Raw genomic sequence first — 72,089 nt, 5'->3', positions numbered from 1 at the left:
GAAATACCCACAGTCAGCTCTAAATGAGCTGGTTTGAATGAGTTCCAATATACCACTGTTCACAGTCCTGGAATTAAGGGGTGCTTGTGGTTTGAGTACTTTTTTGTCCTCACTGGCTTCTGCTAAGGTCTAGCTTTTTCTATGTGATACTGAGAACTGGCTCTTGTCTTTCATGGACAGTCTAGTTAGTGTTTTATCCAACCTTATGGAACAGGCAAAGCATGATGACTGTTCTGGAAATAACTCAAGTATCCCTTTGGATGACTCTACCCCAAACTTGGCTCCATGGGTTTTGTAGCTCCAGCCGTGGAATCCATAATCGTCCCAACAATTTCATGGCAGCTGTGTTAGTATTTCTCTCAGAGATTTGTATCCTGAAAATTTTTGGATATTATGCATGTCTCATACAAGCTAAAGGAGATTTGGAATGCAGGAAATCTATACCAGACTCTCATCAACTAAACATCTCCATTTCTACTTTATAGCAGCCGTGTTGGCCACAGGCATTCTGCATGTATTTATCCATTTCCAGACTTCCAGAGGATGAGTAGCTCAAAAGTTCCCTAGTCTTTCAGGTCCCCAAACTAGCAGTTGACTTCAAGAGAGGCCATATCCACTACCATGCCTATATTTTGGCCCTAATGGTGGTTGGGAAATATGAGAGCAGAGCCTGTGCTAGCATCTAAACTCTGTGTTCTGTTTTACTAATCTTCTCCAGGTTTCCAATCCCAAAGGAGTTTTATCTCTTCCCTGTTTTCAGGACAACAGCTCTATTTAGTTGCTGCATTATTTGTGATCCAGTAGTTCATGGATATTAACTCTAGCTCTTTAGTGTTCCAAATTTAGCTCATGATAAGGAAATCCTGATATTTAGAATTCTATTTTAGAAAAAAAAAGTTCTTCTTTCTCACTCAATTGCTTAACTTTTGAGAATCAAAAGCACATTGGATTGCACATTACTGTTTCACAATAATTTTAAATAACTTACGCTTATAAAACAGAGCTGAGTGATAACTTATTTTTTTCATTATTTACCTACTTTTCTCCTAATGCCACTATATCATTGAAATGCGGGACTTTAAAACAAACAGAAGAAGTTAAAATCCCCTCTATCATGCTAAAATGTGTTCCCAAGGATTGTTAAATACTGAGGATACAGTGATGAATAAGGCAGACAGGATAACTTGTATAAAAGTTAGTCAAATTCAAATATAGACCAGTTTCTTAAAAAAAAAAAAAAACAACAACAAGGGGCGCCTGGGTGGCGCAGTCGGTTAAGCGTCCGACTTCAGCCAGGTCACGATCTCGCGGTCCGTGAGTTCGAGCCCCGCATCAGGCTCTGGGCTGATGGCTCAGAGCCTGGAGCCTGTTTCCGATTCTGTGTCTCCCTCTCTCTCTGCCCCTCTCCCGTTCATGTTCTGTCTCTCTCTGTCCCAAAAATAAATAAACGTTGAAAAAAAAATTAAAAACAACAACAACAACAACAACAACAAACAAACAACAACAAAAAAACATGCTATGATAAGTGCTAAGACGAGAATAGTGCTGGGTGTTGTGTGAGCCCATAAACAGTAACCCGGACTTAAGCTTATGTAGTCAGCAAGCAGTTCTGTTGATAACTGATGAAAGACTCTAATAAACTGGCTCAGGTTAGTGTACAGATTAGTGTACATCAGACGTCATCCAAATTTCTGAAAGAGGTACGGTTGTATTGGCCAAAAGGAAGGGCCAATTGAGTTTTCTTTCTTTTCTTTCCTTTCTTTTCCTGTCTTTCTCTTTCTTTCTTTCTTTCTTTCTTTCTTTCTTTCTTTCTTCCTTCCTTCCTTCCTTCCTTCCTTCCTTTCTTCTTTCTTTCTTTCTTTCTTTCTCTCTTTCTTTCTTTCTTAGAGAGAAAACTTAAGTAGGCTGGGACAGAGCCCAGCATGGGGCTTGATCTCATGACCCTCAGATCCTGACCTGAGCTGAAATCAAGAGTGGGATGCTCAACTGACTGAGTCACCCAGGCGCCCCCAATTGAGTTTTCTGTTGTAAAGATGGGTCTTGGCTACTAGAGAAAACTGAAGGGTAGAGACATGGGGATGAGGAACTGAAACTCCATTTGTTATGAAATCATAAAAAAGAACTATAATTATTGCCTAACATGTTAAAAGTATGAAATCTATGATATTGTTTTCTTCTCAGATGTCTTATAAATCTCCAAAACTGTTAATGATTTCCATTGGCAAGAGGAAATGGTCCTGTCTTGCTACTGATGCTCAAAGTTAAAGCACTAGCGGTAGATACAAATTCCAATGTTATAACTGGCTTCAGGATTTCAAATATAGTCCTCGAAATGGTTTTCAAGACATTTCCTCCATGAGTATTTTTTGTCTTTTGGCATCTGGCAGAAGGTTATGTTAACCATTAAAGTAGATATTGCCAATTCCTAAGTTGGTCAACAGGAAAGAAATCTCTTCATAAAAAGAGCATTTTGGTTGGCACTGAGTGAATGGGGCTTACTCTGGACTCCTGGTGAATGAAGAAGTAAAGACAAAGATGTCACATGTTGTAAAATGATAGAGGAAAATATTTAGTCTCAAGACACCCTTATTACTAACTCTGGAGAACCCCAATGAACATTTGTGTATTTGGTTTATGGTTTATATCTCTAGATATCACCACATTAGATAAAAACTAATGAAGTTTTAAAATAGTCATTTAAAATAGTAATAATAAACCTCTTAAATACAACAAATACCATGCCATGATAAATATTCATTTTCTCAAATATGAAAATATTAAGTGTTGCTTGTTTAATAATATTACTAAGTTTTATTTTATGTCTCGATGGTATGTAATTTAGTGGATAAAGATTCATAACATTTTTAACTGGATTGAACTTAAATAAAAACTGGTTCCTGGGATTCATTTAGTGCTTAAAATTTTTATTGTCCATAAAAAGGAAAATCATTCCAAAGGGCTTTTAATTTAAAACCCAGAATCCTAGCTCTGTCTCCTGTCCTGATCCCCAAAGGAAACTCTTTAATTCATTTAATATATTTTTTAATATTTATATTCTTATGTATGCATATTATACATTATATATAGTTACTTGATATTACTTGATATATATGTATATATAATTACTTGATATTTATGTATAATTATCCATTGTGGTAGGCATAGTGATTACTTTCCCCCTTATAAGTATATCCTAGTCCTTGGAATCTGTGCAAATGTTTAAATACATATCATAGGGTACTTTGCAGATGTGATTAAGAATAAGGACCTTTAGGGGCGCCTGGGTGGCGCAGTCGGTTAAGCGTCCGACTTCAGCCAGGTCACGATCTCGCGGTCCGTGAGTTCGAGCCCCGCGTCAGGATCTGGGCTGATGGCTCAGAGCCTGGAGCCTGTTTCCGATTCTGTGTCTCCCTCTCTCTCTGCCCCTCCCCTGTTCATGCTCTGTCTCTCTCTGTCCCAAAAATAAATAAAACGTTGAAAAAAAAAAAATTTAAAAAAAAAAAAAAAAAAAAAAAAGAATAAGGACCTTTATACTGTGAGATTATATTGAGGCTGTAAAACAATTATGCTTAAAATGAACAAAAATATAGTCATAACTTTTTGTGAATAGGAAAACTTTGCTTAACCTGAATGGTAGACAAACAGAAAACACTCCACTAACCTGAATGAAGAAAAATGAGAACAAAAAGTGGGCCACATAAAAATTAAAAATTTGCATTTATCAAAAAAACACATTACTGATGGAGTAAAAAAGAAAACTACTGTTTGGGAAAAGATACTTACATGTAATCAATAAAGGACTCAGCATATTTAAAATTCTTATAAATAAATAAGAAAAGAAAGTTTAAAAATGGACAACAGGTCAGTTTGATCATTACAGATACATGAACATATGAACAGTTATTAAATATGTGCTTCATCACTCAAAGAAATGAATGCTAAAACCTCAACACAATACTGTAGCACACCTACCAGATGAACAAGAATGAGAAAATATAACACTTTAAAGGCAAAATCATCATAGGGAGCAATTGGAACTCTGATCTCACTTCTAGAAGCAAGAGAATTTGTCAAGGCACTCTGGAAAACTATGTGAAAGTACTAATGCTAAATAAATGCTTACCCTATGAATTAGCAATTCCAAATTTGGGGATATACTTAAAACCGAGTACAGATATTCACTGACGGTTCTGTATTAGAATATTTATAACAGTTTGTAGTTGCTGAAAACTCAGAACTACTCCATGTTTATCAGTGGAATAGAGAAATGAAGTTTGCTCCAATCACACATTTCAAAGTCTTTATAGCAATGCAGAGGAGTGAATTACAACTATAAGCAACTTCTTAGAGAAATCACGTGGAACCAACATTAAGCAAAATAAGCCAGACCAAATTAAAAAGAGAAAAAAAAGATTTTACTGTAAAAGAAAAACTATAACAGAAACAGGCAATATCAGTGTATGGTTTCAGAAGTCAAACAAGGCGATTCCATTTGACTGGGGGTAGAGACCAGAAAGGAGAAGTAGAAGGCAGTTGGGGTGCTAGTAAGGCTCTGTACCTTGAGCTGTTTGCTGGTTACACAGGTATTTTAGTTTCTGACAATTAAGCTGCACTCTTAAGAGGTGTGCACTTACCTATATCCACACCATACTTCAATAAAAGTATTCTATTAAACAAACAACCAAAAAGCTCCCCTGAACACCTGCCAAATTTACTGAGCTACCAGTTTCTTGGGGGTTATACCAAACAATCAATAACATCAAAAAATAAAATATAAAGAACTCTGCCACATTTACTCTGAAGAAAATTAAACAAATTTCAATCCTCCCATCAGGTGTCCATTCAGCACTTTGTTATTTGTATCTAGTGCATTGTGACAGTGACTGCCAAGTAGAACCTATGTGTTGACCCCTCTCTTGTTGCCGTCTTTTCCATATTTAGAAGATGGGCAAAGAAATCATACCTGGAAGCCAAGAAAAGAAATCCATGGTAATATTTTCTACAACTTGAGAACAAATACCCCTAGATAGAGAAATAGAAATTTGTGAATTTATCTAAGAAGTTGCTTATATTTGCAATTTATTCACCTGCATTGGAGCTTAAAAAACTCCAAATAAAAATGAGGACATGGAACCAGATTCCAGGTTTAAAAGAAAGGTAGATATATTTATCATTTACTTTACTATTAATTATATTGTAAAATAAATTACTGTTAAATGATCATTTTTCAAAAAAAAAGTCTGGGAAAACTTCTGATAGGGTAAAAATTTAATGACATCACCATTTCTCATCATTTACTGTTTTGGGTATGCATTTTTCACACAAATATTAGTGATGAAAACTCCCACACTTCCTTAAGGCTTATGATTTTCCCATTTTACTTCTTCAAAGCAGGAGAAAATTTGGAGCCTACACAATAGAGTAATGCCTGTTGTATTAGTTTTATATTTCTGCTGTACCAAATTACCACAAATTTAGTGAACTAAGTCATTATTTTACAATTCTGGAGGTCAGAAATCCAAAGTGAGCATTGCCAGGCTAAATGATTCTGGCAGGGTTATATTCCTTTCTGGAGGCTCTAGGGGCGAGTCCATTTTCTTGGCTTTTTAGCCTCTATGAGGACCTCACTGACTACCTGTACCCACATGTGCTTATAAAGGACACTTGTGATTACATTGAGCCTACCAGGACAATCCAGGAAGCTCTTTCCTTCTCAAGGTTGATGAACCAAATAAATTCCAACTACTACCTCAATTCTTTCTTTGTAACAAAAGATACTTACACATTTTAGGCAGGCATTCTGGGAAAGCCATTATTCTACCTCGCTACCACATCTGCCAATACAATTCAGTTAATGATGTTTTATCTATTATTATATGTCAATGTTAATAATGCCCTAAATGCTGATGCCAATGCATGTAAATTCAGACATAATCATGACAATAGCCATGGATATCTGGAAAAAAATGTTCTATTTCTCCTTTTAATTGAGATGTAATTGACACATATTTGTTTCATATCTACAACTCATGATTCAATATTTGTGATGTTCTATTTCTTATATAGTATATTGCAAGACACTGGAGGAGTATCTAGAAAGTTGGCCCATCTTAAGGAAAAATAAAACTGAAGACAAACTCAATCTTTAAGAGAAATTTAAAAAAATGTGATCCACATAAATGCATTGTAATCATTCAGGCCATTAGTTCGTTTTCATTACATCTGTCTCTACCGCAGATAGGTGGAAAGTACACAGTCTATCATTCATTTTTTTCAAAATGGAATATTTTTACATTCAGATTGAATGTGTATATAAAAATGACACCCCTAATTTGAAAATATAAAATATATGATTTATTTCATTTCTAATGTGATGTAAAGTTAACAGAAAATGATACTTGGAACAGAGCTGAACATATAATACATATAATATAAAATTATAATATAATACATATAGGTTTACACTATATGTATAATATATATTAAATTTATAGTAGTATATATTTGTATGTTTATATATATGAAAACATATATATGTATATATATACAAGCCATATATATAACCATATATAATTTATATTTTACTGTTTTCAGTTGATATTTTAAGCTTCTGTATGTGCATATATGTGTACATTTGACTGTATATAGTGCATAATTGTAATATACTATATTCCATTCAACTATCTTTCCAATGAATCTTTTTCTTCTTATGTGTATTTGAGTGTTATTATTAGTACTGGAAAATAGTCAAAATACATCAACTGAAATATAAAATAAATGATTTATTTCGAATTATTAAAACACCAAATCAAATATGCAAAATCTCCCAAAGCATTCATAGAATCCTTTGAAACCCAGTGAACATGGAATGAGGATTAAACTTGAACTGGTCTGTAGAGGATAAGCATTTACTATGTGAATAGTGGGGAGTGCTTCAATTCAAGCAAAACATTAAATGATAGTGTCGAATTCTTAGCCTGGAGCTTATTTATCATCAAATTTCTTTCCTTGGTAGTAGCATTAAGGATGCATTGAGGAAGGATAAAGTACATTTAGCACTATAGGAAGAAAAAGTTAATGATCCTAAAAGATGATTGTAGCTACTTGTCCTTGAGTATTTAAAATAATTTTTCTCACCTGGAAAATGACAAAAATGCTTCTAAAATGTTATTGGATTTTATATGAGATGTAAATCCTTTAATTTCCCAAGAGCATTAAGTGGACAAACTGACAAACCAGATTTGACCTTTGTTGTCCTGTTTGATGACTGACATCAGCCACTTTTACAGTTTATAACATCAACATTCAGGGAAGCATTTATTTCATCTAAAGACTTTTGCCTGCATGGACAGTACCAAGAACAAGCTTTGGTTAAGGCCCCAACGCCCAAGCTATTTTTTTTCCTCCTTTGAGCCACGACCAGCTGAGAAGCAGATTTGCATGCTTTCTCAGTGATTTCTTCATAACAAAAGTATAGTGTTCATATTGAAACAACTAAGTTTAAATTATTGTTTTTATTGTCTTATTGAGGTACAACTGATACATTAAAAACTGCACAAATTGTATGTAATTAGATAAGTTCTGACATACAAGGAAGTGTAATTTTTAACAGTATTAGTTTAAACTTATTAATAAATGATATATAACTAAGAGGGAAGTTTAGTAAATATAAACATGAAAGTGTCTTTCTTTTATTCTTTTCAACTGGGATGCATATTCTTTCTAACATTGTCATTCTAAATATAAAGAAAGAGACTGTCTTGATTGCTTACCCTGGACATTTCATGTCTCTGAGATACCATACAATTTTCCTTTAGTGGAAAAACTAATTCTCAACACTGAAACAGTGAAATTGTGTTACATATTCCCTTGGAGTAGTTTTAGCCACATGAGACCTAGACTATATCAAATTCCATTGATCCCAGACCATCTACCTTTCTAAATGCCTTGCATTCTAAAGGATAAAAGGATATTTCTGAAAGCTTTAAATCCTGAAAAAAGCCGTACTCCTCTTTATTTTTTACTTATTTGTTTTATTATTTTTGTTTTGTTGTCATATTTGGCTCTTTTTTTCCCCTCCTTTCCTCCCTTTCTTTTACCCCCTCTCCTTCTTTTCTATCCTCCCAGTTACCAAAGACTGAAATTTAATTTTTTTTTTTTACAAAATTGACTCCAAAGTTATCCAATCAGAATTTTGACTTCTATGTAATAGTTCATAGTATATATTCACACATTCTTTCTTTGGGAGTTCTTTGTCATTTAAAGCAGGATTTCTTTGCACTAAGCTTTATTATCGCAAGTAAAACATCACTCCATAATAATAAAAAAATTGTCTATGAGTTTATCTTAGTTTGCTGAAGGTCCCATCAGAATGCTGACTGATGAGTCCTGAACTTGGTTGTTGAGAAGTAAGCTTCATGAATACGAATTTGATAAATTTTAGAAATATTATGAAATCTTCGTGTTGTGTTTACAGATTCTTTTATGGAAAATCTTACTACTTTATTATCTACTGAATTAATTAACATGCTAATTAATTAATCAAATTATGTTTTTCTAGAAACTGTAGTTATGAGAATATAAAGATATGTTTATCTAAATTAAATTATTATAACATTTTTTTAATTTAATTTTTTTCTGTTTTTATTTACTTTTGAAGGAGAGAGAGACAGAGCATGAGCGGGGGAGGAGCAGAGAGAGAGGGACACAGAATTTGAAGCAGGCTCCAGGCTCTGAGCTGTCAGCACAGAGTCCCATGCAGAGCTCAAACTCACTAACTGTGAGACCATAACCTGAGCTGACACTTAACCAACTGAGCCACCCAGGCACCCGAACATATATCTTTTTAAATGATTATTTTAAATTTAGAGAATGCTACAAGTTATTTGGCCACAATTTATATCACAAACGTAAAAGCTAAAAGTACTGGATATATATTGTGTTATCTCTCTGTTTGTTACTCTGGCCCTGCCCTTTTTCTTTCCATATCCCCCAACCCATCCCCAAGGGACTGGCTGTTTTGAAACTTGGATTCCATTTCACTATAATATATTTTATAATTCCAAAATAAACACTACTTTGGTAAAGGAGTTCAGAGCAAGTCTCCCCAGAATGTGTCACTTTGGCACGTGGACTATTTTGAGCTGAAGGCAATTGGGCTCAAGAGAGATTTTTCTCCTTCCTTAACCACCTAGAAAAACAAAATCTAAATTTTTTTCCCTCAGAATATGTGTTATTATCAGATATAAAAATTTATCTGAAGTAAACATCTAATTACCAAACATCTGCTCTCCTTGTTGTTCTGTGAAGGTCCCTCTCCCCTTTGAAACTCCAGGTCTGTTACCCATTTCTTAGCTCAGGATGGCGTATATATCTCATTTTACTTTTCTTTCTTTGAACGTGTTATGTACGTGAGATTCCTATACATATCAAATTAAATTTGTTTTTCTTGTGTTTATCTGTTTTATGTCAATTTGATTATCAGGCCAGCTGAAGAACCAAGAAGGGTGGAGAAAAATAATTTTTTTTTCCAACACTGGCCCAAAACTATAATATTTTCTTTGACAGAATTCTCTTTCTTTTTTTTAAACATTCTGCTGGGAAAAGTCATAGTCTATTTACTCCTGATCCTCACAACATCAACACATGTAATATTGAAGGAATTGTGGTTTCCCAATGTATTTCTGGAATATATTGTCTAGGGTTACAGTGCCACTTTCTCTGAGATGTACTCTCTAACTTTCCCAACTCCACAAGATTTTGGCTTCAGTGTCCATGCTCTTATCTATGCTATCTTTCTTGACAACATAGACAGGAATTATGTCTCATTAAGCTCACTTCCATAGGAACTTCTCTGTCTAAATCAGTGGGTTATCCAAAATATTTTCTGGATACATGAATAGACAACATGGACTGGTCCATATTATGGCTCAATCACCACCTCTCCCACTTTAAGGGGATGTTCTCCTTGAAGATCAAAAGAGACTAGATGTGGTAAGTAAGATTTTGCACAATAGATCATTTTATTTTTATTTGTGTAATATGATGACTATAATTATCTGATATATCCTTCACAGTTTTAACCCTTGGGAATCAGCTATTCTTTGGAGCTTCCTGTTCTGACCAAATATGACTCATGCTTGTATTTAAACACTCATAGACATAATAAATTGGCTACTTGGTATACCTGGTGGAAAATTATCCAGGAATTCCACTGCCCACATGTGTCATTAGGAAGCAACTATCATGACCTTATTCCATACCCTTATTGGAACTTGCTGCATAACTAATCCTTCTGCATTATGGCAGATGTAAGTCATACCCTTCTTTTTATTATATTTAAGTAGTTTGAATGAAGGAAGGAAAATTCTCAGGGCAAAATAATTATGTTGAATTGCATGGTTTTAGTAAACAGAACTAATTACAGTTTAATTAAATTTAATGCTGAAATAGAATTATCATTTAATTATTTTTTTTCAACGTTTTTATTTATTTTTTTGGGACAGAGAGAGACAGAGCATGAACGGGCGAGGGGCAGAGAGAGAGGGAGACACAGAATCGGAAACAGGCTCCAGGCTCTGAGCCATCAGCCCAGAGCCCGACGCGGGGCTCGAACTCACGGACCGCGAGATCGTGACCTGGCTGAAGTCGGACGCTTAACCGACTGCGCCACCCAGGCGCCCCTCATTTAATTATTTTAATAACAACAAATACCAGTTGAAATGTAAATATGTGATTATTTTATATGGAAGAAAATAGATTAGGTGATACTTTACAGAAATCAAATATTACTAAAAGATATGAGGATTACAGTATGGTTGATCCTTTCGAGAGTCACTAATTGGTATATTTGGATTGCAAAGTATTTGAGGAGTCATGGGAATTAACCTTGAGGAGAGACTGACTTTAATTGTGAGTTACGCTAAATTTATCCACATATGTTAAGATGAGGCTGTATTGCACACACTGTGGATTCATTAGTTCACGGAGTCTAGAAATGTTACTAAAAATGATATTAAACATTATCGCAATGAAGTATGATGGGTTCTCTACTAGTACCCCTACAATTAAAAACTGTTACATTGAACAAAATGTATAAGACAAGTGTTTCCCAAATTGGAGAAAAGGGAAATTTACATTAGGAGTTCCCTATTTGCTCCACATCTCTATCGATGGATAATTTCCTGTCTATGACACAGGGAAGTATTCCACAGATGTCCTGCTAAGAAAAAGAGACATACCCCCGGAGATTGGGTTGCCGATAGAATCTTTGGAGCATGGGACTGGAGAGGAGAAAGCAGGTTAATGTGGATTATGATTGGGGTTTTTCTGCAAGAATTTGGATATGGACTGAGCTGAATGGATTCGGAATAAGACAATATGAAATTTACCAGGATGCAGTCCTCATAGAATCAAGAGTAGGACAGATGTACTAAAGATCAAGAAATTCTTGGAGATGTTGGAATTCTGGCCCGGTCAGAATGAGGGGACCCCCACTGGTACCAAGAATTCCAGCTAGCATTCCAGAAAGAACAAAACTTTGGAGGAATATCTATACTCTAGAATAAGTCCTGCTCAAGACCCATTCTAAGGAAGCCTAAAAGAAAATCTAAACGGATTCATAGGGAAAATAGTTTGTATTCTGAGTATTGCCAAATTATAGGATCATTAAATACCTTGGTCTTTCCACAAATCTGCCTTAACAAAATAAAAAAAAAAAGAAGCCTACCTATGTTCAAGATGACTAGTCAGTAATTAAACTGCCTCCTGAAACAAACTTCAATGCTCTCTTGAGGAAAAGAAGAGGAACTAAGCCTCTGAAATCTATTAGCCTACTAAAATAATAAAAACAATTAAAAAGTTATGTAAACCTGGATTGAATAAAAAGCAAACAGAAAACTAAATCTTCCAAAATGTCTGTTTCTACTCCACTGATACTCAACTTCATCTACTACAGATTAACGTTATGCTCAATTTGGGGTAGCATGATAATAAAATTTTGTTTTGTTAAATATCATTATCATACAGACTATTTACAATTGTTTAGAAAATTTCCATGCTAAGATAAATCTACTAGACTTTAAAATTTTAGGAGATATTTATTTTTTCTAAGATTCTTGTGACTATAATTTTTGTAGTTGACTCCATTTCTGGTAACGTTTGAGGTAGTACATCAGCAACTTAATTTTGCATATCATCTTTGCATGAAATCATAAGTGTAATAAGACTTCTAAAAATAATAAGAAGAACTCATTTTGTGTAGTTATGAGATGAAAAAAATACTAAATTGAACAACTTAATACAAATAGCAAAATGCAGTTCTTTCTAGACAACTTCTAATAATTAATCACTAATAAATTAATGATGGGTTTACATTATTGTGATGACTTTTTACTGGGTGGCACAGCATGAGGACATGCGTTAAAATCTCTTTGCTTTCCAGACTCTAAAATCTGCTGCTACTTCTATTATCTTTAATTAACACAAAGGAATAGTTAGTTAGAACCATTGATATTTCTTTCATTACACTACTATACGCTCAGAGGTTTCCTGAGATTTATGCTCTCTCAAGAATGAAAACTTTATATCAAAAAAGTTCCTGATTAACAGGAAACCAATGTTTGAGTTCTTCAAAAAAGTTTTTTGTCAAATAGATGCTCAACCTAGGTGAACACCTTGACTATCAGAGAGCTCCATTCATGTTTGAACAAACCTGATTGTTACAAGTTAATTAGAATAATATTTTGTTGTTGTTATTAAAGTTGGTGCTCATCACCCTATATTTTGCAAAATGCCTAACCACTGTGGGGGTTAGGGCCAGATGCAGCTAAATCATAGACTCTTGCATAATTATCTCATCACTCCTCTGTTTCTATTATCTCCAACTCTACTCATACACTGGGTAAGACCGGCTTTTTGGCTGATCAGTTGGTTCTTTATTTTTCCTTCTCTTTACCTCATCATTTAGCAAAATTTAAAAATCATCCCTTTCACTCTTCTTACTACTGTAGAGATTTTGACTTTGTTCCTTAGAGAAGTAAATCCTTTAGTCTGACTATAAGATTAGGAGGAAGTTTCCATTTTATGGTGAGAAATGCAGTGACAGATGAAATAATATTTTTGAAAGACTTTGTGATACACTAAATGTTGTTCATCAGTATTTCAAGTTTTATTTCTTCTTTTTCTTCTCATTCTCAAAACATTTTTTGAATAACTGTGTCTCTTAAAATCAAAGAGGTAGCATGGAAACACTAATGAACAAGATTGATATGTTCTATGCCATTACAGAACTTCTATTTGATAGAAAAAGTAGAAATTGACTATATAATCATACAATCCATTAATTACAATTATGATAACTAATAAGATAAGTGTGGTAGAGGGAGATCTATCTAGTCTTAAGATCACACATGAGACAATCAGTCGCATACATGTTTATAAAATATTGGGAAAGTTTCACAACTTATATAATTGAATTTATTTCCAAACGTCTTCAGAGAAAAGAATTTGGTATTCAGTTGCATAAATGAAATTAATGAAAATCATGGTTGTATTTCATTTTTATCATTGGCCCTTCTGAAACATAAGGTCCTTAATGACATAAAAGCAAATACAATGAGAGATAGACTTAACTATGTATCCGCAATTCATATATCCATTAAAAAAAGTTTCCATTTTTTATTGAAATAATAGTAGCAAATGGACCATAAGTTATATAAGTTTTCTTTTTAGAGAAATAATAACAGTACTAGAAAGAAGTATTATTAGCATATGTGCCAGTTCATGTTAAGCTTGTCCTTATTCTCTTTCTTTCTTTTTACCTCTTCCTCTTTTTCTCCCTATCTCTTTATCTCTCCGTAACTTTATTTACTTAAACAATAACACAATATATAAGTAGTATAGTTCCCCCCAGTATCCAAACAGGCAAACGAAAACGTTGAGACTTCAAGTAACTTGCTCAGAACAACAAGTTCAGTAACTGGCAAAGACTGAAATTCAAGGGCAATTCCCTCTGATAAAAAGCCGGTACTCTCATTTGGTAGACTGTGCTTTTAGAAACATATATTAAATTCTTACTTTGAACTAAAGCCTATTCTAGGCAGGAGAGAAATAAAGATGAATGGGATATGAGTCTTTGCTGGAGGGTTGTACAGTAGATAGATATGGAAGTAGAGGGATGCCATAAGTTCTTAAGAAAAATGGCATTGTCAAAGCACAAGGGTTAGAGGGTTCAAGAACTCTTCAAAGAAGAGACACTCTTGAGCTCAAACTTGAAGAGAAGTCAGTTTGCCTTCTAGAAATTAGCTGCATGTGAAAGGACATTGCAGTCAGAGAGAGGTATAAAGTAAAATTAAGGTCTCAAGAGGACTTTATGGAACTTGATTAGAGAGGGGCACCTGGGTGGCTCAAAGTTGAGCATCTGACTTTGTCTCAGGCCATAATCTTGTGTTTGTTCGTTAGAGCCTTGCATAGGGTTCTGTGCTGACAACTCAGAGGCTGGAACTTGCTTTGGCTTCTGTGTCTCCCTCTCTCTCTGCCCCTCCCCTGCCCATGCTCTGTCTCTCATAAAATGGAATAAGACGTTAAAAAGATTTTTAAAAAGGACTGGATTAGATAATGCACTAGAAAAGTTTTCAAAAAACCCGACATTTATATGGAGACCCAGAGAGTCGATGTCTTTTCAAGAAATTACCAAATTTTATTAATTTAACCTAATATAATTCAGTTTATTTTTTATTCTCAATATGAGGGATAATTTAATATGTTCTTAATTTTTATTTTAAATGTTGAAGAAGTCTACTGCCTTAATTTCTTTCCTAATATGTAATTTATCCAAATCTCAGTTAGGAAACTTTCTTCAGTTGGATACAAATATACATCTGTTTGGAGGGAAGGATAATAGATGACTCAAAGTAATCGATTACACAAATTGAGGCTTCAGGTTTGCTTTTTCTGTCTGTTTGTTTATTAAATGGCTTTGAGAGAATTTGTTTGACATGAAATCAAAAGAGGGTTGTGGAAATTGTATTATCTATTTCATGACAATGCATAATGAGCTTCTGAATGAAGGATTAGTTACCTTTCTTGTTGAATAGTTAAAGGGAATGTAAGTTTATTTCATTGTCAGCAGAACACATCAGTGTAGATGTTCTGTGCATATTTTGACATTTCAAAAAGTGCTTTCCTTTTCCATAGATAACCTCTAAATGCTATATCAAAAGCTACAGTTATTCTTCATCTTTCTAGTTTGATATTTATTGCTATTCAGGAACATTTTCGTGTATACCGAAACCCCATTAGAGCAATTGCAATTATCGTTTGCTCCTCCCTCCCTATGCCCCTATCCATACTTAAATCATCAACCTTTGTTAAGGAGCCAGTTATTTTCAATGGGAATGTTATCCTTCTGTTACTAAAGAATAAAACAATGGGGATGAATAAACGTTAATTAGTAAATGGAAGATTACAATTAAATGCTGTTACAGACTGAAGTGAGTCATTCCCCGTTCCCAATTGCCTATGTTGCTTCTTTAACCCCCCTGTGTGACTATAGCTGGAGATATGGTCTTTAAAGAAATAATTAATGAGGCCATAAGGATAGATCCCTGATCTACTACCCAGGGCTACTGTCTTTATAAGAAGAAGAAGGGACAGGAGAGAAGTTTTTCTTTCTCCCTGGGCACAGAAGAAAGGCCATGTGAGGACACAGTGAGAAGGCAGAAATCTGCAATCCAACAAGAGAGGTCTCACCAGAAATCAACACCATTAGCATCTCCATTGGTCATGGACTTCCAGCATCCAGACCTGTGAAAATATGAATTCAATAAACATTTATTAAATCATCTAGTCTGTGGTATTCTATAATTGCATCCCTAAGAGAATAATACAAATGATAACTAGGCATTTTTTAGGTTATAGAAATAAGAAAAACTTATCCCTACACACTTGAAAGTCTTCCATGAAAGTATCTCTGGGCTTGTAACAGATGGGTTTATAACACGTGGAATCTGCAAAGTGGGTGTAATTCTATGGAGCTCGTTTTTGTGTAGCTTCAACAACATCTAGAGAGGTGCTACTCTAGACTACTAAATCAGTGGTGTTTACTCTGAATCTGCCTTGAATTTGCCTCTTGTCAATGGATCTCCAGCAAATAAGTCCTTAATACAACTTATTCACTTATATAACTGCTTCCTACTCAAGTTGCTAAAAATTTGGGAAAAAATAAGTCACTGACTTGCTTTTATAACATTAAGAAAAACTGTCTTAGATAAAGCATCAAGTACTATCTACACTTATTAGCTCGACAGACTATTTATTGTAAGTGATTTGGAAAATATAGTTAAATAACTTACTCCCAGTTCCAGCTTTTGTCTTTGGGAAAAGGATTGGCCAAAAACCTGTTTATTTATCAACAAATTGAAGAATTAACAACTACTGCCTGGATTTTCTGGTGCTTTAATGAGAAAACTGCATAGAACACCTACTATACTATCTGATACATAATTAGAGCTCGATCAATGCAGAGTACATAGAGGTACATTATTGTATTTCATTCCATTATGATTCTACTTCCTCTAGTTCTATGTGTCCCTCTTTTATAAAAAGAATTTTACTTAAGTGTCATATTTTCTAATGTGACATTAAATAAAGCACCCCTCTGGAAAATAAATGATAGGTACATTTAGATAAAAAAAAGAAAAAAAAAACACACAGAAATCCCAAGGATTATTTACATGTTTTAAATGTGTTATTAAAAAAAATACCCATAGCTGGGCACCTGGGTGGCTCAGTCGGTTGAGTGGCTGACTGTCGATTTTGGCTCAGGTCATGATCTCATGGTTCATGGCATTGAGTTCTGTGTAGAGTTCTGCACTGGCAGCTCAGAATCTGTTTGGGATTCTCTCTTTCCCTCTCTCCCTGTCTCTCCCCTGCTTATGCTCTCTCTCAAAATAAAATAAATAAACTTAAAAAAAAACAAAAGAAAACAAAACACAGCATTGAATCTTACCTTGCCAAATCTTAAAATCAATAATTACCAGTTCCTGAGATAATATTATTAAATATAATATCTTAATATTATACTAAAATTGTAGATTCAAGTGAAGATTGTGGACAATTAAAATTATAAACAAATAATTCTATCAGTATAGACTGAATATCTTTCTCCATAGGTAGTACAAATAACTACAGCCATAAGAGCCTTAAACTACCTAATACTGTGTTTTATTTTGTTCTTAGATAAAATTCATAATGGAAACGATTATATCCATTTGGGAAAGTGAGGTACCCATGTATAAGAGGGTCTAAGTCTTTGCCCAAGTTTGCTAGTAAGTGTCAATGTTGAGAAGAGAACTCCAGACTCTCCTTCCAACCCTGGTGCTCCTTTTATTGCTGCTGAAAATTTAGGTTTGATGAACTGTTTATCACACACAGTTCTTTTTATTTTTTTAATATGTGTTTATTTTTTTAATATGTGTTTTTCACAATTGTTTTGATTCCATTTTTTATAACTGCTATTTGATTGCCTGTAAACAGTTTTAATTAATAATATATCTGGAATGAAGGCAAAATACAATGATATTAACTCTTGGTGTAGTGTCTACAAAATCCTAGTATGCTAATATCAACATTATTGGCAATACATGAGTATTTAAAATATAAAATAAATTATATATTTTTTTATTTTTTATTTTTAAGAAATCTTATTTTTAAGAAAATAGGTCAGGGTAAAAAAGTAATGTTAGCATCTGCAGCTCAGATGAAGTTAATATTTCTTGCCTCCAGAATTATATTTTATGCCTAAGTATAAGTAAACCTTAGCTGAGATTAGGCAGGCAAACCAGAATTGTGAAGAAAACTCAGAGCTGTTAATTTACTAAATATAGAAAAAGTATTTTTAGCAGAAATTTTGTTTTGTTCAGATTATTATTTAAATATAATACCAAAGCTTTTCAATTTTACAAACTCAGATAATTAAAGTAGGTGATGCTAACACCATTAGACTGGATTCTTTGGTGATTAGATATTAAAGTATTCCAAGAGAGTCTCTTGTTTTAATCAATGGAAGAGCATGCAAAAGGTGAATTAAGTGTGGTATTATTTGATCTAGTTTACATGTGATTAACCTTTAAAGAAGAAAAAGATACTGGCTTAAGTATTTGCTGTCAAATTAGTAGGCATTCATTTTTAAATCAAAAGAATCTCTTGTTACCAATATAAATAAAATATATATTTCAAATAAAATAATTGTTCTATGGCTTTTAAAAGCACCTATGAGAAAAATACATCCTAAAATTATAGAAACATACATGAAAATTTATGAAACTGTAAGTTAGATGAACAACTTTGGCATTTCAATAGGATTTCCTGAAAAAATACCATACACCCAATTAAATTTGAATTTCAGATATTCAATGGGTAATTGCTTAGTCTATATTATGGGTTGAATTGGGTACCCTCAAAATTCATATATTAAAGTCCTAACATCCAGTACCTCTTAATGAGACCGTATTTGGAGATAGGGTCTTTAAAAAGGTAATTCGGGATGCCTGGGTGGCTCAGTCAGTTAAGCCTCTGACTTTGGCTCAGGTCATGAACTTGCTGTTTGTGAGTTCCAGTCCCACATTGGGCTTTGTGCTGACAGCTCAGAGCGTGGAGCCTGCTTTAGATTCTCTCTCTCTCTCTCTCTCTCTCTCTCTCTCTTTCTCTCTGTTCTTCCCCCACTAGCACTCTGTCTCTCTCTCTCTCACAAATAAAGATTAATATATATATTTTTTTAAGTTATGAAGTGAAAATGAGGTCATTAGGTTGGGCCAATAAGACCGGTGTTTTTATAACAGGAAACTGAGACATAGACATGTCCAGAAAGAAGATAGGGTGAAAACACAAGAAGACACACACTACAAGCCAGGGAGAAAGGGCCTTCGAAGAACTCCAGCCCTCATGACCTGGTGGTAGACACGTAACTCTAGAACTGTGAGCAAATAAATTTTGTTGTGGTACTTTTTTGTTTTGGCAGCCACCCCTCACAAACAAACACAGTATATTTTATTATATTTTATGTACCAAATTTGGCAATCCTAATTATGAAAAGTTGTAATTGATATACTGAAGACAATACTCATAGGTATTAAGAGCCAGGCAAGTATATTGCCTTTTAATTTTATTGTCATTGACATTAATCTTTGTACTCCTTTCTCCGGATTCTTTTATTTTTTCCCCCTATTTAATGTCTTTAAATTCCAGTTAGTTAACATACAGTGTTGTATTGGTTTCAGGAGTAAAACCCACTGATTCATTGCTTACACATAACATCCATGTTCATCCCAACAAGTGTCTTCCCTAATGTCGTTCACCCCTTTAGCCCATCCCCCTACATACCTCCCCTCCAACAACCCTCAGTTGTTCTCTGTATTTAAGAGTCTTTTATGGTTTGTTTCTCTCTCTGTTTTTATCTTATTTTCCCTTCCATTCTCATATGTTCATCTATTGTACTCCTTTATCAGGATTCTAATCACCCTTCTTAAAGGATAGAACACAGTGCTTTATATTTACTTATTTGTTTTATTTACCATTACCTTTTTCTTATTCCATGGACAAAATTCAGCTAAACTTCTTTTGTTCAATATCTAAATAAAAAATGTTACATATTATCTGGATTTTTTAGGAGCTTCCTAAGTTCAAGGTCCTAGAATTTTATATGGGGGTGAAAAAAATTTATATGGATGGAGAAAAAATGACTTACTTCTTATATTTCTTTACTTATCATGTTGTTTCTTATTCATTTAATTAGTCTTTTCCTCTTTGTAATGGGAGAATACATATTTTTTGAAAAGGAGGTTACAATTAGAGGGCAAAAGAGAGTAGGAAATAAAGATTACTGCCAATTCCAATATAACCATTTTAACATGCTTTTAGTTATTTCATTCTATTTGTTTCATTATATTTGTTGAATAATTTTTCTAAAAAGGTATATTTGTATTAATGTGTGTGTGCATACACATGTGTGTAAGTGAATATATATCCCCTTCACCCACCCCACTCCACCATGCACATATGTATTGTATGGAATCATCTGTATGAAAGAATAAAGACTTTTAGCCCTTATACCTCTGTATTGGCCATGAGAATGCACTTTTCAGATTTCCAGCTTCAGGGAGAAAATTCCCCAGGCAGCCCAGCACCTGTGCTCTTAAATTCATCATCTCATTGGTGCTGAGGTTGCACTTGCCTCTGGCAGCTCTCAGCTGATGATTAAGCATGGCAGAAATGCTAAGGCAGGCCAATTCCTGGGAATCATGACCCCTCTGTTGGGCATCTTTGGCTCAAGGACTTTCCAATGGCCTTCCTGAATGTTCTTTAGAAGTATACTGCAGCTAGGATATTTCTCCCCACCCTATCTCCCTTTTTTTCTCCTCTCTCCCTCCCTCCCTCCCTACATCCCTCCTTCTTTAGGTCTGTCCCTTCCTTCCTCCCTCCCTCCCTTCCTTCCTTCTTTCATTTCTTCCTTCCTTCTTTCCCTTTTCTCCTTATGATCCTGCTTTTCAGAGGACTCTGATTATCACAATAGTATATGTTAAATTGCTTCAGAGGTATAATCTATGGTTGAACACACAATAGTAAAGAAGGCAGACAGGTCCTTATAAAAGAACTCCCAGTTAGGAGAGACAGATAATAAATGCCTAAATACATAAAAATGCACCAAAATATCATAATAATGTTAAATGAGGTTATGGGGAGTGAATGGGAAATTACTATAGATTGGGTGGGTAAGGAAAGCAGACTTTAAAAAGGTGACATTTAAGAGAGCTTTCCCTGGGGTGTCTGAATAGTTCAAGCAGTTGAGCATCCGACTCTTGGTTTCAGCTCAGTTCATGATTTCACAGTTCATGGGATCAAGTTCCACGTGGGGCTCTGTGGTGACAGTGCAGAGGCTGCTTGGGATTCTCTCTCTCTCCCTCCCTCTGTCCTTCACCCACTTGTGATCTCTATCTCTCTCAAAAATAAATAAATAAAACGAAAAAAAAATAGAGTTTCCCTAACAGGAAGTAGACAGAGGAGTCAACCTTGTAAAGATCAAGGGGAAGATCTTCCATGTTCATAATCAGTGCAGGCCATGAGGCAGAAACTACTTTGGCAAAATACAGGGCAGAGAGAACTTAAGTATGGGTGGAGCAAAGTGAGACAGAGAATTGAATTTAGACACACAGAGGGGGGAAGGACCAATGAAGCCTTTCTTTACAAAACAGAGTAATACATTTGGGCATAAACCAGGGTAATATGTCTGGATATGTGATGGGGGTCATGGGAGGATCTTTAAAAAGGGAGTTCCAGAATCTGATTTATGCTTTAAAAGACCATGTTAGCTGAAAAGAGATGATCAGAGGCCAGAATAAATAAAAGGATGTTAGAAATTGATCTTAATAGTTCAGAAACAAAAAAGAAGGTTATTTCATTTGTAGTAATGGGAAAGGTTAAAAATGGACTAGCTTAGGATGAGTTTTGGGAAGAAATTACTGATCAGCTGGCTATAGGGACCAGACAAAAGGGAGAGATGATGGACAACCCCTAGATTTGATGTTTAAAAATTCGGTGGATAGTGCTACTTAAAGACATGGAGGTCGGTAGTATGTGCATATATTTTGGACATTTTTTCCACCTTTAATGAAGCAAGGAGATATTTCTGTCGATCAACATGCTTTTTTACGTAATAGTACATTCAGATATCCTATTGTTTTTTGGGACATTTTTAATAAAATTAGGTTCATTCTACATAATGTTTCCATTGGTAATGAATAACCATTTATGCAAAATAAACATATTATTAAAAATAATATGTTCTTAATACCTAAGATTCAAAAGTGGATGATAATTCAAGAGTCAGCTAGATCTACTACTAAATCCCCATGTGATTCGGGGCAAGGGATTATATCTCTTTGACCCTTTGTTCCCGCATCCGCATCCACATTTTTCTAGATGTCTTATGTCACAAATTGATACATGAAATTAGCGAACTCTCAAACACTGAACAAATTGCACATTGAGAAAAGAGCCCCTGAGGAGCTATTTGAAAAAAAAAATTCCAGTTTTTAACACCCTGAGAGTAGTTAGAATATGGTGCCATTTTCTCATTGACTTTTATGTACTGAATAAAGTAATCTAAGCTACAGTAATTTTAAAAATGTTTGCTATGAGATGTAATAAAGCAATTTTTTAAATTAACAACAAGTAGTCTATAAACCTTTCACTTCTCTTGAAATGGCACTTTGGCAAAACAGTTTGTTTTCTCTTAATATTGCCTTTCATTTTATAATATGTTCTCATTTCTATGTTCTCGTATTTATTAAACATGATTGTAAAGGCTGCATATTACTCTATCACATAGATGTGAGGTAGCATGCATAAATTTATCTGATATTTTTGAACATTTATACTACTTTTATGTTTTAGTCTTATAAATAAAGCTACAATGAATATTGGTACAAATAAATTTGTGTGTGTGTGTGTTCAATTCTTGGGAAAATTAATAGAATGTTATTACTGTGTTAAAAGATATGAAAATTTATGAGACCCATGATATTTATTGTTAAACTTCCAACAGAAGGTATATTGGAGTTTACATTCCAACTAGTAGTAACTGGTGGGGGGGGGGTCTCTTTCAATGCACCCTCACTGTGCCACTATTATTTAAAGTGTTAGTTTAGACATGCCATGAACATTCTCTAAAAGCTTTTTATTTGTTTGTGAAGTAAAATATGTATCACTTATTCTTTCATAGTCGTTATCAGTGTTATGCAATGTAATATAGTAATATATCATAACCACCTGTGCTTTCTGTTAAATGTCTCTTCTCTTTTGAAGATCTGATCTATTTTAATGTTTCTACACACTCCCCTTTTCACTCTGCTGATGACTCCCAAGGGTTTCACTAGAATTGTCTCTGATAACTTGGAATTGCTTCCTGGATATGTTCTCTCGTATGTTTCATGGTCACACGAAACCCTAAAACGCAACCCTTTATCAGTTCTTTTTCCAGATTTTGTTTTTTTTCCAAATTCCCAGCAGGTAATGCAAACCACAGAGCCATCTGTAACTCATCGAATGCATATTCTTTTACTCACAAAATAATCCTAATTTTTTTAAGTGTTTCCCATATATTATTGTAAAGTCCCTTGATTACACATGTTGTCCAGTGTTTCATGGATTTATGTTAGGATGTGACAGCATGTTCTTAGAAAGCAACCAAAATGTATTCCATTTCCATTTATTTTTAGCTTCTACTTACTTATATATTGCTAACTTAAAAAAAGATATGCATTATTTTGTCCTTCAGATAAAATAAAACTGCAAGATATAAATAAGAACAAGTGTGAAATAGTGAATAGTTTAGGGTATATTTATATATATATATATTTTTTTTTTCCAGAAAATCTGGGCTAAGTGAAACTTTCAAATCTAAGAACAACATTTAGCTTTGAATTATCTCTCAGACTAAAAAATCTTCCAATTCACTCTGCACATCCCTTCAGGACAAAAAGCTATCAGACATGTTGTAAGTAGTATTTCTGTAAATTACTGCTTTTAATGTGCTCCTCCCCAGGGAAAAAAATCTTCAATGACTCCCTTATCCTACTACAGGGGTCTAAATTACCTGATATTAAGACCCTTTCATAATTCAATTTCATGTAATATATCTAACTTAATTTCCCACTCACAACCATTGCTCTAGCCTTGACAGTGGTCCCATTATCACGTGAGGTTTTCCATAGGCTTTGATGCTCTCTTTTCATTCATTTGTCACTCACTCTGGAATATCTTCCAGCTCCACTTTTTTCTCCATCTCTTTAAGTTTCAACATCTATCTAGGTTCTTCCTAATCCTCACCATCCCTGAAATTTTTTTTTCTGACTATTCAAGCCCCCAATGATTTCTTTCTCCTATTTATTAATTTTTCATATATTTTTAAGGGTCTTTATAACAAAATCTGAACCCTCAGTATAAAACAGCAAGCCAAACATAGCTTCTGCAGACTACATATTATATTGAATATGTGAATTGTGTGTATATATATATAATATTATATTTTATGCATATATAAAAATTCAAAATATAACAAATCATATTTAAAAACAAATTAAAGGGGTGCCTGAGTGGCTCAGTCAGTCAGCTCTGAACCAAAACCAAGAGTCAGAGACTTAACTAACTGAGCCACCCAGGCACTCCTAAGTGCCTGACTCTTGATTTCGGTTCAGGCCATGATCTCAAAATTTCATTGAGTTCAACCCCTAGGTCGGGGTTTAGTCTGAGAGCGCAGAGCTTGCTTGGGATTTATTCTCTCTCTACCCTTCCCCTGCTCATGCTCTCTCTGTGTCTCTCAAAATAAATAAATAAACAAAACAAAACAAAAGAACAGAGTAGTATAGTTAGTATGATGGCTTAGAATGTTAACATCTAAACTATTTTTAAGGACTAGATGAACCTTTCTTAAGGCTCTTTCTCCTTTTCTTTCTTTCTTCTTTCTTCAACACTGACTTTTGTGCTGTGGCTGACCAAAACTTTTGTGTCTCTTATGGAATCCAGGTACAGTTAGAAGCACCTAAATCTTTAGTAAATATTTATAGTTTTGTTATATTATGAAAAGAAAAAAATACATATATTTCTGTTTTAATTACTGAGAAACAAAATACTTTTAAAAGTACATCATTTAAAATGATATTTCCCAGAGGAGTCCATTGTGCAAAGGAAGAATTACACTTTAAAAGGGAAGACATGGTCTAATACTCTGAAACTACATGGCTGCAGTCATTGGAAATGCAAAGTGTACATCTCAGTTTAATTTGGATCAATTAAGATACTAGGAGAATGATGAACGTGAAGACGGAGGCCTGAGCTAGTTAACAGGTGATTGGAATGTTTAACAAGTTGGAAAAAACCATCTCTCTCAGTTAGAAACATACAAGCTGGAAATTATAAAATTAACATAAAGATATCAAAGAGAGGTGAACAAATGGATTTAGGCCAGTAGCTAAGGAGTATAGAGTACCAAAGATAGACAATACCCATAATAAAAAGATAACCAAAATGTTTAAGAATACTACTCTGAATTAAAATAAAAGAGGTATTTCTAAATATATAATACCATATAATGCAGTGAACACAATACAGAGCTTTGGTGAATTTCAGTGATGAAGAACTACAATTAAGATAGATTACTAAAAATTATTGTCATTTAGTTTTGAAAAACAAAAGTGACCACATTCTATAAATTCATTATGAAATATTGATTCTGTTGCAACTTCTACCTAAAAAAGCATTACTAATTAACACTAAGGCAACCACATATGGATAAAGGAAAGAGAAGCTGTTGTTGAAGATGAAACAAGTTACAACAGTGACTTAAATAATTTCACAATATATTCTGGGAAGGATGAATAAGTCAATATGTATTCATTAAAATATGTGTGTCAGGATGCGGATTATGGAGAAGTTTGTGCCTGTTGTCAAAAAAGTAAACCCAAGATTCACTTTTAAATGAGTTCTTGAGATTTGAGAAATTGGGGATAGCATATAAATGCTTATGCCTATATCTAGGATATATAAAGACATATTAAAACTCAATAACTAAAAAGGAAATAATTCAATTAAAAGTGGACAAAATATCTGAATTAGATATTTTTCTAAAGAAGATACACAAATGGTTAAAAAACATATGAAAAGATATTCAACATCATTAGGCATCAAAGAAATGCAAATCCAAACCACAATGACAAATACTTCAATACTTTTGAAAGCTATAATCCAAAGGACTGATAATTACACGTGTCGGCAAAGATGCAGAGAAATTGGATCTCATACACTACCAAAGGGAATGTAAAATGCGTCAGCCATGTGAGAACTCATTCTGCCAGTTCTTCAAATGGTTAAACTGTATGACCCAAATTTCACTGCTAGGCATATACATGCCCAAGAGAAATCAAAACATGTTTCAGCAAAACTTACACATGGATATTGACAGCAGAATTACTCATAATAGACAGAAGGTGGAAACAGGCCAAGTATCCATCAACAAAGGCAAGGGTAAATATAATGTGGTATATCTATCCAATGGAATATTATTTGGCAACAAAAAGAAATGAAGTAGTAATACATGCTACAACATGGATGAACCTTAAAAATACTATTCTTCCTGAAAAAGCCAGTCACAAAGAACCACGTATTGTATAATTCTGTTTATATGAAATGTCCATGATAGAAAAATACATAGAGACAGAAAATAGGTTAGTGATTGCCTAGAAGTGAGGAAGAGGTGGGGGTTGAGGGTCGAGTGATAGCTAAGCAGAGGTGGAGTTTTTAGGGAGGGTAAAGAAAATGTTTTACACTGATCATAGTAACCGAAGCACAGCTCTGTGAATGTACTAAATCCACTGAATTGTACACTTTAATGGATGAGTTAGTTGTATGTTATGTGAATTCTATCTGAATAAAGTTGTTAAAAATTGTGTTGGCAGGAATGAAAGGAATTATATCTCCCCAAATGATTATCTACCATTAGATTTGATATATAAAGTTTTGCAATTTAGAATATACCTTTCACATAATATGGCAGAAAATGAGAATTACGAAAATAACCAATGATGATGTCACTCTTAGGAGAAACACTAAGATTAAAATGGCTCTGCAGTGGTTCAGTTAGCTTAACTAACCATAGGAGAATAAGAAATGCCAAGTTCAAGGCATTATTTCAGATGGAATGAAAACCTATCGTAGGTTTTAAGACAGATCGGTTCATTCTGTGAAGTTCTCCATGTCCTGAGGAACTGTAGTTCAATGGGTTGTGTTTGTTTACTCAGGCTGAGGGATTTCCATTTTTCATACGGAAAATTTGTACCTTGGGGTTTTAGGTACGCACAAATCACGGATAATATTCTTATAAGTAAGCACACTGGTGGTATGCATGTAGTTTTTCACAACATTAGTTCTGGTTTACAAATAAAGAACAATTTTTAAATTTCTAGCTTCCAGCTATTAATTTCTAAGTATTTGTTTTAAAAAACCTATAATGCTCCTGCTGTGGATAGTAATGACCATATTTAAGGTTGTTTTTAGCTTTTTTGTTTTTAATTTGTCAAGTGGAAAAAAATGAGTATCTTGTTAAACATTCAATAGAGTGTAGCATTTCCCTCAATCGTGAATTGGTAAAATAATATAGAGAAACGTGTTCTTTGTAACTACGCTCATATTCTTTAGAGACTAACAGTCTCTAATTTTTTTCAAATAGAATTATTCTCTGCTTGTGATCAGGATTGTTTTAAGTTGCAAAAGGATACCAGTCCTCACCACTTCTTGAATGAATAATTATATTTTGGTAGCTTTCCATAAAAAATGTATATTTACCATATTTGGTGTTTTTTTTGTCTTTTTCCCTAAGATTTTTACTTGATTAGAAAATGCTAGGTCCCATATCTATTCATCCAGGAATTGCTCATATTTTTAATACATACAAGCTTTTATTTCTTAAAATATTCTGGAATTAATCAGATTTTGTATCCTTTCTCTTAGAAAGTCAACAGACTGAATGAATAATTTTATATCTTTCTGTCATCCATCAATATATATTGATATCAATTATAAATCTATACATATATAATTGATATATGTAATATATTATTTAATTTAGAATTAAACTGTGGATTATTTTCACATTTACTCTATTTTGTTTTATTTTTCTTTTTGCCATAATAGCTTTTGTCAAATAGGTCTTTAAAGGATGATTTATCCATAAATATTCTTATTTTTATTAGTCTAAAAATGTCCATATTACCTCTTTGTTCTTGAGTGATAATTTTTTGTAGATATGGAGTATTATGTGTAAAGACTTTTTATGTGGCACTTTGAAACTCTTTTCTCATTATTCCTATATCAAATATTGCTGATGAAAATGATGTCTCATTTTCATTACATTGTTGATAATCTGCCTTTAACTCTTATAGCTATTAGAATTTTATTGTTAGTCTCAATGTTTTTAAGATACAGTATAGTATGTCAATGTATTTTTTTTTCTTTTTTTCCCCATTTCTGACATTTTTATTTAACACTCACTGACTTTTTTCATATGCAAGCCTTGGATATTTTAGTTCTACAAAATTCTTAATTATCAATCTTTCCCCCATATGTTTTATTTTCCCTCTGAAAATCCTATTAGATAAATGTTGGGACTCTGACTTGTTGTATGTCTCTTATTTTTATCTGTACATGTTTTTGCAGTGCATTCTGGGAGAATTTCTCGGGCTGATCATTTATGTGGTCACTAATTCTGTCATTAATGATGTCCATAATGATATCCGTATTTTTAAGTTATCTTAATAATCATACCATATTTTCAAGAACTCTTTATGATTTATATTAATATCTTTTCTTTTATTATACTTTTTGTTCTTGTGTCATAATCTGCATTTATTATTTTAGGGAGGTAATTCCTTTGTCTTTCTGACTGAAAACCTGTTCAGATGGTTAACATTAAGTATTTTCTTTAAGTTTTTCCATTTGTTGAACGTGTTTTCTCCTCTCTTCCATCATTGATCTTCCTTAAGTCTTTGTTGCACTGGACTGTGCTCTTCTCTTTGGCAACATAATTCTTAGACAAGCATTTGAGATGTTAGTTTTCTGTCATGTGGATTCTCTCAGTGTTCCAAGATTGAGATAAATTTAGGTTAATACTCAGCTTCTATCAGTCCTGTTTTATTGTAAGCAGAAGTGTCTTCCTTAATATTTTGATGGAGACCAATCAACCGTAGCACTGTAATACATGAGTATCTGCCACAGTATTTTCATCAAATGGATTTTAGAACCACTTATGAGGTACAGAAGGCCTTTGTATATAAAGATATAAAACCAAGATTTAACACTTACTTGGAGATTTTATAAAATAGTCAAAACATGAAAAGAAACAACTCTGCCAACAAAACATTGGCATCCAGAGTGTATAGATTACATTCTGTGGGAATGTTTTATTTTTGTTTGGACTAAAGGCCAACAAAACAAAAGAGTGTCTGCCTTTAAAAACAGCTCTATTCAGTTATTAATCATTTTATACTTGTTTCACATTGACCTAAGGGTACAGTTTTGGATGTGTTCTAGTTTCCCTTCAACTTCTTTACATGCCCAAAAGATAGTATAAACCTAAAGCTCTTTTTTTTTTTAATTTTTGTTTCTGTTTTTTTTTTTTTTTTTGCCTGTCAGAAGAGAATAAAGATAAATGAATAGACCAAAATGCTAGATGATACAGTATACAATGATAATCTTTCATTTTGCAAGACAAAAGTTGAAAGATGTGGGATGTATTGAACAGCCACAGCATACATTAAATAAACCTCTAAACAAAACTTTAAAGTTTAAACCACAATTTTAGTGCATGTGGAGTCCTGAGTCTCCAAACCTCAAAATTTATAGCAAAGGGATAAAAAGGTTTCTGAAAAAAGAAAGAAAGAAAGAAAGAAAGAAAGAAAGAAAGAAAGAAAGAAGAAAGAGAAAGAAAGAAAGAAAGAAGAAAAGAAAGCCAATGGACAGTTTTTGAGTTTTAATTCCATATTCAGCACCAAATCAAAACTTCATAGAGGAAATCAAAACATGTAAGAACAGTGGTATCACATGGGGAAAATATCAGTCTTTTGTTAATATATATTTATATATTTCCAAAAATAAAAATGCATTTCATCACATGCTTAAGAGTTCTTAGAATATCTGTCACTATCAATAAATACACAGATGCTTAAATGGATAACAGATTCAATGACATAACAGAGAAAAAAAAGAAGGCTGACAAACACAGGTTGGAGGATAAGATTAATATAAAAATGTTCACACATTTTGGGGAGAGGCTGGATGAACAGGGGCCCAGAGTCTACTAAGAAAGACTTTGCCTTAAAAGCATAAACCTCACATCTAACTTCTGTTTTATACAGGAATTTCTACTTTTTTTCTTCATTATTAGATATAAAAATATTAATAAAGTAGAAGTATACTTTAAAGATAAAAATATAACGATCCATGTCAAAGAAGAAAGAAAAGCAACACTGAAATCACCTCACATCTGCCATCCCAGTCTCTTTCCACTTTAGCATTAAGCATTAACTGAATTTTTGGTTTATAATTTGTATTTATTTTTTGAATTTTAGTAATTAGATTTGTATCCCTAGAGAGTACATAATTTTACAAGTTTGGGGGACTTCATAGAAACAGAATCATTTGCCTTCTTCTCTCAATGCTCTTTCCAATGTTCATCCATGTAGTTGAATGCAACATTGATTAATTCATTTTTACAGATATGGAATTATTTTGATTAACTCCATAGCCCCTTATTCATCGATGACACTCTTTTTTAAATTTTTTAACGTTTGTTCATTTTTTGAGAGACAGAGACAGAGAGCGATTATGGGGGGGGGAGGGCAGGGAGAGAGGGAAACAGGGATTCTGAAGCAAACTTCAGGCTCTGTCAGCACAGACCCCAATGTGGGGCTTGAACTCATGAACCACGAGATCATGACTTGAGCTGAAGTCAGTCACTTAACCAACTGACCCACCCAGGCACCCCAATCGATTATACCCTTGATGGTTATATCCAGGATGTTTCCACCAAACAGTGCAATTATTACATGTTTTGGGATGCATATATATAAGGCTATTCTAGTATAAACCTAGGTTTGACGTGTTTATTTAAAAGCTCCCTACATATTCAGTTTTATAAGTTAATGCTAAATTGTTTCCAAAGTGGTTACACCAATGTATACTCACAAATACATGTTAATTGGTAAGTAGTTTTACTGTTTCATATCCTCTGTGGTATATTAATATTGTAGCTTTGAAATTTTTCAATCTGGTATTTGTCATTCTGGATTATTATTTAATATCATTGGTTATTTGACTCATCTCTTTTTTTTTCCCCTTCCTTACCCTCATTTTGTTTTGTTTTGATTGATTGATTACTTAAGGTTTTTTTTTTTTTTTTCCTTAAACCGTTTTTCTCCGTTTACTCATTTTATTTTAGTGGTTACTATAGAAATTTTAAACAATTTAATATACTGAACTCTAAAGTTTATAAAAATTCTATCCTTCTTCTAGACAATTTAGGAATGTTGGAACAATTTAATCATCTTTCCTCTAGTTTATAAAATTTTATTAGTATAAATTATTTCTATTATGGCTTATAAACTCTCAAGGCATTATTATCATTTATTCAATTAATTGGATGTCTATGTACTTACGTGATCCTTTAAAAAGTTTTTTTTTAATGTTTATTTATTTTTGAGACAGAGACAGAACATGAACAGGAGAGGGGCAGAGAGAGAGGGAGACACATAATCCCAAGCAGGCTCCAGGCTCCAAGCTGTCAACACAGAGCCCGACACGGGGCTCGAACTCATGGACCATGAGATCATGACCTGAGCCGAGGTCGGATGCTTAACCGACTGAGCCACCCAGGCGCCCATGTACTTATGTTATCCTTATTCATCAACTAATATTTTAGACTTTTTGAAACCAATGCCATTTTACTTATATTATACACTATGGAATTTCCTTTTGATAAAATCCATTCACAGCAGCTTGGGTTCGCCTGTCTGAAAATGTCCCACGTTACTCTTATTTCTCATATTAAAAGTGTTGTTTGTTTTTATTAGTTATAAAATTCTTGTTGATAGGACTAGCATGTATTATATGTTTATAGTCTCTGGAATTTTACTAGTAAGAGTTGTTTCGTACCTGATTGTGAAGTAGTTTCTTCTTCTTCTCAAGATGATTTCTATTTCCTACTCCCAGCATCCCAATCCTGGAGATACTGGCAATCCAGGGATAATTTTAAACCGAATTTTGCATGATTTTTTTTTTCCTTCCACATCATCCCTCCAGGATGAATGTGATTTCAAACTTGGCTTATGGTTAGAACATCTCACAGGACAAAATTCTCTTTGTTTTTTGTTTTATTGTTTTACATTTATTTACATCTTTCTCCCTATCTTGAGCACAAGTGCAGGAGACAGGTAAATTTTCCTCTTCTTATGCAGAGGTGGAAGGATGAGGGTACTGGCGAGTGATGGATTTTCCTTCTATTTCACTCTTAGGCTAATGATGTATCACCTTAGGGAGTTCTCGCTAAGAAGAAACCTAAGTTTTATTACCTGTGTCTTTTCTCCCAAAAGGTTGCGGAAACTAAAGCTGAAGAATATAAGTGAGTAAATAGCGTTGAGGTGAAAGAGGGTTTTATGGTTCACTTACCTCTGTGAGTTCACTTAGATTTTGGCATTAAGATTTCAATTTCCTGGCTACCGATAAAATTAAACAATGTTTAAATGTATGATAATCCAGCATTTTTAACTGTTTCAGCAGAAGAATTGACCAACTATTTATTGAGTTGGCTGTAATCATGAAAATAAAGTTATGTCCATAAATTTGTGTGCTTCAATAGGAGTTTTTATTTTTCAAACCTGAGCGTTAGGGAAATAGAGAGGACTAGAGGGAGACCTTTATAAAAATGTAAATTTCTTGGACTTACGGTTTTTTGTTTTGTTTTGTTTTATAGTTTAATGCATTTTAATAGCAAACTTACAGGAACAGCACAGAAGACAGACAGCATTAAAAACAGGTCCTTGCATGTAGGACAACTCAGTTAGAAAAGTAGAGTGAATGGATGGAATCTACCGTATGATAAAAATGCTACAAACACCATTTAGTTGTCGTCGATAAGAAATTTACTTGTTTTTAAAAAAAATCCAAGTGCTGGCATTGTCCAAAAAACTTAACAGGTTTATTTATAATTGTTATAAGGTTGAACTGCTGAAACGTGTTCACTGAAACATTTTGACGTGCATTCATGCACGCATTTATATTAAAAATTCACATACAAATGAAAATGGAGACACTGCCAATGCCTGATTTCTGTCCCCCAGTTTTCTATTTGCAATCATATACTTAGGTAGTTTTGACCCCATGGTGGGGGTGGCGGGGGGGGGGGATATCTAACGTTCAGAACCACCAATAACAGGAAGAAGAGATTTTTTTTTTTCTTTTTTTTGAATGAAATGTTTTCCATCAGGGTGGTTTCTTAAGCACATTCTCCACATACGCGGTGTGCTAGTTGGATATCTTTGGACGTAATTGTTACACGTTTGGCACGTGACACAGGTTGGTGTCTTCAAAGAGGCCCGCCAGATAGGCCTTGCTTGCTTCCTGAAAAGCACCAACAGCTGTGCTCTGGAGGCCCAGATGTGTTTTGAAGTCCCGAGCAATTTCTCACAGCAGATGCTGGAAAAGAAGTTTGAGGATCAGGATCAGAAGTTCAGGGGACTTCTGACAAGGTCGAATTTGCGGGGTGCCCCGGTACCAGGCCTGTAAGGATGAGGTTTCTTCACCCCTCCAGTAGAGGGCGCACTCTTGTGAGCGCCTCTTGTAGTCAGTTACTTCCTCGGTGCTTTACCACCTGTCGATTTGCGGGCAGTCAGCTCTGTAGGAGCCCTGGTACTGAGACATCCTTCCTTTACCCCCTTCTTGGGCTGGAGCTCAGCGACCTAGAGGTGGTGCTGGCATTAGCAAGCGAGGGGGCGTGGCTTCGGCTGCAAACACAGTTATCATGTTTATTTCTTTTGCAAAAAAAAGTGAGATAAAATCAAAGAAAGGCTGAGGAGGCCATGTAAGAGCCTAATCTATGTGATTTTTAATAAACATTGTTTTTTTTTTCAGTGTGGAAATAGTGGGAAAAGGAAGAATATAGAGTAATCAAAGAAAATCTCTTGAACTGACTTTGCATGATGGACCAACCTCATACAAACAGATTGGCTTTTGAAAATAAAGGGGCCCGTGGGGATCGCAATTTGGAATAAAAAGTGGAACTACCCAGAAAAATCAAGATTTACCTGGGGAAAACATGGAGAGGTCAAGGTTGGTGCAGCACCTGTGTTGGAGCAGAACGGTGGCTGTAGGCCATGGCTGGAAAGACTCTCAAGTTTCTATTTCTTTATTTTTTTCTTTATTGATGTGTTGCTGATATTAGTCATGGTGGCACTAAAAGTAGGCCAGCAGGGAAAGGAGCCACTAATAACAGATCTCATGTATGCGTTCTTGTTTTTCTATCACAAGTAAGACTCACACTTTAGGTTGAGTAATTATTAATATTCTTGAACTTTATCTGAATTCTGGAGGCAGTGGGGTGGCCATCTCAGACAGGCAAGTCATTTCTGAGACAGATGAGGTATTTTATATTACTGTTAAGAGATGAAAACCTCATTTTTGGATCCTTAAATGGACTGAGAGAAGAAGGAACAACAAAGGCAAGAAATACATACTTAGGATAATTTAATGATTTTTTCTTGTAGTGCAGATATGCAGAGTAAAGTGCATCCAATCAGTGGCATCTTGCCCTCCATTATATTTACATTATCAATTTGCTATGTGGCTATGTTTTTCTTTTTCTTTTATTTTTTCAGCACATCTCTGTGTCTCTTTTCCACCAATGCCCCTTAAAATGCTTACTAGATTGATTTTGGAGTCACACATCTAGTTGTACAGGTGTGAAAAGTTTTTAAGATTCTACCTCTGTTATCTTCTTTGGTTATGGGAAAATCCTGGAAAAAGCAAAAGCAAAAACTAGGAACAAAACTTGTTGTGAAATATCTCTGGATTTGAAGGCCTTGAATTCAGTGATCTTTGGACGTTTCAATGCTAAAGAATTTATCTTGATATGAAGATTTTCTTTGAACCATCAACAATATTAACATTAGAGTTTTTGTCTCTATTGAGACATGAGAGAAATATTGGGCAGTTTATACATTCCTAAGTTTCAAAGAGAATCAGGTACATAACTGTCTTCTAGAGATAGCATTCTTGTCAGCCTGGTTCTGGCAAAAGCAGCAAAAAAGAATATATTTTATTCTTTATTATTTTTAAGAGTTTATTTATTTTGAAAGGGAGAGAGAGACAGAGAGACAGAGAGAAAGGCAGGGGAGGAGAGAGAGGATAAGAGAATCCCAAGCAGGCTCCTTGCTGCCATTGCAGAACCCGACACGGGGCTTGAACTCACAAAACTGTGAGATCATGACCTGAGCTGAAACCAAGAGTTGGATGCTCAACTGACTGAGCCATCCAGGCACCCCTCAGATATATATTTTAAAAAACATATACTGGCTTAATTCTCAGATTAACTTAGGTTAGTTCTGAAAATTGAGGCAGAATGGAAGCAATCAGAAGCCTCAGTCTTATATGATATCCTTTCAGAGGTGCAATATGACAAATTTGTTATCTGTGTGAGGTTATTTACAGCTTTCACTCACATGGTACTGAAATATAGGGTATTAATAATGGATTCTTCATATTTAAATAAGTTTATATGTGATACTGACTTTTTTGTTTAGATTTGTATTATCTTGATAAAAACATACTTTCTCTTTCTTAATGGGAGGTCCTTAAAATACTTTGTTGTTATGCATATAATCCATTTTTAGGGTTTTTAAAATATATATATATATATACACACACATATACATATACATATGCATATACATATACGTATGCATATACATATATGTATACACATACATATACATACATATGTATACGTATACATATACATATATGTATACATATACATATACACACATATGTATACATATAAATATATACATATACATATATGCATGTATATTTGTATATACATATACATACACCTACATATACATATATACATATATATGTATATATACATGTATATATATGTGTATATATATATATACATATATATATATACACTTCATATATGTATATATAAGAAAGAAACATCTCATCCTATTAACTTAGAAAAGGTATGCTCTGTCAGCATAGGTCAAATAACTCCATAACAAACATGCTCCAAAAATCTCTGTGACTTGAAAACCACAAATGCATATTTCTTGCTGCCTTTCATCCCCATTGAAGTATAGCCAGACACTCTATTCCACATACTCATCTTTGACTTATGGCCATCATCTCAAATTTTACTGGTCACCATTTCAGAGCTAAGTGAGATTAAATATCAGCTTTTCCACTCACAACTCAAAATCCATATCTGGTTACATGGCTACATCCGCTTAGAAGTGGGCCAAAAAGGGCATTCTTGGTAAGTACCTTAAAGGACAAGATGCCAGAAGGGTTTGCTGAACACTTCATGACCACCAAAATTTACCCTTGTGATCACCAAATATCTGATTCACTCTTCTTTCTGCGTATAATATATGCTTACTCACCTCTCAAAGTAAACAAGTCTTAAGCACTAACTCATCATAATGACAATCTGAAAGTGATATATGTTGGTGTTTGCATGGAGGTGATATGTAAAATTCTCTATAGCAAGACCAGATATGACTTTTCTTGATCCAGATATATATGTCATTGGCCCTCACACCCCAATATATAATGGTACAACATATGCTGGAAAACTGCAATCAATAACACATTTAGAAAGGAGAAGATGCCTGGGTGGCTCAGTCAGTTGAGCATAGGACTCTTGACTTCAGCTTAGTTCATGATCTCATGTGGGATAGAGTGCTGGGTGAGGCTCTGTGCGTGTCTGAGATTCTTTCTCTCTCCTTTTGTCCCTCTCCCCCACTCAAAAAAAAAGTTGCGGGGGGTGTAAGATACACAGCAGGTAGTAATCTATAGCAATCCTGAAACCACCATTGGGAAAACTTTTGAGATATCCTTACCCTCGTGGTGAGGAATGTTCTTTGAATATTCTCTGATTCTGCTCTGCGGGAGCAGTGTTTTCTCAGCCTAATGTTTTCTGTGACTCTTTGCATGTCTTTCACAGATTTTACCCTCTTATTGCCATTTCTGGCCACATCTGATGTTCAAAGTAGAAAACTATATCCTCCTGAGGACTGAATAACCTTCCCATCCATATTCCTTTTCAGAGAAAGCTTGTTTTAAGTCTTAGACAGTTGCAATCTCTTTTAGTGTAAGTTATGGTTCTTTAGGCAGTATGACTCTCTCAGTAACTTATCTACCTTCTTAACAATTGGAGTCCAATCAGTTCCATGTGCCAGTAACTACAATGACAGTTCTGTTTGGGAGGGACATCCCTCTTTCCCTAGACTTATTCACAAATAGCTTGAGCTTATCAAATTTAGTAAGCATATTGCATCATTCAACCTTTTTCTGAACAATTTTTCCAACAAAAGAGACTTTCTGAAAAAAAAAAAAAAACAACCACGAATTCTTTCAGAGGCTTTAGCAATAGATGTAATGGTTCTCCATTTGATTTGACCCCCTTGCAATTTGGAGTTTGATATTTTTGTTATGACTTTCCTTATTTTGATCTTCATTTTCTTAGGGTTAAGGAGCAATATCTACTTCCAACATAAAATTTCTGAAGTCTTTGTATACTCTTTTATCCCTGCTTTCAAATAGATTATTTACTGAAATAATTTCTTGTAATATCTTGTCAAATATAGGTGGTACATGCACCTTTGACGACTATCATTCTGATGCGCGATTTCTTCTCTGAATGCTACAACATTATTAACTATGTATTCTGACTGTCAAACTATCTCAAGTGATTGTTTAATCAAATGTTTTGATACCACATAACATGGATTTCCATTTTTCAGTTCCTTGCCTTCAAATAACCCATTCTTAAGACTGCCATGTATTTAGATTTGTTTCTTTGGTGATAGCAAATCTCTCTTTTGGTATGATGCCTGTGTCAGTCCAAATAGAGCCTTGAGGCGAAAGTTCCCAACCAAGATATCACAAACTGGGAAAACGGGTAAAAACATTCTTACCAAATTAGTGAAACATTTGCAGGTAGATGACTAGTTTAAAGATTCTTGTGGAGATAAGAGTCCGTGTTCAAAATACGGGGAGGTATTTTCGTATTCAAGTAGCTCAGGAAACCGTACTAGTGACTGAGTAGTGATCTTTTCCACAGAGTACACACTTTGACATCAGTGTTGAAAAGAGTGGGAAAAACACTAACATAATGAATACTACCATCATGATGTTGATCCAGGCTTATGGAAACACCAGTTAAAAAGGGTTAATTTAAAATACTGGATACAGCTATAAGCACTATTCAGCTCTTGGTAGCACTAAGTTTCAAACACTTGTTGGTTCCCTGGGTACAAGAGTTTATACCTTCCTTTCAATTCATATTGAAGGCATTTAATTCAATCCAGATACACTATTCTATGTCTCAAGTATTTTTGGTCTGGTGACTAGATATCATCAAACTATACAAATAAGAAAGACCCTCAAGTAATTTGAGGACTAGTATAAGAGTGGGGGAGAAACACACACAAAGTGATATTAATGTATAGAATGTGGGTGGTACAAATGGCCTGGATATTCAACAGTGAGGAATACTTGGAAGGAATCATAACATGCTTTCTGAAGAATATATGTTTTGATACTGGAATTGAAAAATGGATACAATGTCAATGCATACACATGAATCTGAGTATGGGAAAGAGAATTAAACGTAAGGGGACCACAAAATATTTCAGGGGGGTATTGTTGGGGGAATTGTAAGTGGGTGCGCTGGGCTGTAGAGAACAACAATATAAGAAACCTGCTGGAATTAAACTGTAAGAGACTCTTAAATACATAGATGGGGGTTCGGGGTGAAGGGAAAATAGGTGATGGGCATTAAGGAGGGCACTTGTTGGGATGAACACTGAGTGCTGTATGCAAAGAATCATGAGAATCCACTCCCGAAGTCAAGAGCACACTGTATACACTGTATGTTAGCTGACATGATAATAAACTATATTTTAAAATTTTTAAAAAATTGCAAAAAATTAAAAAATAAAAATAAATAAAATAAAATAAATTTTTAAAAAGCTGATAGAATTAAAAAGCAATGTGAAATTAGGTAGAGGCCAGTCTTCTCTTTGCTCAATATGTGAATAAATTTTCTCTCCTGGCTTACTCTCTCCAGTACTTAAATCTTCACTGATTACTCTCCCCTCTTGACCACTAACATATTTATATCACATAACGTACAAGACAATTATAAAAAGTATTGGTTTGTATATGTATATGTAAACATTTAATTTTTGTCCTTCTGATGGCTGAATCTCTATAGATTTTCTTATATGATTATGGTATATAGTATAATATTGACTATTGATTAATTGTAAAAATAAGTTAAAGTTACCGTATGAAATATAATTCGGGGCCCATTGCTATTTTTTAAAATAAAAGTTGGGGCGCCTGGGTGGCGCAGTCGGTTAAGCGTCCGACTTCAGCCAGGTCACGATCTCGCGGTCCGTGAGTTCGAGCCCCGCGTCGGGCTCTGGGCTGATGGCTCAGAGCCTGGAGACTGTTTCCGATACTGTGTCTCCCTCTCTCTCTGCCCCTCCCCCGTTCATGCTCTGTCTCTCTCTGTCCCAAAAATAAATAAACGTTGGAAAAAAAAATTTTAAAAATAAAATAAAAGTTTACTACAACACAGCCACATTTGTTTATGTACTATCTATGACTGCTTTCATAATACAATGCCAGAGCTGAGTAGCTGTGACAAAGACTGGCCTGCAAAACCTAAAATATTAATCATCTGGCCCATAACAGAAAATTCATCCACCTCTTACATACTGCATTTATAAATGTGGTCAATACATTAATATTCTCACATACATTTTTATCCTAATCGCCTACCGTTCTGTGTCAAAGATATTTCCATTATATAGCCTCCAAAACGAAGGAAGAATATATGATCTATTATGAATTACTTTTAACAAGTCTTTGCCACATGTCTATTTAGATCATTAGTTTCAAAAGGAAGGGCAAGAAACTATTGACGCAACAATTATTTAATGAAAATAACCAATATATATATAGTTCAGATTATGTGATCTAATTGGAAGAGATTAGGAGGTTAAATGCCAGAGTAAATAGTACTTTGCTAAAGATCTCTATTGAAATTTTAAAAATTTTGCTATGACTTTACAAATAACATTCTAGCCAACATGCTATCACACCTATTTGGTTTCCTTCCAAGGAAAGAAAATAAACTTACAAAGAAATAATTGATTTGGCTGAAAAGGCAGAAAACCTACTCTCTTTCTTACACAGCTATTTGTACTGGGTTAAGCATAGATATAGCAAAAATAAACTGCTGGCTTTAAAATTTCTACTAAAAATTGTAGTCGTTTAAGAACGTCACACATTTCCAGTAAGATCTGGGAACCACAGTGTTTGGGAGATGTTAGATCTGATCAACACCAAAGGACAGTCATAGAAACATTAGAACAGTTACTACTGAGCATTTGCATGGACAGGCTATAAGTAGTATGTGTATTTCTTTAAATTTTGCTTCAAAATATGATGCATGTTATAATAAAATATTATGTTTTCTTTAATACTTTAATACTTCATTTTCTTCACATAATGTTAAATAAAGGAATCTAATACTGATAGCAAAAATTATTAAAGGAATAACGTGCCGATCCTTATTCATAGTTGATTATCACTTAGAACAACTGTCTACTTACGTTAGACACTAACGTAAGTAATATAGTAAAAGTTTAAGTGAATGGGCTGTAGAATCAGAGAATCCTAACCTCAAATCCTAGTTCCTTCTCTCTTTAGTTGTATGGCCCTGATTGATTTAGGAATTTTCTGAGCCTCAGTTTATGTATAAAATACATTTAATAATAAGACCTAGTTCTTTGGTTTGTATTAGGTTTAAATGAGAAAATGAGCACTTGGGAGAGAATTGGCACCAAATAAATGTCTTCTTATTGTTGTTTACTGTCATGGTCTCTAGATTTCCAGTGGAAGATTATAGTAATTGGAAGAAATAGTCATTGGTTAAAAAAACAAAACAAAACAAAACCCCAAAAATGACAACCCATCATAGTCCTGCAACTAGTTGGTGAAAGAAAAGCCTTGAAAACAAGTGAGCTTCCTTCAAGTTCATTTCCTCATGTTTTACCATTGTGTTCTTTTTAATTTTTGTACCTGGTTGTACTATTATTTTTAACTCTAACTTAAACTGTTTTTTTTTCCTAGTACTCAGAAAGAAGTACCCAATTGTGATCTAAGATTCCTGTGAAATGTGGTAGACACAAAAGATACAGCAAAGCAAAACTTACTTTTTTAACTTAAAATGAGATTAATTTTTCCAAAAGGAATGTATTAAAACATGCCACTTTTTTTTTTAATTTTTTTTTCAACGTTTATTTATTTTTGCGACAGAGAGAGACAGAGCATGAACGGGGGAGGGGCAGAGAGAGAGGGAGACACAGAATCAGAAACAGGCTCCAGGCTCTGAGCCATCAGCCCAGAGCCCGACGCGGGGCTTGAATTCCCGGACCGTGAGATCCTGACCTGGCTGAAGTCGGACGCTTAACCGACTGCGCCACCCAGGCGCCCCAAAACATGCCACTTTTAATGAAAATATATAATGAGAAGAGCATTATCTACTATTCTCACCAATAGTAAAAAGTTCTGATTAACTTTCAAAACAAAAAAGTTTAAATGGAAAAAGATATGCATTGAAGTGGACTATATATGCATTTGTATATATACATATATATTTGTATATATATATACGTATATATGCATATACACACAAACATATATATATTTATATATGTTTATACATATGTATTTATATATATATTTGGTGCCTTTTATATATATATATGTTTATATGTATATATTTGGTGCCTTTTGAAGATTTGAACAAGATTCATATCTGTATATTAGTTGAGATTAAAAAATGTGAAACACCAAGGCTTTCTCACAATATGCCAAGTTTTAACTTTCCAGTCTCTAATGAACAAGATACAGTTGTATGGACAAACTAATGAGAAATATGGATAAATATTTCAACACAAAATAATGTATTCTCACAGTACATGGATAAAACACATGCGCCTCAAGTAGGAAATATGCTGTGTATGTAGTTCCCTTCTTTTAAACTGCTGGAAAATTATTGATTGGAAACATTTAGAAGATCAATTGGTGAATGCTCATAGTTCATCATAGAGACATTTAAATATGGTGATTATGTTACTTTTGAACTGAGTGTCGATTAAATTTTCTTATAGGAAACCATACTTGGGGAATTACCTTAAAATAATCTTAAATCCCAGATTAACCTTTTCTAATTGGCATGCTTTAGAATCATCAGTCACAAATTAACAAAGTAGACAGGTTAACAACAACAACAACAAAAATGCCCATTACACCTCACAACAAAATGTTCCAAAAATAATGAACTTACATCTACTACAATAAATACAGTGTGTGTATATGTGTGTGTATGGGACAGAAGTGTCTATAGTTGCTGATTTAGAGTTGATTTCATGTTCTTTGCATTATGAAGAAATCAAAGGCCATTTTATTTCCTCTTAAATCTCAGAGTTTTTTTGAAGTAAGGAAAAAAAGCCCTAGCTTTATTCTAAAAGCTGTAAGTACATCCTTATTGTGCTAGAATTTTGGCAACTTTAATGCGAAAACTTGACATCAAGAAGACACGAGATTTGTGGAATTTACCACTGACAAAGACAGCAAAAGTGTATAGTCACTTCTGTGACGACTGGCATGATTGGATATAATGGCCTCATTTCTATCGGGCTTGTGAAAGGGATGATGGCAAAATAACTATGGGTTTCTTTTATGGTCCAAGCAAGTAAAAAAAAAACAAAAAAAAAAAACAAAAAAAAAAAACAAACCCAGAGTAGGCAGCTTCCTGTGCTGTATGTTTGCACTGTTATTGATACTGAACAGTGTTTATAAACAAAATCTCTGCCATTCATTTGATTGTGAGTTTTTTTTTAAATATTTTATTAAAACTTTATATTTTTATTTATTTTAAAAATGTTTAATGTCTATTTATTTTTTAGAGAGATAGAGCACAAGCAGGGGAGGGGCAGAGAGAGAGAGAGACCCAGATTCTGAAGCAGGCTCCAGGCTCCGAGCTGCCAGCACAGAGCCCGACACGGGGCTGAAACTCACAAACTGCGAGATCGTGACCTGAGCTAAAGTCAGGCGCTCAACTGACTGAGCCACTCAGGTGCCCCAAGACTTTAGATTTTTAGAGAAGTTTTAGGGTCAGACCAAAACTGAGAGGAAGATACAGAGATTTGCTATTTGTCCCCTGCCCCAAATATGTATAGCTAGCCCCCTAATCAACATCCCCAGCCAGAATGGGACATTTGTTAGATTTGACAAACCTACATTGACACATCATAATAAACCAAAATCCATAGCTTACTTTATTTAGTTCACTCTTGGTGTTAAACAACCTATGAGCTTGTATAATGTAAATGACACACGTTCCTTTATTATGGTATCATACAGCATATTTGCACAGCCCTAAAATTCCTTGGTTCTCTGCCTATTCACCTTTCCTTACCCCAACCCTTGACAAACACTGATTTTTCTACTGCCTCCATAGTTTTGCTTTTTCCAGAATGTCATATACGTGGAATTATACAACAGGTAGCCTTTCCAGATTGGCTTCTTCATGTAGTAATGTAGTAAGGTTCTTCCAGGTCTTTTCATAGTTTAATCACTTCTTTTTAGCACTGAATAATAGTATATTGTCTGGATAGATCACCATTTATACATTCATTGTTCGAAGGACATCTGGATGGCTTCCAAGTTTTGATAATACGAAGAGAGTTTCTATAAACATCTGTGCAGGAGTTTGTGTGTGGCTTAACTTTTCAACTACTTTTGGTAGTTGAAAGGGGCCATTTTGTATTCTGACCGGTAATTCCTGAGAGTTCCTGTTGCTACACATCCTTGCCAGCAATTGATGGCAGCAGTGTTTCGGATTTTGGCCATTTTAATAGGTATTAGTGATACCTCGTTGTTTTTAATGTGCCTTTCTTAGTAACATATGCTTCACATCTTTTCCTATGCTTGTCATCTATACATCTTCTTAGCTGAAGTATCTGTTGAAGTAATTACCCCCCTCTTTTTACCTCAGAGTGGTTGTTAATCTTGGATTTTAATGATTCTTCTACATCGTGGGTAACAGTCATTTACAAGTATGTCTTTTGCAAATATTTTCTCCACTTCTGTGGTTTGTGTTCTCATTCTCTCGACATTATCTTTCACTGAACGGAAGTTTTTTTTAATTTTAATAAAATGCAGCTTATCAATTACTTATTTCATGGATCATGCCCTCGGTGTTGTATCAAATAGTCATTGCCATAATCGTGGCTATCTACAGTTTCTCTTATGTTATTTTCTAGGAGTTTTATACTTTTGCATTTTTCTCTTAGATTTATGATCCATTTGGGGTTAATTTTTTTGAAGGGTATAAATACTGTGTATAAATTTACTTTTGTATATGTATGTCCAATTGTCCCAGGCTTATTTTGCTGAGAAGACCATTTTTTAAAGTTATTTATTTATTTTAAGAAAGAGAGAGAGGAGAGAGAACACATGCACATGACGGGGAAGGGCAGAGGGAGAGAGAGAATACCAAACAGGCTGTGCACTGACAGTGTGGAGACTGATGCGGGGCTCGAACTCACAAACCTGTGAGATCATGACGTGAACTGAAATCAAGAGTTGGACGCTTAACCAAGCCACCCAAAAAGACCACTTTTTGTTTTATTTTAATGTCTTGGCTCCTTTAGCAAAGATTAGTTGTCTGTATTTATGAGGATCTGTTTCTCGGTTTTCTATTCTATATCAATGGGTTTTTTGTTTGTTTTGTTTTTTTGTTTTTTGCTTTGTGTTTTGTTTTGTTTGTTTTTAATCTATTCTTGCAATAGTACCATTCTGTCTTAATTAATGAGGCTTTATAGTAAGTCTTACACTTGGGTAGTGTCAGTCCTTCAACTTAAATGTTTTGTTGTCTATTCTGGAACAGAAGAGACATATGAACTTTAGATTCAGTTTGCTGTTTTCCACAAAATAACTTGGTGAGATTTGACTGAGGTTGCTTTGAATCTATACATCGAGATGGGAAGAACTAATATCTTTACAATATTGAGTCTTTCTATACATGAACATGGAATATCTTTCTAATGATTTAATTCTTCTTTAGTTGTATGAATCATAGTTTTATATTTTTTTTAATAAAGATATTGTACATATTATGTTAGATATATACTTAACTAGTTCATTTTAGGGGGGTACTCATGTAAATTATGTTTTTTAATCAAATCATTTGTTCTCTGCTGGTATATAGAAAAGTGATTGACCTTGTATCCTGTAATCTTGTCATAAGGACCTTGTATACTGCAACCTTATTATAATGAATTATTGTTCCAGGAGGGTTTGTTGTTCGTTTGCTTTTTTGTCAGTACTTTTGCATTTTCTTTTTATTCATTTATTTTTAAAGATTTTTATTTTAGAGAGAGAAAAAGGGAGCAAATGGGGGAAAGGGGCAGAGGGAGAGAGAGAGAATCCACACTGATTGTAGAGCCTGATGCAGGGCTTGATCCCACGACCCTGGGATCATGACCTGAGCTGAAATCAAGACTCATATGCTCAACTAACTGAGCCATCCAGGCACCCCAGTTCTTTTGTATTTTCCATATAGACAGTCTTGTCATGTGGGAGCAGAGAGTTTTATTTCTTCCTTTCAAATCTATAAGCCTTTTATTTCCTATTCTGTTCTTATTGCTTTAGCTAGAACTTTCAGCACAATGTTGAAAAGGAGTGGGGACATGGGACATCTTTGCCTTTTACCTGATCTTAGGAAGGAAAATTTCGAGTTTCTCACTGTGATAGTTCCGTTTATTCACAAAGGATATGTTTCAAGACCCCTGGTAGACACCTAAAACTCCAGATAGTACTGAACCCTGTATCTATATGATTTTCCTGTAAATAAGTAAATAAGTAAAATAAGGTTTAATTCATAAATTTGGCACAGTAAGAGATTGACAACAATAATAAAATAGAATAATTATAATAATATACTGTAATAAATGTTATGTGAATATGGTCTCTCTTTGTCTGTCAAACTGTATTATATTGTATTCACCTTTTTTCTTCCCGTGGTGATGTGAAAATATCTATGTGATAGATGCAATGAGGTGAATGATGTAGGCACTGTGACCTAGTGTTAGGATACTATCATTTGCTTCTGAACTGTGGTTGACCACAGGTCACTGAAACTTCAGAAAGTAAAACCACAGATTGTATGTGTGTGGGGAGGGGGTGGGGAGGGAGTCTGCTGTATTACGTATAATATTTGCTGTAGGGTTTTTGTAGATATTCTTGTTAAGTAGAGGAAGTTCCCCTCTATACTTAGCTTTTTTTGCATCTATTGATATAATACTGTTATAATCCTTACTTAGTTTATTTATATGATGGATTACATCAATTGATATTCTAATGTGGAACCATCCTTGCATACCTGGGATAAACTGGTCATAATGTATAATTGTTTTTATACACCATTGGATTGGATTTGCTAATATTTTATTGACAGGGCCTATGAATTTTTCCCATGCTAATATTTCCTAGACATATAAACATTAAGACTGTGTCACTTAAGCTCATTCAGGGAATTTAACTAACAGAAAGGCAAGAGAAAAAAAGGATATTTTGAAGAGTTTAAGTCTTTCTAGAATATTTATAACAGTTTTCATAAAATGAAAGAAAAAATGTTTTAACATTTATTTATTCTGAGAGAGAGAGAGAGAGAGAGAGCGAGAGAGAGAGCGGGGGAGGGGCAAGAGAGAGGGAGACACAGAATCCAAAGCAGGCTCCAGGCTCTGACCTGTCAGCACAGAGCCTGATGAGGGGCTTGAACCCATGAACGACGAGATCATGACTTGACCGAAGTCAGGCACTTAACCAACTGAGCCACCCAGGTGCCCTGAAAATTTCTTTTTTAACATAAAGAATAATATGTGATTAAATATGTGGTGATGCTCTTTCATTTTTTTCATATTTTATTATGCAAAATTCAAGTTCAGCATATCAGGAAAAAGTAGTCATTTAAATAGTGTTTATTTATTCAAGCATATACCACAAAATAACTGCTAAGATTTTATAATAAAAAAAAATACTTCACCTTTTAGTAAATATGTACTGTGCAGGAGGCAGTATTCTAAATCCTATATATGAATTATCTTACATACCTCTTATCACAAAGCCATGAAATATGTGTTTATCATCATCATTATCATCATCATCATTATTGCCATTTTATACATGAAGAATCTTATATTTAGAGAGATTAATTTATTTAGGGTCCTACGATAAATAAAAAGAGCATATCAGGATAAAAAATATATATCATAATTTAAAATCCATAGTATTGGGGCACCTAAATAGGTTTGTTAGTAAAGCATGTAACTTTTGGTGTTAGGCTTATAGATTTGAGCCCCACGTTGAGTGTAGAGATCACTTCAAAAAGTAAAATTTTGGGGCACCTGGGTGGGTCAGTTGCTTGAGTGACTGGCTCTTGACTTCAGCTCAGGTCATGGTCTCACAGTTCATGGGATCACTCTCTCCTTTGTCTCTGCCCCTCCCCCGCTCATATGCACATGCACATATGTGCATGTGCTATATCAAAATACATAAACTTAAAAAACTCTTTAAAAGGTAAATAAAAAATTAAAACTTAAAAAAAATCCAATGGTATTACCATTATTAATAATTTAAAATTTGGACTCCAAAGTAAAACTCTTGCAATTGTGGAACATTTACAGAAATGTTGTTCCTTTCATAATATTTCACATTGTTTACAATATATTATTACTCATACAAAATGTGCATTCAAAATGGTATGTTAATTAACTGTTAGAAATTCACAGTTTTATTATAATTTTGAATCTATATCAAGCAGTATAGCAATAATTGAGGAGATTTTCCCTTTGTTGGGTAAGAAGGGAAATGTTGAGAGGCAACTTGCTATTTTTTTTTTTAATGCTTATTTATTTTTGAAAGAGACAGAACATGAACAGGGGAGGGTCAGAGAGAGAAGGAGGCACAGAATCTGAAGCAGGATCCAGGCTCTGAGCTGTCAGTCCAGAGCCCAATGCGGGGCCCCAACTCAGGAACAGTAAGATCATGACCTGAGCCAGGGCTGGACGCTTATCCTACCAAGCAACCCAGATGCCCCAGAGATGTAACTTACCATTAAAAAATGAAAACGACAAACTTCCTTCTTTTTTGCTGTACTTGGCTGGTATACTATAGTAGCAATATTATTTAAGAGAAACGTCAGTCAATATCTGTCCAAATAAACTGTTTCATCTCTGTTTATGAATCCTATGGGAACAATGAGTTCACAAGTCAGCATGTAGCCTGACCCATCTAACTACATACTGGAAATGAGAAGTTCTATCGAGTCAAGCTCATATTCACAGTCATTGAGAAGTAAGAATCTTCTCTGTCTCTTTGTCTCTCTCTCCTTTTCTGAATGGTAGCATCCAGTAACTCCCTGCATGACAAATGATGTATACTCAAGTAAGAAGAAGAAAGAGAAAGACAAAATTACCAAAAAAGAGCTATAATATTTTATTAAAACATTTAAAAAATTACTAAAGTCTAAAAATAACACTTATTACAGTGCTTTAATGTAAGTGAACTTTAAGAAAAAGAATATATCTTATTGTTTAAATATTAATCGAGTATTCTCCCCCTTATAATGTTTCTTTTTTTCTTTCAAACGGACAATGAAAACAAAATGAATATTTTATGTTCTTTCCACTAATTATGACAATGAATTCATTGTCATATGAATATTTTATTGAGAGAAGCAATCATGTTGCTTCTTAATAAATAGGAGAATCACAGATAATCTTAGACAACGTAAGCCTTTGTGACAGTTCATATGTCAATGAAGTTGCTTTTTAAATATATGCAACTTCATTATCTTTCAGTCAGAGTTTCTAGGGAGATTCTTCTTACTGACTCTTAGCTCAACATGCTATGCATGATTTTGAGTTAGTCTCCTTAAAACCAGATGCTAAATTTAAGGGAACATTGGATATTATGTATGGTTAGTTATGGATGTTATATATAGTTAGTTATGGATGGTATATATATATAGTTAGGTACAGATATTGTGTATAGTTAGCCCTTTCTGGAACACTTGTTCTTTCTCTACTATACTAAAGTTCTAATCACCCTTCTACGGCCACCAATGTGGATGCTCTAGGATAATTTTCCACGTGATCGGTAATGATAGTAAATACAGCTTATGTTGTGCTGTGCCCATTACATATGTATTTTATTTCCTTCTTGCAATAACCCTATGACATGAAATTATCTCCCTTTTACAAGGAAGGGAGTTGAGAATGTGGACATTAGAAAGCTGCAGGGCTTCCATTCAAGCTCCATCTAACTGATTTCCTAGATTACATCAAAACCCCCTCTGTATCTGTACATCGCAACAACATTAATTTTAGTATATCCAAGAATTTCACCCTCTCCAATCCAAATAGAATAAAAAATAATGACAATGTGAAAACATCTTTAAAAATATTCAAGGTCATGATGCCTCACAGATAGTTATCTCTATGTTATTTACCCATGTATATGTATCTGTTTGGGCTTTTTGGCGGATATATAATATTGATTCCATATTTTCTGATCAATCATTTTTGGTGGTTTGTAATTGCACATACACTTTTCTTCAAATTGCATATTCCACCAATTGCATAGATAGTTTTCCTCAAAACTTCTTCATAACTGCCCTTGAAAACAGCACTAATAATATATGACCATAATATCTATATATAAAAATATTTACCAAAATTATGTTCTAGGGGAGCCTGGCTGGCTCAGTCAGTTAAGCGACCTACTCTAAATTTCAGCACAGGTCCTGTGATCTCATGGTTCCTGATATCCAGTCTTTTATCTCGTCTCCAGGCTCCACGATGACAGGACAGAGCCTGCATAAAGTTCTCTCTCTCCTTTCTCTCTGTCCCTCCCCTGCACATGCATGTGTTCTTTCTGTCTCAAAATAAACTTAAAAAATATATATATATCTTCTGTCACTACGTTAAGTACAAAAGTTCATTTCATATATGTCTTTGAAGTCTTTCAAGAAATTCCTAAGGATTCTAATGGCCAGAATGAGTCAATCTAGATCTCCTCACAATCCCCCTGCTCCCAGTCTTTTCAATGTCTCACCCCCCTTGTTTTCCAGGAAATTGTGCCCTCAAAAAGTGACAGTGAAGGGACCTACTGATAGACACAGATATTGTATCCAGACTACCTAACTTATCATTGGTCATTTTGGTATTACTCTACCCTTTTTCTAATATTTTAAGAAAAAAAAATATATTTACATTACCCTACTTTATTTTTTCTTTCCTTTTTTTTTTCCTCTTAGGAAATGAAGTAATAAATTATTAACAGTCGTACATTTTTAGGGCTATTTTTTTTCATCAAAATTGTAATGTACTTAACGTCAGGAGGCACAAGATGTTTATCTATCTATTTTGTATTTAATTTTTATGGCAATCAATAAACAGAAAAATGAGCTCGAGCTAAAATGGACACGGTAAATAAAAACATGTGGGTTTTTAATTTTTTTTCCAGTTTATTTATTTATTTTGAGAGAAACAGAGACAGTGTGAGCTGGGGAGGGTTAGAGAGAGAGGGAAAGAGAGAGAAAGTCCCAAGCAGGCTCCGTGCTGTCAGCGTCGAGTGGGGCGCAGACCTGGAACTCACAAAACCAGGAGACCATGACCTGAACTGAAACGGAGAGTAGGAGGCTTAACCGACTGAGCCACCAGGCACCCCAAAATCATGTGGCTTTGAGTGACTATTTCCTTAGATAAAAGCGTATTTACATAACTTAGAGGAAGAAGGTCCAACTACGTGAGAACACTGAGAAGCAAGCCATCCACAAAGTTTGGCGACGATGGACGAGACGTCATTCGGCAATATTATTAATTATTTGATCAGAAGATTTCTTTCCGTTTTCCTTGAGCTGTCAGTAAAGAGACTTTATAACAAGAGAGCCAGAAACCACACTGAATTATAACTTTCTTTCTGTCAGGTGCCTCATCGGAAAAAAAAAATGAAGGGAATTATGGTAGATCATAAATCGACTGATGAACACTAAAATTGAAGGGAGGCCGCAGGCCAGGAAGCCCCTAAGGTCTCCGTGATACGAATCTGCCGACCTTCTTTCGCTCCGGCATACTCTCATTTTATACGTCAGCATCAGCATATTCGTTACGCATGGGCCTTTCTTTTCAGGTTTCACATTCCAATCTTATTGGCTTAATTTATCGCTAAGAGACTGGGCAAGAAATCATCACCGGAGCAGCTGGTAGTCACACACCTGTGGTGAGCACAGCATGGCCTGTGGAATTGTGGGATCACCACGTTGTACACCTGAAACCGATGCAACCTTGTGTGTCGACGACACTTCCACGGAAACAATTCGTTTAATAAAATAATGATCCCTTGTAATGCACAAAGCATTTGAGGAGTCACTTCTTGGCCAGCAATGTATAAATGGCAGAAATGCTTCCAACAGGACAAGGGGGAGGAGGGTGGTGCAGACACACGCCGGCCGGACAGATGGGACCACAGAGGCTGCGGGGCCCGGCGTGGGGGTGGTCATCAGCTAGGTCGTCCTGAGGAGCTAACTCCGTCCATCCCTCACTTTTCCTTCTGGAGATGGAAGACGATAATAGTACCCTGTGGTTTTGTCACTGGTTGTTTTGTGACTTGAAGAAAGGTCTGTCAAGGCCTTTTTGCTCACTGAAATAAAGGTATTATTTTCTCGAAAATGCTGAATCTATTATGGAGGAAGACAGAGAGTTCGGGATTAGCATTCCCGTTTGCGGATTCATTTTTGAAACAGGTAAGCAATTGGTATTAAAATTAGGCAGGAGAAACGAGACTGCAGGCAATTTCTCAAAATCATGGTGATTCACACAAGCCGGAGGCCTTCTTTGTCTGGGTCCACAAAACCAGAGGTAGGGAAGACAGCTTTTCTCTCTCGGCCCTTGAGAGAGAGATTTCTCATAAATTTTGGTAAAGATAGTAATCTCATGGGATGCAAGAATATATTTATAAAAATCGTAAATTACACACGACAGTGTATCAGCATGAGGGTCAACGGTAAGTCTAACAAAATAGAATTAGGTAGAGTCACTAAAGTAAAGATGGCTTCTACATAGTTCTGACCATATATACATGAGCCTTTGTAATCGAGTCTTGCAACTTGTTTCCCAACACAGTGTGTATGAACTTGTACCCATAGTTACAATTCAGTAGCCTCCCTTCGTTTGCCAACTCACCCTTTCCTTCGCATGTAAGTGGCTTGACAGGATGCATGCAGCTCCCCTCAGTCAGTTACCCCAGAAGCACACAGAATCCTAGAGACCTAAGACAGTATCAGGGAACTCTATTCTGGTGGGTCATTTCATTAATAAAAAAATAAAAAATTAAAATTAACTTTTATTCTTTAATTTTTTTTAAATTGTTGTTCATTTATTTGTTTACGTAGAGAGAGCAGGGGAGGGGCAGGGAGAAAGGGAGAAAGAATCCTAAGCAGGCTTTGCACTGTCAGCGCAGAGTGCGATGCGGGGCTCAAACTCACGAAATGGTGAGATCGTGACCTGAGCCAAAACCAAGAGTCATATGCTGAACCCACTGAGCCACCCGGGCATCCCAATTTTTTGGTGTTCTTAAACACGGAGACAAAAAACTCTGTTTTTAGGACTCTCAATAATTCTCTCCCTCACCCTGTCTTCTTTGTCTTTTTTCCTCCCCTGTGTCAAGTTTGAGCACTTAGCATTGTTCTGTGGAATATTATGCTACAAATTAGAGAGCCTCATCTTACTTTGTTGAAGGACAGAATTCAATTTAGTTCCTACTTTAGGACCCAGGGGTCAATATCTAATATTTCTTTCCTAACTCATCCTGTCCAAACCACTCTTGGTGATTTTATATCTAAAAATGTTTGATGAGAGCATATCTAGAGTACCTGGGAGCCATCAAGTGCCAGAGAGTCAGCAAACCCATAGAAAAGAGAGAGCACTGGGTCTGGGCTAGAATGAGGAGTAGAGCTCTTCCTCCCAGAGCAAATCCAGGAATCCCCAGGCACAAGACAATTGTCCTGGAGAGTGAGCTCTACCTAAGTCAGCCTGATCTGCTGGACCGGAGGACAGAGGGGACTCCTCTGTGTGAACCCACTGCTTCTAGCTGTAGTTTCCCCATCAGATAGGGTTGGAAAACCCACGGGAGATGGCTCCTGGAATTGTCTACTCTTTTTACTTTGTTTTTTCTTTTGCATTTATGTCATAGTTATCTGTGTTTCCTTCATAATGATCAGTATTGAGCTTTGATTGTATTTTGTTTTTGTTTTTGGAGAGGGAGGGAGGGGCCGAAGGAGGGGGAGAGAGAGAGACCCTTCAGCAGGTTCCATCCCAGCGCAGAACCAGACATGGGACTGGATCTCAGGACTGTGAGATCGTGACCTGAGCTGAAATCCAGAGTCAAGTGCTCAATCGGCTGAGGCACCTGGGTGCCCCTGGTATTAGGCTTTTTAAAGTAAAGTGCTCTATAAATATGCAAAATAAAAATATACAATAAGGCTCAACACTCCTTACAAGAAAACACGTTCTCAGTAGGAATATCCACATGGAAATGATTTCCTCTCCCCCAGGAGAACGTGGGTTATGCCCTTTCATGGCCCCCTTCCCAGGGCCAATACTGCCTGTTCTGCAGTGTGATTTTACTAAAGATTGAAAGGTGCCCTTCTCTGAAATTCAGTTTGTCTCCTAGTATTTTCATCAATTCCTCCGCGTAAGATGCACACAACTAGCACCATATTAAAAAAAAATGAGGTACTCTACCCCCTAAATGCAGGGATCTTATTTTCTACATCGTAAGGCATACAGAACTAAAAAAAAAAAAAATCTTTTGTTAGATATGGAATGGTTAAGGCTGTTTTTTTCCTCCGTGAAAACTTTAAAGCCGGGTCACTCGTTAATATTTCTTTTCTCAAAGGACTGCATGAGATCCAGCTGTGCCAAAGAAATAGGACTTAATGAAGCCATGGAGATGTATGTAATAGCTTTAATTTTGGAGCCACGTATTTTGAAATAGGTCAGACTGCCAGACAAGTTTCTTCGAATGTTCAGAAAACAACAACAAGGGGAAACGGAGGAGGTGGGCGGTATGGGCTTAATCTTTATAACAGGAGATGAGGAAGGCTGGAGAGTGAGTGGGACAAGGAGTCAAGAAGATGGATATTTTTCTTTGAAATTTTATAATACCGCCACACCAGCTGTGCTTTTCTTTATGGTTCTATTGAGCTTTCAAACTGGGCCTGTGTGGGTTAGTTATTGTTGCTTATGTCGCCTTATATCTGATACTCCTTCAGACCTGATCCCAAGGTTAAAGCATTCCGACTGAAATATTCTCCAAGGTGTCTTCAATACAAATTCACAGTGTGTTCCTGAAGCTCACCTAGGGAATGTAACACGGTAAACTGATAATTCCTGATTAATCATGCTTTGTTGCTTTGTCAGTGTTACCACAGGCCCCGAGTCTTCTGTGAATGTAAGCCTTGTTATATAAAATATTATTTAGTTGGAAGAGTGCTTTGTAGTTTTTTAAAAAGCATCTAGAAACAAGTATTTCATTCTAGTTTTTAAATGGCTTTATTTCTAAGAAAGAGAGAGGAGAGAATGAGTGGGGGCGGGACAGAGAGAGGCAGGACAGAGTTTCTTAAGAGAGCTCTGCATTGGCAGCAGAAAGCCTGATGTGGGGCTGGACCTCACAAACTGTGAGATCGTGATCTGAACCAAAGTCGGATGCTTAACCGACCGAATCACCCAGGCGCTCCTAGACACGAGTACTTCAAATTCATGATTCCATTCCGAATTCCTAGAGGGCCTCTGTCATTTGTCTCTACCACATGAGCTCCAATAAACCAGGAGGATCACCGTGGAACATCCCGCATCCTTGGGATTTGGGGATTTTATCTGGGTTGGGTTAGGTGAAGTTTAACCTAATAATAGCAGGATGCTGTGCAGACAGTCAAAGAGAAATCCATGATTCTGCATTTTACCAGCTAGTGAGGGAGCAGAATAATAACGGTAACTATGTCACCGCAGAGTTGAGCATAAGACAGAGTCAGATGGAAGAAACACATGCACACATTCAGAAATAGAAAGATTCTAACCGAGTCTTTGCCTAGTTCTTTTGATCCCGTATATTTCTACTGTAAGACGAAAAAATTTCAGGACCTAAAATTAGCAAGAAATACTTTTTTTCCTATTATCAGTCTGCAGAAAAAAAAAAAGTCTAAGAAGTTATTGAAACACCAAAGGTATGTTTTCAAGGCTTTACATTATGTAAAGAATCGTTTCGATTCTGCCTTAAAATTCACGAAAACAAAGGAAATAAAATTATAAATCCACGTGCCTTCAGAATTCAAGGCACAGGATAGCTCTGAGCTAAAACCAAACTAAAAGTACTTACTAGAACCAAACACAGGCGCGCACACACACACACACACACACACACACACACACAAATGTGTCCTAAGCTGACTGAAGGGTTATATCAGGAATCCAAAGTTCACCTTGGCTAGGTTGCACCTGGCAGGAAAACAGCGTTGCTGAAGTCTGATCTTTCATTGGGCTGCAGCAAAGCATTAAGAGCAGGCTCCATTGTTTTTAGAGAGTTGGAATACTGGTTTGTTCCTTGCCTCTCAGCCTTCTGGGGTTGAACCTTCCTTTGCTAAACAGTGTATGTCCTAATGCTAATGACTTCTGTTCTCAGGGCCAGACACGGAGATTCTCAGGTATAAGGGTGAGGGTTAGGGTTAGGGTTAGCTACCGTATAAGTATGTATGGAAAGTAACTCAGTGTCCTTATTTCTGAGGATATAAATGTTAAGCCTTAGCTAAAGATTTTATGCGTGTGGAGGTGGGGGGAGCTCTCTTTACATTTATTTCTTAAAGGGCACGGTCAAAGCAGGGCTCACATGTAAACTTGACACTCAATGTCAGTCCCTGGCAAGCACAATATCATAGATGCACGTGCCTTGGAAGCAGAAAAATTTAGCTTTTCTTCTTGGCCCCACACCTAGAGCAGTGCCTGATGGAAGTAGGCCCTTGGACGTAGGTGTTTAGTGGATTCATGACATGTGAAAAGGATGAAGAAATGTGGTTATGAGCTCACTTTTATTAATTATTTTTAAGTAACGTCTACCCAAAGTTTTTAAATATAAAACATTCACTTAAATGAATGGCACTCACGATGACAAGCTTTAGCTTTTTTTTTTTTTCTTTAACGTTTATTTATTTTTGAGACAGAGAGAGACAGAGCATGAGCTGGGGAGGGGCAGAGAGAGAGGGAGACACAGAATCCGAAGCAGGTTCCAGGCTCCCAGCTGTCAGCACAGAGCCTGATGCGGGGCTCGAACTCATGGACAGCGAGATCATGACCTGAGCCAAAGTCGGACGCCCAACCGACTGAGCCACCCAGACACCCCAAGCTTTAGCTTTTGTACTTGTAAAAAGGGACCAGTGTTCCCTCCCCTAGTCAACTTCCCTGGGTCATCTTTCCTGGAAAAGGACAGCTGGTGTGGTGGTGTTATAGGATCAGAACCTGCCACCCTCAGAGCCCGGGAATGTGAAGACTCTGTGAGGTGGCTCAGGGCAGCTGGGTGGCAGGAATGAGTGGAGAGACTATGTGGTGGGCTTATATTTCCTATAGTTGACATTCACATAAAATTCCATTTAAAAAAACATCGCTGTGGGGTGTCTGGGTGATTCAGTTAAGCATCTGACTTTTGATTCGGCTCAGGTGATGATCTCACAATTTGTGACTTCCAGCCCAGCATGAGGCTCTGTTGACAGCCTCCTTGGGACTCCCTCTCTGTCTCTCTGTCTCTCTTCCTCCCTCTCTCTCTCTCTCTCTCTCTCTCTCTCCAAATAAATGAATAAACTTCACAAAAACAGAACAAAACAAAAAAAGAAAACTCCTAAAAAGCAAAGAAACTTCGATGCTGCTAACACTGTTTTTAGATACCATCCATATGCTAAATATACTGATTCTGAAATTTGTAGAAGTGAGATAAAAGAATGGGGAATGAAACTTGAATTTAAAAGGGAAACAAAACTGCATCTGTGTAGTATGGACAGAAAACAGTAATATAGACATTCACGCAACTAGAGGGGAACCTCTGGGTGTTGTCAGGTAGCAATTGGAGTCAAAAGCTGCAGGCCCCACTGCACGGAAAGGTCTGGAAATGGATGCCTTCATTCCATAGGGGTCACTTTGTCTCAATTCAGGCCCTCAGGATACCTGGGCAGTTCAATCAGGTACCAGACTGAGCAGGGCCTCTGCCATGGAAATAAAGAATCTGGACTGAACACTGTGTGACCCAAGTCATAAACATAGAATTTGCAAGGCACCCCCAGGGAACATGAAAAAGAATCAGACGGTTGAGGACTTAAAGGCCTGGGACCGGAACCAAACCCTAATCACCTCTGGCCTTGTGCTCTCCTTAGCACTTTGATGGCCTGGGCCATGGGTAGGCTCATGTGTTTAACCTCTCTTCCTCAATCTACCTTCTTGAAGTAGAAAGCAACTTAAGATTCATGAGTGGGAAAAGTGAGGATCCATCTTTGCAGAGACTGAGTCCTACAGTATGTTCATCTCCAGTCGGCCTAGCAAGGTCTGGTTCAGGAAGGTATATATATATTTTTTTAATTTTTTTAACGTTTATTTATTTTTGAGACAGAGAGAGACAGAGCATGAACGGGGGAGGGTCAGAGAGAGGGAGACACAAAATCTGAAACAGGCTCCAAAGTCTGAACGGTCAGCACAGAGCTCGAAGCAGGGCTCGAATTCATGGACCGTGAGATCATGACCTGAGCCAAAGTGGACACTTAACCGACTGAGCCACCCAGGCGCCCCAGGAAGGTATATATTTAAGTAAGTGGTAGATCCTGACTGGGGAAAGAGACCTAGGGACTGAGAAGGGAGGATAGGAGGCTGAGATTAGGAGAGTCCAGCTTGGGCTCCAGGAACTGGAACATTCTTAATTTCATAAGTTACAAAGGAACACATCCCCATTATAAGATGGCTAAACATTGAAAAGGTATATAAATTAAAGCCTGATTATAAGAATTACCCCTATTGTTATGGCGATGCTGTAATCCATTTTCCTTTGTGATGATGTTTCTACTTCCTGGGGATTGCTGGTCATCCGTGACCTCCTTATGCATCTTGCACCCCAGAGCCCACAACCACTCGACTGCCCAGGAGGCAGGTGTGACCCAGTACTTTAATCAATGAATTCAGGGAGAGTGGAGAGCTTGTGGCTAGAAACTCAGAAAAAAACTGGGGCAGTTGTCAATTCGTCACTCTGTCAATTGCCCCAACCTCCCTCTGACCACTCCCTTCTTCCCAGCAGGCCTACCCTGCCTGGCTCCTGCAAATACTCCATGTATTTTCTACTCTGTTTATCTGGTCCCATCTGCTTTCTGTCTTCTACGAATTTCTTCAAAAGTGTTGGCCCACTTGGTGGTAATAGTTCTGATTTTCTGGTGCTGTTCTTGATATATATATATATATATATATATATATATATATATATATATATATTATTTTTTTTTCCAAAGAAAAAATATTCTCTGCCACTTAGGAGTTAAAGTAAGAGGAGAGATGACATACATATGTGGCCTGTGCCCTTGATCCAACCTGCCTCTGGTCCTTCCTTAATTCAATCAAAGCCAGGCCATCTTTAGTAATAAGCTCCGAGGACCACAGAGTTCAGGTGTTCTAATAGATAATCCCATCACATTGAACCCCAGGATGTGCCATCTTTACTGGAATGGCCGGTGTAAATTTAAAGAGGTGAGGTTTGTGATTCTTGGGTTTTCTAGAAGACAAAGATTGAATAACTGATTTAATATAAGATTAAAAAGTGTTTTCTCCCCATGTTACACATAAATTGTGTATCAGAAGCAAGAAGAGAATTGCACCTAGTTTCCCCTGTATAGACTGGTTTTGCTCATGCAGTCCAGATTGGGCTCTGAATGTTGTTTTTAATTAACATTAACATTAGTTGCCTCAGGGCTTGGCTCAACCTTTACTAAGAGATCATCCACATTGTCAATTTACTCCATGACTAGAAAAGGAGACACAAAGACAACTGAACTAGGATACAATGGTCAAAATTATGAGTGTGAAGTGACTGATCCGTCAACACGTCTGATGTGCTAAAAAATAAGTCTTAACAATTGGGGTGCCTGGGTGGCTGACTTGCTTAGGTGTCTGACTTTGGCTCAGGTCATGATCTCATGGCTCATGGGTTTAAGACCCACGTTGGGCTCTGTGCTGACAGCACATAGCCAGGAGCCTACTTCAGATACTACATGTGACTCTCTCTCTCCGCCTCCCCAACTCCTCCCCCGCTTACACTCTCTCTCTGTCTCTCTCTCTTTTAAAAATAAACATTACAAAAATTAAAAATAAATCTTACCAAGCCTACCTAAAGGTTTTTCTGAAATCACAAAATGGAAAAGAAATCTTGCTATCCGACAGGAGTCATCAAGTCACAGCCAAACTGTTAAAACTGACCAGCAGTTAAGAAGATAAACAGATATTTAAATTATGTGTCTGTCCTAGTACAGTTATTTTTAAGATGTATGCATATTTTAATACATGAGGACAGAAAGTATATTAAAATCAGACCATTTAAAATAAATCTATAGGATTGATTTTCAACAGTGATTTGCCTGTTTGTTACATCAGCTTTTTAATTGTTTTCTTGGTATTCTTAAATAACTTATACTAGGCAAATATACCAGATATATTTCAGAAATGTTTTAGAAATAAAAGAATTATGCTTGCTGAATCTAACAATGTTAAAATATCGGATCTCTGCACAGACTAAAATACTCTTCCTAATTATAGGAGGATTTCTACATTGGAATGCAATTAATACCCATTTTGTTCTCAACTGTTTTATGCCAGCTCTTTAAATTATAAAACATACCCTCCCCCCTTGAAGAAATATTATCAGTAATTGCCTAATTAACCCACAATACCACTGTTATAGTACACATTGCTGGCATGGGCCTTAAAAATTAGGATCACAGAATTCTAGGCCTGTGTCCTTATGGGGCATAGATCACTTTTCAGTGCTATTATTTAAGACTCAGACCAAATGGGTACTTAGGGCACTGGCAAAAATAACCATGACAGCAAAATGAGAGCATTTGTTGTGGGGTATTTCAAAAAGAGCCATCACAGTAAAATGGTGGGTGGGTGGGGGAGCACTAGGCATATCCTTGTATCACCATATCTTGCAAATGAATGTTTTTCTTATTTTGAATTACAAGTGTTCCTTCCTCATCCATAAGGTTCTTTAGCCAATAATCTCTTCAGTATCTGGGACATCTAAATGCTTCTCAGAGGTGTGGGTTCACTTTTTCTCCAATAAGCAAGAAATTGAAACACATTCAGAGTAGAAAAAAATATTGTGTTCTTGGACAAAGTAGTTTTCCCCAGTAAGCAAGGGGATGGGAGCTCGGAAAGGCAAGGGTGCTGCTCTGGCAAACAGGAGAAAAAACTAGAAAAAAAGAGAGTGGGGATCAGGAATTACAGGTGATATGACCCTAGGAGATGTTTTCAGAACTGAAAAATTATCTGTCAAGTGACATAAGTACATGCAGACAGAAAGCAAAGAAGTTAAAAGTACAGATTTGCAAAGTCCAAATCCTAGCTCAGGGGTGGACCATCTGTGGGGACAAATTACTTTGTCTCTGAACTTCACCTTCTTCATCTGTGAAATGGACTAGTTACACCTGTTTCATGGAGTTTTAGGAGAGGTTGAGTTAATAATCAGATAAACACTTTGTTGTAGTTTACAAGATATTCACAAAGTCTTCCACATGGCCTGCAAAAAGTGGAACGTAAGTCCCCTTTTCCTGAGTATGGCTAGACTTGGTAATTCACTTTTAACAACTAGAAAAAGATGGAAGTGACTGGTGTCACTTTGGAGGTCAGATCTCCAAAAAAAAGGACTGCTGCTTCCTATTGCAACACTCTCATCACTCACCAGGAAGAATCAGCTCTCTTGCAGAGAGGAATCGAGCAACCCTGTTGGAAAGTCCACATGATGAGGAACTGAGGCATTATGCCACTAGCCAATGAGAATCCAAGTTTTCCTAAAAACATCCCTGTGAATGAGTCCTCTTGGAATTAGATCCTCCTGCTCCAGTCCTCTCTTCACATGGCTGTGACCCTGACCTCCTCCTGAAAGACTCTAAGTCAAAACCTGAGAGCTAAACATGCCCTGTGTTCCTGACACACAGAAAATTTGAGTAAACAAAACAAAACAAAACAAAACAAAACAAAACAAAAAACCAACAAATAAATGATGCAGATATCAGCTTCATAAATAGTGTGCCTAAAATTTATTGTAAGTGATCAAAAATAAAGAAAGAGGTGTGTTCTGACCTATACATTATATCAATTATTAATGTACTTCTTATATTGCCCTGTTGATCATTGAAGTAGGTGTCTTCCTTAATGTCTTCAGTGGGAAAAAAAAAATAAAGGCCGGCCAAACAAGGAAAGAAAGACTTTTTATTCTGAATTTGCTAGAGCAAGAGGGTCAGCCATCACCACTTGCATTTTGGCCAAGACTCAAAGGAAGGTAGAGGAGTGAGGAAGCTTTATAATGGAAAGAAGGGGAACTTTCAGGTATGCTCTTGATGGAGGCCTGGTATGGGGAAGCTGTCCGTAGGCTAACTAGAAGCAGAGCATCTTACATAATTGGTTAGGAGAATGTATTTGGCTTCTCTGCTTGGTCTTAAGTTGGAAGTAGGGACAAAAGTTGGGCAAGATCTCAGTTATCAATCAGATACTGGCCATTTTGAGCCAATTGTTCCAGAGTTATTATTTAACTTCCTGGATTATCGCTAGAGGTAGCAATCTGTCTTCTTGCAAATCTGATTTTCATCAAGCTGGCCTCCTGGGTTGTTTATTATAGATAAAGAGTTGGTTTCTTCAGCAGCTTGCTGTAGGTTGTGGATCCAAGTTCTATTTTTATATGTGGTCTGGCTGTGGTCCATTTGTATATTCGGTCTCCCATCAACAATACAACATTTTTTATACTGGCACACTGATTGTAATTCTCTCTCTTTGTTCCAAGTTTCTAGCACTGTTCTATCCTATTTCCATATCAAAGTGTTGATGGCATTTCTATAAACATTCTCTAGTTTCATGAAGGACTAAAATCAAGGTTTCTGAATATGAATAATAAAATAATCGAGAGGATTATATCTTGGCGGAGAGTTTCTTTCTGCTCTAACAGCAGATACGAGTGGGGAAGAAGAAAATGAAACAATAAACAAAAGTATAGTTTAAAAGTCAACACATTTTCATTAGAAACAGGAAGGGGAAGGGGAAGAGAAATTAATTGATCAAACTGATAAATAGGACACCATGAGCACATTTTTCTTATTTCCATTAAGTTGTTTCCTATGTAGTAGTTGATGTTATTTTTGACAGTATCTTTCTTGCAAGTATATACGTTATCATATATTTTCAACATAGCTTTTTCGTTTTCACATTGCAATTACTTTAAAATAAATGTTTACTTTTGTGATTGGCAACATTGGGTCAGTAATTACTTTATTGGTGCAAATTGTTTTTGGCTAACGCATAAAGAAAGAATCATTAGCATTATTGAATGTGAAAGGCAGAAAACAGTCATTATATTTTTGGACTTCTTGAATTCCATTGTTCTTGCAGTGACCTGCAAGGTCATTGTCGTTTTCCTTGCTATTGGTGATAAATAGAGTTGCAAAGAACCTATAGAAACCATCCTTGGTAGTGATTTTAAACATTAAAATCTCTACTGTGGCAGAGGCAGGTAATTAGAAGTAAATAGGTAGTAGAAATTTATTATTTTATCGAAAACATATTTGCTGAAAGCCAGAAACTGCTTTAGGTATTGAAGCTGATTTTGTACCAAATTTCTTTCTTTTTTTAATTTTTTTTAATGTTTATTCATTTTTGAAAGACAGAGAGAGACAGAGCACCGGCAGGGGTGGGGTGGAGAGAGGGGGGTGGGCACAGAATCTGAAGCAGGCTCCAGGCCCTGAGCTGTCTGCACAGAGCCCGACGTGTGGCTCGAACTCAGGAACCACGAGATCATGACCTAAGCTGAAGTCGGATGCTCAAACAACTGAGCCACCCAGGCACCCCTGTACCGATTTTCTTGAGATCCAATCCCTCTTGGTTTATAGTTAGTATTTGCACAGCTGGTAAAGGTATGGCTACAGAGAAATATCTCCTTTCTATGCATATCATACTAGCAAGACTGATGCTAATGGGAACTGACCCTATAGTGGTGTCAGCAATTCCATAGACAGTGATAAGAATTGTAGAGCACTGTATTGTTTAAATAGCAAACACCAGTTGTTGATGTGCAAAAAGACATAAGCTAAAAACTGTCAAATCATCTCATATTATTTGCATATTTTTCAGAAGACAGAATACCAGATTTCTTTTTAGGCGAACCCACTATTCTTTACGGTGTCTGTTTTCTTAATTAAAACATAGTGAAAATTGGGGCACCTGGGTGGCTCAGTCGGTTAAGCTTCAGCTTTGGCTCAGGTCATGATCTCGCAGTCGGTGAGTTTGAGATTCGCGTTGGGCTCTGTGCTGACAGCTCAGAGCCTGGAGCCTGCTTTGGATTCTGTGTCTCCCTCTCTGTCTGCCCCTCCCCTGCTTGCACTCTCTCTCTCTCCCTCTTTCTCAAAACTAATAAACATTAAAAAATATTTTTAAAAAACCTAGTGAAAATAGAATGCACATTCCAGTCCTCTTTCTTTTCTAACAGTTTGGAAAGTTGGACTCAATGAAATTAATTGGATTATGTTCAAAAATATAAATATAATGTAGATCACAACTGCTTCAACGGTCTAAGGTTATTAGTTAGCATAGCTGTTGATGATGGCTTTAATAGAAAAGTTTAGGTATAAACTCAGGTATATGGGCATTGTCCTGCATCCTTTGGTTCTGTTTATTTTATTACTTTTTGGGTACTTTTATTCCATTTGTGGGTTATTTCTATGCTCTAGTGCTTTCACTAGCTGTTTCTGAAGGTATTTTGTTAGTTTGTGCCTTTCACTCTGCATTTAAACCATATTCTCTACTTTTTATCCTCTCTGAGCTATTCTATACATTGTCTCTTAACACATTTAAATCAGAAAAGTATTTTGCAAATTTTATTAAAACCTTTTAATGACCTCTATTTAAGCACTAAACTAAATGAAAATTCCCCAAAGTTCTTTGCAATCCAAGCCCACCCAGATTTTCCAGTTTATTTACTTTGTTTTAATTGAGACATAATTGACATATAACATTGTGTAAGTTTAAGGTGTACAACGTGTTGATTTGACACATTTATATATTGTGATATGATTACCACTATAGCATCAGCTAAGACCAAGGGCTTTCCCAATATCCCTCACCCCCAGCCCCTAGGAATTATCACTGTACTCTCTGTTTCTATGAATTCAGCTTTTTCAGATTTCACATATAAATAATATCCATATCATATAATATTTGTGTTTCTCTGTCTGACTTCACTTAGCATAATGCCTTTGAGGTCCATCCATGTTGTCTCAAAAGGCAGGATTTCTTTCTTTATCATGGCTGAATAATATTCCATTGTATATTGTATATTGAGTGTATATATTGTCAGGGAGGAAGAATTCCTGTCTTCTCAAAGGTCTTTCGAACTGGACTAAGAAACAAATTGATATGAAATATTAACAGGATAAAATCAAATTGAATATGTGTATATACAGGGAATCCACATAGACATGGAAAATACAAAGGGAGGCAAAAAAAGGGGCATATATATATTTTAAAATTCTGAATTAAGGATAGAGTGGTAGGAGTTTGGGTTCAGAGTTTGGGTTCATTGAGCTATAAGAAGAGTGGATGTTCAGTAAATGTGTTCCCTACCATATAGATGGGTCACTGATAACTTTGATCTATGTTAATAGCACTTATTCTGGGAAAGATTTCCAATTTAGATTCTTCTGTGTTGATAACGGAGGACAAAACTTTCTCTGGAGCATGAAGGGTCTCATGTGCTTTCAGCTCAAAATAATCCACATTCCAGGGTGCCTGGGTGGCTCAGTCGATTGAGCGTCCAACTTCGGCTCAAGTCATGATCTCACAGTTCAGGAGTTCGAGCCCCACGTGTGGCTCTGTGCTGACAGCTCAGAGCCTGGAGCCTGCTTCAGATTCTGTGTCTCCCTCTCTCCGCCCCTTCCCCATTCATGTTCTGTCTCTCTGTGTCTCTCAAAAATGAATAAACATCAAAAACTTTTTTTAATAAAATAAAACAAAAAACTAATCCACATGCCAAAGTGGCATATTGGGGGGGGGGCAAGTATATCTTGAACCTCTATATCATATATATAAGTATGTATATATATATAAAAATCATATATATGTGGCACATAATATATCATATATGTATGTGTGTACATATGTATGTATGCATGTATGTATATGTGTATATACATATACACATATGTGTATATATACATATACACATATATATGTATTATATATACATATACACATGTATATGTATATAATACATATACATGTGTATATGTATATATAATACATATATATATGTATGTGTGTGTATATATATATATGACATTTTATTTATCCACTCATCCATTGACCAATATTTAGGTTGTGTTAAACTCTCTTGCACTTGTGCAACCTTTTCTTTATTTATCTATAACTGATCAAGTAAGCATTCCCTGCACTTTTTGTTCTATATTTGTTGCACAAATCTCTTAACTTAGAAAGTAGTCTTAGAAAATTCTCTTTTAAGTTATTTGTCAAAGTTTAATATGTCTTTGCAGATTGTTTCAAGTTTTTACTATTACGTAACTTTTTTTCCCCACCAGGTTCCCTGGTTTGAGTTAAACCTTTTTATTCCTGCTTTCTTTTTGTAAACTATTGGAATAGTTGTTACAGGGAAATTATTCTCATTTTTAAGTTTATCTACAACCATCTATCTACCAGAGACAGTTCAAACTCCTGGTGACCTCTATAGGTTGATTGGTGTATAAATAATAACTGGTAATTCTTCAGAATAAGATTCAGTTTGCATTTGCTAAATTGAATTTTGATTAATGCAGTTCCAGATGTTGAAATGAATGTTCTTTTATTGAGATACATCATCTTGAAAGGGGATTCATGAACCGAACATGGAGAGAAAAAGCACACTGTGAGAAAAAGTAGTGAACATATTTCTAATTATCTCATAAAATAGCAAATTCATCATTCCCTCTTTTGTGTTGTCACAATTAATTTTTATAATACTCCTTCAAAACTTATCTCAGTATAATTACATGTTTATATATCTGCATCATCCGCTAGACTATGAGTTACATGATGATAAGTATTATGTTTTATTCAATTCTGTATTGAAAAATCTTGCACAGTGCTTGACCCATTGTTTGTATTCTGAAAACGCTTATTAAATGATGAACGAATACATGAACAAACAAAAGACTCAAATCTGAAATTGAGATGCTTACATTTCTAAAAGGAAACTTAGGAATATCGTGGTGGTGTTTAAATTTGTGGCTTGAAAATGTGTAATTGTTTTATTACCATTATTCTTTAGACACTGAAAAAATGGAATAATTAGCAAAATAATTACCCACCTTTTCCTGAATACTATCTTCACTTACTATTAAAAGACTTCCAAACATTTGTTCCACAAATTACTTTTCTCTCAATTATTCTAGAAGGCTTTAAGGATTCACTGTCATATGAGAAAATCTTTCAGTTACCATATGACTATCTTGTTTTTTTGACCAATCTGCTGTGTCTCTCTTTCACTAAATTTGCTGCTGGGATCTCTGATATCTACAAAACTGGGTAAGGGTGCCTATTCATACCTATGCCCAAATTGAAGTCCATGGAAGGCTAGCCAGAGAGGCCAAACCTAGAGAAAAAACACATTGATGGCTTAAGAATTTCCTTAGGTCACGTCAGAGGAATAGATCTCCTTTTTGGGGGGAAATGATTTTGAACCATCTTTGAAGTTCATTACACCTCATATAGATGGACTACTAATGGATAAACTTCTGAAATTCTCTGCACTTGGACAATTAGAGTCATAGATACCTTTAATGTTTAGTCTAAAAACTCCCACACATGCACAATAAATTTAGGATTTTAACTGTTTAGAGATTATATAACATTTAATGTTCTCTTAATGCAGAGATCCCTTTACACACTCATTCAGACATTAATTTATATATTCAATAAATATTATGCAGTTTTTCTAAGTGACTAAAAATAAGTTAAGTACTAAAAATGAGTTCAAAAATATAAAAAAAGTGAATCATTATCATGGTTCTGCAACTTAATATTTAACATTTGAACAGTTCTAACTTTTTTGACTCATGTATCTTCTCTGTAAAGTGGAAATAATAATAGTAAGTTTCCTTTTTAGAAGGGAAAGTAGTAAATCAAATTTTAAAAAAGTCGTCTAAGAGAAAAGTACCAAGGGATATAGGTTATGGTAACAAAGGGAGAAGAGACTTGAGGCTTGATATTACCTCCCAAATGTTAGAGAATAAAGAGAGTATGTCAAGTAGGATAAAAGCCACAGGGAGGAGAAAATGGCAGCCAAAGAAATCAATCATCCATTATTTATTTAATAAATGTTTATTGATTTGCTTTTTTTGTTGTTGTTCTATTCACTGTAGTGAGGTGTTGGCAATACAAAGACTAATGCAAAATAATTTCTACCTTAAAGAAATTACTTGAACTTTAAAAGGCATTGAAATCACCTAGGTTGCTTCTAGGTGGAGTACTCCACTTCCCCTCCCACAAGTTTTAGCTTTAGTTAGTGTGAGTTATTGCCCACCTACGTGATTATGAGCAGGACACTTGTGGACCACTCGTTGAAATAAGACAGCTTTAGGGATTATGCATAGAATTCACTTCAAGAAGTATAGCTATAAAAGAAGCTTTAAACATGAAATTGTTTTTAGGTTAATTTTAAGAATTTCATTCATATTTTTGAATGAAAAAGCTAAATTAAATAGACCTGAATTTCTTTCGTCTCTCATCCTATCTTTCATTTCATTGTTCAAGATTCAGAGTATCAACTGTTATATGCTATTTAGAAAATATTTAAGGAAATAATTGATTGTTAGTCTCAAAATGGAAAATAAAGTTTAATCACTATATTCATTATATGCAAACAGTGATTTATGAAAGATATATACTGAAATATGAGATTGCAAACATAATTTATAAAAAGAAGAGTGAGTTTGGTGAGTCCTAGAAGACAAATTCTTGGCCATAAAGATAATCAAGTATCAGGATGAATTTTGAAAAGTGGCTGAATAAACCCCGTTCCTTTGTGTGATGAAGGTGGAAGAAATAACTATCCTTCATTGTTAATTTAGGCATTGCCCACTTGATATCAGAGATTTACTTATTAAGATATCAAAGTTTTAGTTTCTTGAAGAGAGTACTGGTTCTGAGAGTATTCCACAATAGAATTTTTGGTGCTGAAAGACAGCAAAATGAAAATACCTACAAGAGCAGATTCATGGATCTGGTTCCTTATACATCAATTTGTATAAGTCAAATGATCTCAGCTGGATCCCTTGTGTTTAGAAAGGCATAATCATGTCTTCCCAACTGGGGTTAGAGTCAAAATCTCCATGAGGGTTTGTCAGGAAAATGTATAATGAAATGCTCACACATAAGGGACTAAAAAAAATACAGTTTATTTTTAAATTTTTATTTATTTAATTTTTTGTTTTCATTTAGTTTAGTGCTTAAATGGGGGTTATTAAAAGGTTTTAATAAAATAAATGAAATATATTTTTTTCTGATTTAAATGTGTTAAGAGACAATGTATAGAATATGAATTTTCAAGGCCCATTTTAGAGCAAATTGCTGTAACAGACACCATGGGGTAAGGAAGATGAAAAGGGCCTTGTCTCTTCCCTCAAGGGATTTACAGTCTAATATGGAGGTCAGACAGAGGTCGGAACAGACCTCTGACAACAGTGTAGAGGTCAGACAACTACAGCCTGCAGGCCAAATTCAGTCCACCACCTCCAGGTAAGTGAGACGACCAATCTAAAGGAAATACATCTACTAAGACTTTAGTGAGAAATTGGGGATCTGAGTAATGTTTTTATGGTTAGGTAAGAAAGTGCACACAAAGTGAAGGAGAGTGTCAGTCTCTTCAGTGAAGCATGGTTTTGGTCAATGGAAGATTCAAATGTATGTATTCATCCTGTTGAGAGTTTTAGCATGTCGATGCTGCTGCACAGAATGCCATGAAAAAGCAGACAGAACAGAACTAACCTGCACATTGTGCTGTTTAGGTCTTCAAGACTTCATTATTAAAGGTGAGTAAGGTAGATGAGGGAATACCATTGGACCTGGAGCACATATAGGTTCATGAGCACATATATGACACTTTCTAGTAACTTTTGGAAATTATCAAATAAAATGTGGCAGGGAGGTTATAATTTCACATTACTATTTGGGGAAAAGGTAACTAGAGAAAGCATGAGTCACATGGCATTTTAAAGACAAGAGTCTCACTTGAAATAAAATGGTGATATATGTTTGTAAGACCTAAATTTATATATTGTTTTAATTTATTTTGAGAGAGAGAGAGAGAGAGAGAGAGAGAGAGAGAGAGAGATTGGCAGAGAGAGGGAGGGAAAGAGAGAATCCCAAGCAGGCTCCCTGCTGTGAGCACAGAGCCTGATGCAAGGCTCAATTTCATGAACTGTGAGTGATCATGACCTGAGCCAAAATCAAGAGCCAGACGCTTAACTGACTGAGGCACTGAGGTGCCCCAAGACCTGAGTTTATATGTGTGAAAAGTGATTGTCTTCAAGGAGAGTGGCTGTCCTCAGACTATGTTGAACAATAAATTATCTAGGAAAATGGTATGAAATCCTGTGTAGGAAATTTGTTCTTACAAAGTTATCATCTGTTTGTGGCATTATTACATCGAAAAGCAAGCTAGAAATGGTTCTCATCAATTGGATGTACTGAGTGTACCAGTCAGCATCTCAAGAGGAAACCGAATTCACCCCAGATAGTTCAGAGGTCACCAACTATAAGCATGAACAGGGACAAAATAAAATAACAAGGGATGGTGAAGATCCCTGAGACTATCAAGATGGGGAAGCATTACTTCAACTGGGACTGAAGTACCAAGGGAGTGAAATGGTGTTGCCAGAGATTAGTGAAGGCGAGGTCACCTGGTGGAGTGCCAAAGGAATGCACAGATAGCTAGAAGTACAGAGTCAGTGCTAAGGGGACGGGGTGGGAAACTTTTCTCTTCTCCCGTCCAATGGTCTCAACCAACCAGAATCCAGCTGGTTAAGGAACCTGATTGATGTAATCTACAGGGGTCAGTCAATAGCTATCTCCACCTCAAGCACAAAACAAGAAAGAGAAGGGCAGGAGATTAAGAGCAGATTCTAGAGATGGAGACTGAAAATAACCCAGGTGAGGCAGTAGTAGTTTAGACAGGATGTTTCAAAACCTTTGTTCTCAGTTGATGGGCAATTTCTAGATATACCTTTTGCATAGACTATGGGAAGGGTAGCATTTTTATGCAACCAAGTTAGATACATGCTAATTATGCCTGTCCTGTGAAATTCTGTAGAATTGGATATTTAGCTCTTTAAAATAAGGGAGATCTGTCTTGAATGTACATTATATTTTCCTGATGGAGTTGATTAATGAAATGAGTTTTTTTTTAATTTACGAATATCATTTAAGAATTTAGTATAATGTAATGTAAGTAGCAAAAAAAAAGATTTTTAAAAATCATTTCATGTTTGATTTATTTTTGAAAGAGTGCAAGTGGGGGAGGGGCAGAGAGAGGGGGACAGAGGATCCACAGCAGGCTCTGTGCTGAGAACAACAAGGCTGATATGGGGCTTGAACTCACGAATGGTGAGATTATGCCCTGAGCCAAAGTCAGACATTCAACCGACTGAGCCACACAGGTGCCCCAAGAAAAAAAAAATTAAGGCAAGTGTTTTACAATGCCTTTTCATCCTAGACATATTAGAAATAAATCTGTGCCCACATTTTAAGTGCAGACCCTGTATTGTGCATACGCAGTGTCTCGATCCGTGCTATGCATGATACCATGGTTAGATTTACATCCACCTACTTTGCTCAATTAATGTCTTTTTAAATAGCTAAGTAAAGCTCTTTTCTTTTTTAAACCAAAATAGCATCCTGTGAAACATTTGGATCCAAAATAGAATCTATGTGAAACCTAAAAAATCAAAATAGAATTCCTACAACTCCTTAAATCTAAAACACTTGGGAAAAACTTTAGTGGGCATGACATATCAATCACTTTCTTACTGATTAAAGGTTACCTTTTAAATTTTATCTGTAGATTACACACACACACACACACACACACATGCACACACACACACACACACACACACACGCACTTCCCATAATGCCAAAGATATAGAAGTTAATGTTTGATTAAAGTATGTCTAGTTTGCATTCCAGAAAAATAAGTTTTATGGGATGAAGTGTGGTTTGAGTGTGTGTGCTAGAGATTGGCTATGTAAATGGTTAGTGGGTACTGATTTGGTTAAACTATATTCTCACCAATGCAAATCTTCTCTCAGATACTATCCATTTCTAGTATGGGTAGCAGGAAGCAGTGTACGCAGATTTTTTTTTAACGTTTATTTATTTTTGAGACAGAGAGAGACAGAGCATGAATGAGGGAGAGTAGGAAAGAGGGAGACACAGAATCTGAAACAGGCTCCAGGCTCTGAGCGGTCAGCACAGAGCCCGATGCGGGGCTTGAACTCATGGTCTGCGATATCATGACCTGAGCCGAAGTCAGCCACTCAACCGACTGAGCCACCCAGGAGCCCCAAGAGATTGGTGATAAAAAGTCAGTACTGACTTCTAGGCAGAGACATTTCCATTTGCTCCTTCATAAGACTGAGGCAGCCACTACACTTTCCATTCTAAGGGTGGCCAAAGATGCCTTCATAGTCAGAAGGTTCATGCTGAAAATCTGTTCTATAGAGTTAGTGAGAATAG

The 72,089-nt window shown here is 35.6% G+C and overlaps 1 pseudogene; it reads right to left on the bottom strand.

Annotated features, from left to right (window-relative positions):
- Window positions 1-33,010: 33,010 nt before the first annotated feature.
- LOC122469457 lies at window positions 33,011-51,101 on the bottom strand (annotated as a pseudogene).
- Between the last annotated feature and the right edge of the window lie 20,988 nt (window positions 51,102-72,089).

The sequence above is a fragment of the Prionailurus bengalensis genome, chromosome B1 (genome assembly GCF_016509475.1).
Source record: "Prionailurus bengalensis isolate Pbe53 chromosome B1, Fcat_Pben_1.1_paternal_pri, whole genome shotgun sequence".
Classification (NCBI taxonomy): domain Eukaryota; kingdom Metazoa; phylum Chordata; class Mammalia; order Carnivora; family Felidae; genus Prionailurus; species Prionailurus bengalensis.
This window is presented reverse-complemented; position numbering and strand designations above follow the sequence as displayed.